General features: G+C 43.3%; 4 protein-coding genes across 5 annotated transcripts in view; 1 reads left to right on the top strand and 3 right to left on the bottom strand.

The window, feature by feature from the left end:
* Window positions 1-355: 355 nt before the first annotated feature.
* On the bottom strand, window positions 356-17,787 carry LOC310774292 (proton-coupled zinc antiporter SLC30A2-like). Its single transcript, XM_083634338.1, has 8 exons — window positions 17,596-17,787; window positions 16,719-16,921; window positions 9,050-9,196; window positions 8,215-8,368; window positions 4,635-4,860; window positions 1,523-1,628; window positions 1,279-1,413; window positions 356-688 (listed from the first exon to the last, which is right to left on the bottom strand). Exons 1-8 carry the CDS (start codon window positions 17,697-17,699, stop codon window positions 543-545), a joined length of 1,221 nt encoding a protein of 406 aa, XP_083490464.1. The 5' UTR covers window positions 17,700-17,787; the 3' UTR covers window positions 356-542.
* A 236-nt stretch (window positions 17,788-18,023) lies between these two features.
* On the bottom strand, window positions 18,024-32,203 carry dnajc5gb (DnaJ (Hsp40) homolog, subfamily C, member 5 gamma b). Of its 2 annotated transcripts, XM_083632676.1 has the most exons (6): window positions 32,068-32,203; window positions 31,086-31,212; window positions 30,747-30,960; window positions 27,900-28,050; window positions 24,492-24,545; window positions 18,024-21,187 (listed from the first exon to the last, which is right to left on the bottom strand). In XM_083632676.1, exons 2-6 carry the CDS (start codon window positions 31,196-31,198, stop codon window positions 21,123-21,125), a joined length of 597 nt encoding a protein of 198 aa, XP_083488802.1. In that variant the 5' UTR covers window positions 31,199-31,212; window positions 32,068-32,203; the 3' UTR covers window positions 18,024-21,122. The 2 variants fall into 2 exon arrangements, with proteins under 2 accessions (XP_083488802.1, XP_083488803.1); XM_083632677.1 differs by lacking the exon at window positions 24,492-24,545.
* A 6,083-nt stretch (window positions 32,204-38,286) lies between these two features.
* Window positions 38,287-48,172, bottom strand: cenpo (centromere protein O). Its single transcript, XM_083633484.1, has 6 exons — window positions 48,045-48,172; window positions 47,691-47,854; window positions 47,374-47,482; window positions 46,948-47,219; window positions 41,719-41,878; window positions 38,287-38,418 (listed from the first exon to the last, which is right to left on the bottom strand). The coding sequence occupies exons 1-6, from the start codon at window positions 48,061-48,063 to the stop codon at window positions 38,309-38,311; spliced, it is 834 nt and encodes a 277-aa protein (XP_083489610.1). The 5' UTR covers window positions 48,064-48,172; the 3' UTR covers window positions 38,287-38,308.
* A 1,174-nt stretch (window positions 48,173-49,346) lies between these two features.
* The window catches only part of LOC310773510 (sodium-dependent multivitamin transporter-like), a 24,353-nt gene continuing 12,751 nt past the window's right edge, over window positions 49,347-60,948 (top strand). Inside the window, exons 1-7 of the mRNA XM_083633404.1 lie at window positions 49,347-49,420; window positions 49,615-50,081; window positions 51,735-51,800; window positions 52,327-52,378; window positions 52,468-52,535; window positions 54,678-54,832; window positions 57,993-58,133. Coding sequence (XP_083489530.1) covers window positions 49,734-50,081; window positions 51,735-51,800; window positions 52,327-52,378; window positions 52,468-52,535; window positions 54,678-54,832; window positions 57,993-58,133 — 830 coding nt within the window. The 5' untranslated portion in view covers window positions 49,347-49,420; window positions 49,615-49,733. The remainder of the gene's footprint in view (window positions 49,421-49,614; window positions 50,082-51,734; window positions 51,801-52,326; window positions 52,379-52,467; window positions 52,536-54,677; window positions 54,833-57,992; window positions 58,134-60,948) is intronic.

Genomic DNA, 60,948 nt, shown 5'->3' with positions numbered 1-60,948 from the left:
GTCCGTGGAGCACTCAGAAGCGTACGTATCCAGAAAATTTGCATACGTTTTGATGGACAGAAAGTTGAAGAGGGATGAACTTTTTCTGGATGGACGTATCGGATGGTCGGATAGTCACTGTCCGTTTAGCCAATCAGAGTCGAGGTCTCGAGAGGAGGCGTTCCGAGATTTGTTTCAACTTTTCAAAGAAGATGGCGGCCGAGGCGGTGAAGGAGGCTATAATTAATGCTGTGTGTACACCATCCTGCTGTTGTACAACGTGACTTCAAAAGATTACAAAAACAAAACGGAGACAGCCTGGCATAATGTCGGGATGATTGTGGGATTACCAGGTCAGTATTATAGGCTGCTACAGTCCTACTGTATTTTAACATGTTAGCTGACGCTAGGGGCACATCTGTCCGTTAAAACAATGCATCGGACAGACATCTGTCCGTTCAATAATTCTGTCCATTTTCTGACGGATCAGTGTGGCCACGGCCTAACGGTCTTGCCACTCACACTCGTTCAGTCGGCCAGGTCTTGGCACTGCGTGCCCTCGTTCAGTCGGCCAGGTCTTGGCACTGTGTGCACTCGAGCATTTCTTCGGAGTAACGCTCCACTTGGATCGTGATGCTGGAGAAGCCGAACTCAGAGCGGAGCAGCGCCGTCGCCCTCGTGAGGACAGTCTGCGCATCGGCGTCTCCCTCTGAGGAAAACAAGTCAAAAGCAAACGCATTTAAAGTTAGGAACCAACCACCTTTAGCTTTACAATTCTGTTAAGCAATGGATGTTGACTTCAACCCCCCCATTGTTTATTGTCTTTTCAGCACTGCCAACAATTTGAATGATTTGATCTATAGAAACCTGTGTACTTTATGTTATGTTAGAAACCTGTGTACTGTATGTTATGGATCTCAATCAGTCAATTAGTTGGATGTTGTATAGGGCTAAATACATAAAGTACCATCCTTACGAAACTCCTTAATTATTAGTTTGACATTTGGAACGATATGTACAGTATAGTCGACTTTGGTCTTGAAAAGGACTTTGTCTTGACCTCCTTTGGATCTGCTGTTGACTCAAACTCGACTGAACTTGGTCTTGGAATGGACTTGGATTCAACTAAGATGGTCTTGACTACAGGCCAGGTTAAATGGGGGGGGGGGGGGGGGACATTAAAGTCCCTGGAAACCAGAAATATTTTTTTTATTATTTAAATATTTTATATTTTGAGTTCATCACATCACAGCATGTGATGTGACACATTTGTGGTGACAGCAGTGAGTGAGAGCTCACCTATGGCCACGTGAGCAGACAGCAGAGGGTGAGTCAGGCTGAGGGCCCACATGTGCAGGTTGTGCGTAGCCTTGACACCCTTCACAGACAGCAGGCTTTCTCTCACAGTGTTGAAGTCGAGGCCCTGTGGCGAGCCTGCCGGGAGAGAAAGTGACCCGGTCAGCGTAACAAGAAGGCACCAATGGTAAACTGTAGTATTGACCCATGATAATGTTACACATAGCAAACAAAAATGTGTATTTACCCTCCATGAGTATTCTCAACACATCCTTTATGACTGGGAGTGTTGTCCCCAGCACCAGGACGGAGAACAGGAAGGTGCAAATAGAATCTGCTATTTTATATTCAGGCTGTGGGTCATAGAGATAAAAAAAAAAAAATAGTTTAGTAAATTAGAAAATCATGTGATGTCCTTTTGAGGACTTGTCAATTAGGGCTATATACGAAAAATGAAAAAAATAAATTATCGATTATTTATTAAAGCAGCTACGAGCAAGATTTTCGATTGTTATTAAACAGTATAATTACAATATTGATGCATCACATCTTACCTATAATAGTAGCTGAGACCAAAGCCGTGTGAATCGGAGATTGCTCTCTTGACGATTATTAAGTCTGTGTCTGTCTAAACTCGCGAGACCAGGGGGCTCTCTCTCTTACCGCCGGACCGGATAAACCCGGAAGTGAAACCCGGAAGTGAAACGCAGCTGCCTGCCTTCACCCGTTCGCGCTGCCTAGCAACATAGCATAAACAATGTGAACGCCACGCATACTCTCGTGAACATCTCTCGTTATATTTTTTGGTTTACAGGTTTTTTGGAAGTTATTTTGTGGTTATGGCCGAAGTGGCTGCTGCAAACCGTTTCATTTCACTTCCTGATCTTCCCTGGCCACAGACAGACTAACACTGGCCGATTCACTCGGGGTTCAAGCGAGACTACTCTGCGTTGGTCTCGTCTACTATTAGAGGTAAGATGTGATGCATTGATATTAAATTTAGACTGTTTAATAACAATCGAAAATCTTGCTCGTAGCTGCTTTAAATTTTATCATACAAGAAAAACATAAACCACAAACATCTACAAACAACACAAAATACATACACAACAACAACAAATTCACTCAGGAGCATAACCCGCCTCCCCGCAGGACCCCACCCACCAACCCACATACATGGTTAGCTCATAGCAATATGTGTGCTCAAGAAAAAACAAACGGAACCTAGCTGTCATGGCGACGCCCATGGCCCCTACGCATGGCCTCCATAAAGGTATTCCAAGACATAATATTTTCTACTTTAGTGCCATGCCTACGGGCCACCGACATGTCCATGACAGCCAGGTCCACAGCCAGTGTTGGGCAAGTTACTTTCAAAATAATAATAAACTACATATTATTAGTTACTTTCATTTGAAAGTAATAAGTTACTTTACAACATTACTTTCTGTGTAGAGTAACTCGTTACTTATTACACTACTTTTGCATTACTTTCACCAATAACAGCAGTAGCAGAATGACATCGCCGCCCCGGAACCATCCCGAAAAATAATTTCAACTGTCTTGAAGTCCGTGTAAACCGCCCAAAATTCTAAATGTTATCCTTTTCCTTTGTTATTGTCAGCTATAGTGGTTATTTGCATAAAAATACACAATTTGATTAGGAAATGATTGTATCTTTATTAAAAATAGTGCTTTGATTTTTTTTTAAATGTAACTCAATTTGTAACTTGACAAAGTAACTGGTATAATATTACTGAAATCCTATTGGTAATAAGTTATTGAGTTACTGAGTTACTGCTAAAAGTAATATATTGCATGTAATATGTTACTTTTGTAATGAGTTACCCCCAACACACACACAGCTGAAGATTTGCCATTGTTCCAATGGCAAAATATGAGGAGCCATCCATCTCTGGGCCACCATTTTGTTTTGCGGCAGTAAGGTCTAGTAACAGCCAACGCCTGTGTAATTATGATTATTTGACAGATTTTTTTTTGTCTTGTCTTGTCATATATTTTTAGAACTTAAAGTCCCTGGAAACCAAAAATATTTTATTATTATTTAGCATTTTGAGTTCATCACATCACAGGACCCTATGTTAATAAGCCACCAGCCAAATTTGAACGATGATGAACGTCGCAAAGTATATAAATTTAGGTTTGACAGGTGTGGCAAAACGCATGAAAATCGATTATTTTTTAGAGTGTATTATCTCCCGCGGAATGTGTGGGCGTGTCCCATCTACAGCAGGGAAATTTCTGTCTCGGAGAGCGCGAGAGAGAGGGGGGAGGGAAACGGAGAGAGAGAGAAAGAGAGATGAGTGCACACACTGTGTGTGTGTGTGTGTGTGTGTGTGTGTGTGTGTGTGTGTGTGTGTGTGTGTGTGTGTGTGTGTGTGTGTGTTCGCACGTTGCTCCCCTGGTTGCTCCGTGGCTCTGAGAGGAAGAGATCTCTGTCCGTTCTCTCTCTCTCTCTCTCTCTCTCTCTCTCTCTCTAGTCCGAGAGAGAGAGAGAGAGAGAGAGAGAGAGAGAGAGAGAGAGAGAGAGAGAGAGAGAGAGAGAGAGAGAGAGAGAGAGAGAGAGAGAGAGAGAGAGAGAGAGAGAGAGAGGAGCACATGGCTTGAAACCCGACACCTTGCTAATCTCACACACAGGCACAGGGAGACGGACAGCGAGGGAGCGCTGTCACTGGGGGCAAAGAACAGACTTGCCATAGGTGGGTGCGGATTGCACGCGTGTACAAAGGTTATATAGAGCTTATGACGTCATAAGCTCCTACATTTTAGCACCTCACGCGCTGCTCTCTTCAATGAGGAAGTATCTTGTAGAATCTTGTAGAAAAGTGTCGATTTTAAGGCTTTGGGTTGAAAGTAATGCATAATAATTTCGGAGGCATATAATTAGTAACATAAGATCCTAAATAACATAGTTAGAACGTTTTTGTGGATTTTGGTTTCCAGGGACTTTAAGAAAAGTGATTTTGTTAATAAATAAAAATAGATTTCAGTGTGCCAGATTTATACTAGGTTTTCACCAATATTACTTTCATGGACCAAAAACTGCAGCACAAAAACAGCGTGTTCAGAAATCCAGTGAGGACACCTTTCTTTCAACCAGCTCCATCTGAAAGAGCTGGTTGTTAAAGCCGCTGTGTTTGCAGCGAGGTTCCTGAGGTTCCTGAGGTTCCTGAGGTTCCTGAGGTTCCTGAGAGTTTTGAAGGTCGGAGGTGAAACACTGGGGGGTGCAAAGTCATTCAGAACACTCCTTCAGCGTTTCAGCTCTTGGGAGTCAATCGTCTTTAACTTTATAACAGAGACTGCTGATGGTTTGTCGTGCAGCTGGCGCTCGGACTGACCCGGAAGTAGATGATGGTGGCAGCCAGCAGGACCCCGATGCTCTGCAGCAGGTCGCCCACCACGTGGATGAAGGCCGCCTTCACGCTGGCGTTGCCGTGGGCGTGGCCGTTGCCGTGGGCGTGACCGTTGCCGTGACCCTGTTGCTCCTCCTCCTTCTGCGGCCGGCTGGAGGGAAAGCCGTGGCTGTGGCTGTGTGAGCCAGACTGGTGGAGGATGCGGGCCATTCTAAATGAAACAAAGTCACGGCTATTTGTAGAAGAGCATCCTGAATAGAGGCAAAGTGGAACGTCACTTCCTGCTTCAGCACTGTGTACCAGAGATTTTCTTCCGCAATTTATTTTCCCCATAGAGATTTCGTAAAATGCTTATAAAAAATAGTTTTACTTGGTCAAACCAAACGGTTCAGCTATATTTAGAATCGGGGAGAGACCGTAGAACATTTCACTCAGACCAAAACTTAAAAAAAAAAAACGTCGAAAAAATATGTTCTTTAAACCCACATTTGTTTTAACGTTTTGGTCCGAGTTAAATGTTATGCGGTCTCTCCTGTTTCTAAATATATCTGTACCGTTTGGTTTGAACAAGTAAAACTATTTTTATAAGCATTTTATGAAATGTCTATGGGAAAATAAATGGCGGATGAAAATCTTTGGTACAGTGCTGAAGCAGGAAGTGACGTTCCACTTTGGCTCTCTATTACTGCTGACCACTGTTACAATACAACAAACACTGTCATAATACACCACCAAAGACTGTCACAATACACCAAACACTGTCACAATACACCAAACACACACCAAACACTGTCACAATACACCAAACACTGTCACAATACACCAAACACACACCAAACACTGTCACAATACACCAAACACTGTCACAATACACCAAACACACACCAAACACTGTCACAATACACCAAACACACACCAAACACTGTCACAATACACCAAACACTGTCACAATACACCAAACACTGTCACAATACACCAAACACACACCAAACACTGTCACAATACACCAAACACACACCAAACACTGTCACAATACACCAAACACACACCAAACACTGTCACAATACACCAAACACTGTCACAATACACCAAACACACACCAAACACTGTCACAATACACCAAACACTGTCACAATACACCAGACACTGTCACAATACACCAAACACTTAAAGGGCCACTTTGCCAATTTTCACCCAGCTTTGTATCATTACAAAATTAGCAGTATATGCAAATGAGCAATGTTTAAAGCCCCTGGAAACCCAAAAAAATGTTTTGAGTTTGTCTCACCAGAGAAAAATGTGTTCTTAACGCCCTACAGTAGAGGTCTTCACAGGTCTACTCGGACCCTAGGACCCGACCCGAGACCCGTACGGGACCGGATCCACATTTTATTATGGTCAATTGGGTCCGGGTCGGGCTCCTATTCTATCACCACGGGCCCCGGGTCTGTTTATCATGTGTAAATACCCGAGTGGATCTGAGAAGACCCGTGATCAGCGCTGATCACGAGAGAAACACATGAAAACAAACAGCGCGGCGTGTCACAAACTGCAAGTAAATCCATGCGCATACATGTGCCTCACGCAAACGATATACGAACAAAATAACTTTGGTTGCAGGGAGGAAACCCTCTTTGCTAGTTATCGCTATAGATTTACTTCGAAAATGAACATTTCCCATAAATTTTGATTATAATTTGTATGTATGTATGTATGTATGTATGTGTGTGTGTGTGTATGTATGTATGTATGTATATATGTATGCATGTATGTATGTATGTATGTATGTGTGTATGTATGTATGTATGTATGTATCTATCTGTGTATGTATGTATATGTATATGTACTGTACTGTACATGTTTCTGGCACTGTTGGAATGTGTATTTTGTGCGACTGAATGGGGGTAGGCAGCATTGTAGTGCTAGCTGACTAGCAGAGGACGGTTGAAATGCACTTTCTAACAGTGAAGATAAAGCCATCTATTATAGTTATACTATCGGGAATATGGCAAATAGGCGAATTTCCAAAAATGTTGGCGTATCCCTTTAACGTTAGCCATGGCTTTTCAATCAGCAAGAAGAATAACAGAAAAGGTGGATTTCTTTTGATTATTGAATTGATGATTGAATGGATTATGCATTACGTCACGGTCAGGCACTGTTTGACAGCAGCAACCAGGGGAGAAGCTACATTAACTTTAGGTAAGAAAGATGCACAAAGTTTCATTAACAACTTGTAATAGCAATTAGCAAGCAACTTTGATGTCTGCACCGCTCAAGTCTCTGCCTCGGTATTTCTTGGTTGGTTCTGTACAGGTCCGGGTCTGACATTTATCGGTTCTGTCCGGGTCCGGCTCACAGCTTTCTAATAATAGACGGGTCCAATCCTAGCCTGGTAAACCAGCCGGTCATGTGAACTCACACTTCATTTGGTTCTGCGGGACCGTCTGGCCTCAAGCCCGGCTGGGAGGGCTTTAAGCAGAAGCTGCAAAGCGGAAGAGCCAATCAGCGACTGCGCTCAGTGCCCTGTGATTGACAGCGCAAGTTGGCCAATCAGGAACGCCACGAGCACTGCACTAACAAAACAATAATGGCGCTCCCTGCCTGTCCGTCTCGAGGAGTAATGTCAGCGTTTGTCTAGTTTAAACAGCCATAAAGTGCAGTCATTGCAGAAATAGACTCAATAACAACAATTAAACAAGTATCGCCAAACTTTTGCACTAGAAGTTATAAATCAGAAAGCCTAATTACACTGTCGCCTAAGTGATGTCACTTTCTCTACCGGCAAAGCTGAAGACCGGCGACATGCCACGAGCTATGTCGTTTTTATACTAAACTAACCCCTACGTTTCAGTTTGACGACAAACTGCGACTTTCTTTACATAAATAGTATTTATTTTATCTTCAATTCTTTTACTTTATCATATGGGAAATTGCAATGAGGGTTGTGCAATAAACCCACGATGACTGTGCAATATGCTTAGAAGTCATTAGGATGAAGTGTTGAACCAAATTGAACTAACCAGTGTTTGCTGTCTTTATTTTTATATTACACCGCTGGCACAATTTCCCAGTGGAAAGCGCATGTTGGCAAGGGACCACACTGTATGCTCGATATGTTTTTTCCCTGTCTGTTGTATGTACAGTGTCAAAACCTCTATACTTGCGATATGTGGCTGTTGTACGGCACTACTTGCCCAAGACAAATTTCCCCTCGGGGACAATAAAGTTCATCTCATCATCTACATGCAAAGTTATGTTTTAAATTGACAAAATTAGCGTTGGCACCCCGTGGCACAATTTAAACGGGATCAAAAAAGTAACCTTATTCTCCGTCCACCGCCATTCATATTTTTTGCAGCGCTGGTACAGGGAGAAAAGCAGGAAGTGACGTTTCACTTTGGCTCTCTATACTGCAGATCGGTCAGGAACCCTTCTTGTCGTCACTTTGTCACGAGTTGGGAGTGAGGATGTGTCGAAAGCCTGTGTTGCATGCTGTGATTGGCTAGTTAGGTTCTAGATCACCCCCTGATTGGTTGCTTTGAATTTTTAAATAAAAACTCACAGGACGTTGGCGCACACGGCACAGCCAGACGTGATGAGCATGATGTGACTCTGGATCTCATAGTCGTCCTCGATGACCCTCTGTACGGCCATGAACACCAGCACCGTGGTCACAGCCCAGATGGACAGAACGGACAGCAACACACCCAGAATCTCTGTTTAACACAATAGCTCAGTAAGTCCACCCACAGACAAGACGTAGTTATTATCCGTTTACGACAAAAAGGAGAAGAAGAAGAGATTAGCAGATGAGTTTACAATCTGCTTTACGGGAGTGCATCTAAACAAGAATAGCAAAATATACAAGGAAATACAAACAGGAAACACATTCAAAAGAAAATGGGGCAAAAGGCAATTACATCAAATGGGTTTTAATGAGATTAACATCAATTCCATAAAAGCAAGTCTATGAAGATGTCACATAATGTAGGTCCTTTAAGATGACACTGAGTTATTAGCCTTGTCATGCACAATCACCTTTACTGTTGAGTCTAGACTCAGCGACTTTATGATCATTCAAATATTAAACGTCTATTCTAAATGATATCTAACAGGTATTGAGTGAGAACATCGTGTCGTCATTTGGCATCAGTTCAAGTCCCATCTGCTGCTAGAAAACTGGCTAAATCAACCAAAATACAAAAACTGAATAATGAAACTTGAAAGGAAGGATACCAAGGCAGACTGATGCAAACACACAAACACGTCGTGACCCACAGAGAACTTCTCCAGTGTTGAAGGCCTGTGCATTTATTTTTACAAGCGGATAATTCAACACTTTTTGGGGGGCAAATCAGTAAAACAACCTGATAGTTAGAAGGTCTTTGTGATCTAACCTGCGCGATGCCACCCAAAGGTCATGGTCTTAGTGTGCGGCCTGGATGAGACCCACAGGGAGAAGATGCTCATCGCGATGCTGCCGAAGTCAGTCAGAAGATGAGCTGCATCTGTCATTATGGCCAGACTGTGTGCAGCGTAGCCACCTGAAAAACATGATGCCAATACAAATTAACTGGGTTAATTATTGACATTGAGTGCGTTTACATGCACACCAATAAACTGATAACTGTGTCTCTGAGTAATCAGTTCATGGCAATAATCTGATTTCTGTGTTTACATGCACTTTAATAATCCGACAATAGGAAAAACCCGGGTTTACATGATTCAGGCAATTAGTCGGATTTCTCTCCAGAAGGCGGCGGTAATTCAACTTTTTACATGCAACTTGTACATGTGCAGTGCATGCGCAGATGTATAAAAACTCTCGTAACGGACAAGCCCGTCTTTTTATTGTCACACGAACACCACAACACATGCATGCGGCCACAACACACTCATGCTGACGGTGGCCGGTGAAAAGTGTCCTCTGCATTTAACCCATCCAGGCATGTCCTTTCCTCCGGGGGGCAGGCCAGGAGCAGTGGTCGCTTTCTCGTACAGCGCCTGGGGACCAACTTGGGATGTTGTCGTCACTGGTCGGATGACGATGACGATCTGATCTTCTGCATGTTTTTAGTGGGGGGGGGGTTATATACGGAGGAACCCCCTGGGGGAGCACGGGGAGAACATGCAAACTCCACACAGAGAGAAAGGCCCTTACGACGAGATACCCCACCTGGGCAGTAGGCACTGAGGATATGGGCGGGACTCATGCATGGAATAAGCGAAATCGTTTCTAGGTAAAAAGTGGTCAACAACAAGGTCCCTGAGGGACGATTAGCTAGGTGGTGTGGTTTCCTTTCATTGTGTGAAATTGGGCTTTGCGTGCAAAGCTGACTATAAATGCTCATCTGTGGTTATAATTAAACAGATTCATATCTTCACAGCGACTGAGAAGGTGTCCTATTTATTTTGACATATTATATATGTACATCATATAGAATTATCCACGACAGGAACACAACCACAGCGCGAGAAACCTGATACGCTGTATACATGCACTCAAAAGACGGGTTATTGGCCAAAAACCTAGGTATGTTTATCGGTTTATTCATAACCCGATAATGGCCATAAATGGATAAAGCTTATCGGTGTATGCTGTTTACATGACCATTTGAATAATCAGGTAACTCCAGAAATCCGCTAATAAACTGTTTATTGTCTGCATGTAAACGCACTCAGTCACGTGGCCGAAACAGTCACTCGTCTATTGGACAGAATAGAGAAGGGAAATCTCTCCTCTCCAGCAGGCTTCTTGCCTGGCTGAGGGCTGACTGAACAACACAAGTGAATCCGCAAAACACAAACCATGGAGCAACACCACCTGCAATATTGGGATTTCTGGTTTTCCTTTGGTATCAAATAAATATTTTACAAGAATGTGCCCAATATGAGCAGCAGATGAGGCAGTGAGCTGTTGGAACATTTCATTCTGCAGATGAGACGAGCGAGGCAGTACGTACCGAAGGAGGTAGGCCAGCCAGCTGTTGAGAAACGATGTGTTGTTGTTATGACGACGTACATCACGCGGCGCGCAGGTACTGTACACGTGTGCACGCCGCAGTGTTTGTTTTGCTCCCTTCTTCCGTCTTCTACTCATGATGCACTGCATGAGTGCATCAGATGCACTGGCGCTCTTGTGTTTAGTCCGTTTTGCTTTCACACAACAAACGAACCGCGCCAGGGTTCACTTGGAAGCGAACCGAGACCCACGTTTTCAAGCGGACGAGAGTTTGTTTGTTTGTTCCTCCCCAGAGTTCGTTTGCGCTTTCACACCACCCCAAACGAAGCGCACTATCCGAGGAAACAAACTCTGGCGCGGTTAAAGCGGACTAAACAGCTTATATGTGAAAGCGACCTAAGGAAGCTTAACGTCTCCCGTCCGGTCGTGACCCAGTTCTATAGAGCCACCACTCTATCAGAGCGTTGTCTCTTCATCCACCTCTGTGTGGTTCGGCTCCGTCTGACACCAGGGTCAGGAAGAGGGCAGGGAGGATCGCCACTGACCCCTCTCATCCTGGAAACCATCTCTTAAAAAAACTCCCCTCACGAAAGGCGGTTCTGTGCCATCAAAACCAAGACCACACGTCACTTGAACAGCTTTTTCCCCAAAGTGCTGTTTCTCTCCTCAATAAGTCAAATTACGACAGAAGGTTGTGATCAAATCTCACAATGTGGGACCAAAATCGCACGCGTATCTTTGATTCAAAAATGATATTTTTGGTCAATTTGACTGGCAGGGGTGTCAAACTCAATTTCACCAGTATGGTTGCCCTCAAAGGGCCGGTTGTAAATGTAACACGATATAAATGTATCCAGCCTACGTGTTATAATATTCATATATAATTTTTTTAGTAATAACTTAATACTTGATAACTAGCTCTGAAAGCAGAATTATAGAGAAAACAATGGCAAACAGACAACTAGTAGCCTACAACTATTATTCCATTTAACAATAGCTATTTTAAGCCATATTGCGAAGAATTGTATTGCGCAAATTGTATTATTTTGCTAGCTCTCGCGGGCCACATAAAATGAGGTGCCGGGCCGGATCTGGCCCCCGGGCCTTGAGTTTGACACAGGTGGTGTAGGGGTTCTATCATGTGGTGTAGGGGTTCTATCATGTGGTGTAGGGGTTCTATCATGTGGTGTAGGGGTTCTATCATGTGGTGTAGGGGTTCTATCGTGTGGTGTAGGGGTTCTATCATGTGGTGTAGGGGTTCTATCATGTGGTGTAGGGGGTGTAGGGGTTCTATCATGTGGTGTAGGGGTTCTATCATGTGGTGTAGGGGTTCTATCATGTGGTGTAGGGGTTCTATCGTGTGGTGTAGGGGTTCTATCGTGTGGTGTAGGGGTTCTATCATGTGGTGTAGGGGTTCTATCATGTGGTGTAGGAGGTGTAGGGGTTCTATCATGTGGTGTAGGGGTTCTATCATGTGGTGTAGGGGTTCTATCATGTGGTGTAGGGGTTCTATCATGTGGTGTAGGGGTTCTATCATGTGCTGTAGCCGGGTTCTATCATGTGGTGTAGGGGTTCTATCATGTGGTGTAGGGGTTCTATCATGTGGTGTAGGGGTTCTATCATGTGGTGTAGGGGTTCTATCATGTGGTGTAGGGGTTCTATCATGTGGTGTAGGGGTTCTATCATGTGGTGTAGGGGTTCTATCATGTGCTGTAGCCGGGTTCTATCATGTGGTGTAGGGGTTCTATCATGTGGTGTAGGGCTTCTATCATGTGCTGTAGCCGGGTTCTATCATGTGGTGTAGGGGTTCTATCATGTGCTGTAGCCGGGTTCTATCATGTGGTGTAGGGGTTCTATCATGTGGTGTAGGGGTTCTATCATGTGGTGTAGGGGTTCTATCATGTGGTGTAGGGGTTCTATCATGTGCTGTAGGGGTTCTATCATGTGCTGTAGCCGGGTTCTATCATGTGGTGTAGGGGTTCTATCATGTGGTGTAGGGCTTCTATCATGTGCTGTAGCCGGGTTCTATCATGTGGTGTAGGGGTTCTATCATGTGCTGTAGCCGGGTTCTATCATGTGGTGTAGGGGTTCTATCATGTGGTGTAGGGGTTCTATCATGTGCTGTAGCCGGGTTCTATCATGTGGTGTAGGGGTTCTATCATGTGGTGTAGGGGTTCTATCATGTGCTGTAGCCGGGTTCTATCATGTGGTGTAGGGGTTCTATCATGTGGTGTAGGGGTTCTATCATGGCCTGAGTGTGTCTTGACTTGTGTCCTGTGTCTGTGTTTGTTATCATGTTGAGCTGAACTACTTCCTGTGTGTCCTCGTGATGATGCATTTGGCAAATAAAGTGTTTTCTGATTGTGATTCTGAATCTACTGAACCAGTCGATCGGGATCCTTTGGAGTGTATGCATAGCGCTTTGGACAGGACGTGCACGACCGACGCTCCAAACGGATGCAGGATACACACGGAAAATGCATAGCCAACACCTCTCCGGCCAAACTGAGCAAGATGTGTTTAGATAGGTGAGCGCCATGTCCGCTGATATTTAGATAGGTGACCGGCCATGACGGCTGATGATCAGTTCAACAAACACAACGTGTCTTGAAACATTCCGAACCTCGCTGCGCTGCAAAACCCCCGAGACTGTGTGTGCGTTCAAGAATACCAGCGGGCGCTTCCCGACAATTTCCTTTAAGAAAAACATATATCGACAGTTATTATAATGTGGTGCTACCATCCATGTAGGGTGCGTAATATACTTGTAAGAGATGTCGCACATGGGGTTCCCACGAAAGGCGTCCAACAGAAACCAGCTGGGCAAGTCACCCACCGCCCCTAACCTCGTGGAGGTAGGATAGATTAGTTAGGAACTTTTTAAGTGACATGGTTCTCAGGGATCTGAGCCTCTCCATCCTTATAATAACAGAGCTCAACCACAGTTGGAAAGAAGGTGAAGAGGGGGACTTCCATTCTTTCGGAATGAGGAGATGTTGACTGTTTGAACTCATGAAGGCAAACAGACAATTTAAATATACATCAACAAATACTGTTTATTGCTTATCATTGAAATTATAAACAGCATTTCAATCTGCCGTACAAAGTGTGTGGACATTTCCGGTTCCTGAAATTCCCAGGTATCTAAACTGAGCTGGGGCACGGCAGTCAACTGACATGTACAGTAAATATCCCTATACCCACAATATGGAAAAATCAGGAGTATCTGGGACCTGAACTTCTGACGAGGAGAAATACATCTTACATTTTAGCACGTCTTTCATTTTCCCTGCATGCAGTGTTTTGTTCTCCGTCTGTCCCACTGATGACATCATCAGTGATGTCATAAATCCACTCTGACTCACACACACACACACACAAACAAAGTCCCAGTGATGTCATCAGTGATGTCATAAATTGTGACATCATCAGTGATGTCAGAGGCATTGTGACATCTTCAGTGATGCACACACACACACACACACACACACACACACACACAGAGACACACACGTGCACGCACTCACACACACAAGAGACAGACAGGCACACACATGCACACACAAACACAGACACAAGAGACAGACACACACTGATTTTGTAGACTCCGCCCCCCCCCCCCCCCCCCCCCCCCCGGGGATTTTTCTTGCGTTTTCTCCTAATTGTACTTGGTCAATTCCCCCTGCTGTCGCGTTCGTTGCTCCACCCCCTCTGCTGATCTGGGGAGAGCTCCACCCCCTCTGCTGATCTGGGGAGAGCCGTAGACTAGCAGCACAGTGGTTCCCAAAGTGGGGATCGGGACCCCCCAGGGACACCAGGTTGAGCATTTTGGGAACCCTTGGACTAACTAGCAACCTCCGATACACGTGGAGTCGCCAGCCGCTTCTTTTTACCAGGACAGCGATGAGTTTCACCGGCGGGACGTAGGCTAGCGCTCGGGAGGATCATGCCAGTTCCCCCTCCCCCCCCAAACAGACGCCCATACCAACCAGAGGAGGCGCTAGTGCAGCGACCAGAACTCATACCCCCACCGGCTTCCCAATCCCCCACCCGCAGACACGGCCAATTTTGTCTGTGGGTAGGAAACAATCTGACCAAGCTGGAAGTACCGCTGCCGGGAATTGAACCCGGGTCTCCGCGGCGCTAGGCGAGTGCTTTTACCTCGACACTACTAGTTTCCTGTTTCTGAAACTGTTTTTCACTTGAAACGCCCACCCCAGATGATGGTTTCCTGTCACTATGAAAAGCTGTAGAAGGGGCTAGCCACTTCCTGACAAAGTGTTAAATGTCATCATTATTTATTTTACAAGAAGCTGCTCTCTCTACAATGCAGAGTGACAGAATGCTGGGAAGGGGACAAAAAACGAACTCTAACAATAACAATTCTTCTCAGATTTGGGTCGAGATACAAAATCTCATGAAAAAGGGGTCCATGGCCCTAATGTGTACTAAATTAAATACATAAAGGGGTCCTCGATATAGAGAGCCAAAGTGAACGTCACTTCCTGCTTCAGCACTGTACCAGAGATTATTTTCCCATAGACATTTCGTAAAATGCTTCTAAAAAATAGTTGTACTTGTTCAAACCAAACGTTGAGCTATATTTAGAATCGGGAGAGACCATAGAACATTTTACTCGGACCAAAACTTTAATTTTTTTTTTTAATTTTTTGTATCTTTAACACGTTAATTGCCAAGAACGAGTTGAGTCGTCAAACACAATCCAGCTGTTCACTGCCAACGACGAGTTGAGTCGTCAAAAAAATGATTTTTTTTTTTTGACCGTGGGATGTGCATCTAACCCTTTTACATCTCTTATATAATTATTGGAGCCACCGAACGTTTACAACCCATTCCACCGACCCACTAAGTGGCAACAGTGCTCTCCTGACTAGAGGAAGGCAAGCATTTTTTTAACTTGTCACGCCATTCTCACCCCAGCCATTCTCATGAAAATGGATGGGGGAAAACGCTTTCGTTTTCGCGCTGATTGCTGGCGATGCGGGATTGCAAATTTACATAATAGATTACAGGTGGAATACACTTTGAAACACGCAGCATAAATATGACCAGAATCGCAAAAGCTTCTCTCAACCAAAACTCCAAGAAGCGAGCGAGTCCATCCCGACTTCCTCAAACAGCGGCCGTGCAGACAGGCACAGGACAGCAGCAAAGCACTGACTGGTGACAAGCTTGTGACGGCCGCTGCAGCCAAGAAGAACGCCCACGGAGGGAGGAGTTGAAGCAACTCTCCCTCTCGCTCTCTCCCTCTCTCTCTCTCTCTCTCTCGCTCTCTCTCTCTCTCTCTCTCCCTCTCCCCCTCTCACTAGGATTAAACCTAGTGCGTCTCCCTCCCGAGAGGGAGGGAGAGAGAGAGAGAGGGAGGGAGAGCGAGAGGGAGGGAGAGAGAGAGAGAGAGAGAGAGAGGGAGGGAGAGCGAGAGGGAGGGAGAGAGAGAGAGAGAGAGAGCGAGAGGGGGAGGGAGAGAGAGAGAGAGCCAAAAATGAATGGTTAAAGTGACTGTTCTATCGAATTTCACAAAAAGCCGTTTATCTCTGAATATTTTTTCTGACGCTGAAACCATGCTGTATTCAACTGCTAATGCTTACATAACTACTAACTCTACAAACTAACTCTTTTAGACAGAGAAAGCACACATTCTATTAGTTCTTTTGAGATATTGTGTGTTCACAAAATCTTAGCAGAAAAGAATCCTCGGGTCTTGAAAGATGAGCCAGAATCCTCAAAAAACCCCTCTGGCAGAAGCTAACTACAGTAAAAAAAAAAACGTCTGGCAGTGAATGTGTTAAATCTGATTTTTTTTTTTTACGTTTTGGTCTGAGTGAAAGTTTATGCGATCTCTCCTGTTTCTAAATATAGCTGAACCGTTTGGTTTGAACAAGTAAAACTATTTTATAAGCATTTAACAAAAAATGTCTATGGGAAAATAACTGGCGGCTGAAAATCTCTGGTACAGTGCTGAAGCAGGAAGTGACGTTCACTTTGGCTCTCTATGCAACTGGCCTACAGTTATGGATGCAGCTGTGGAGGGCAAGCATAATAGTGAGTGAAACCAAAAACCAAAAAAATAACGTTGATCTTACCAATGACCTCTCCTATCATGAAGAGCAGGCTGACAGTGCAGGCGATGAGCAGTTTCCTTCTGGCCAGGCGCCTCCCTTCACGGTGGGACCACGACACTGCGTCCCCCTCATCATGGCAGTGTCCGTCAACAGCGCACCCCACTTCACCAAACTCTGCTGCCGAGGCGCAAGATGTACCCTCCGGCACAGCGTCATATGTCCTCCTGACACAATTAAGAGAACGAAGGATTTTTCAGTCGCGCAGAAACGATTGCATATCTCCAAAATGTACACATGTGTGATACACAGCAAATCATTTAAAATAAAAAATGAAAATAGGGCAATATATCTATATTATATGGACATGATACGAGACTAATATTGTGATGGCTGTGTTGTCTTTTCCTGGTTTCAAAGGCTGCGTTACAGTAAAGCGATGTACTTTTCTGAACTTACCAGACGTGTTTCTAGATGTTCTATTCTTTTTAGCCACTTAGTCATTATTATATATCCACATTACTGGTGATTATTTAAAAATCGCATTGTTTAAATAAATTATTTCATGAAAGGACTTGGAATAGTCATCCCTACTAGTAGTAGTACGATTTTGCGACAATATTGTAGTAATATTGTCGCAAAATCCTATTTGGTCAAGTAGCCTACAGTCTTGTTTTAGTAAAGATGCGTGTGACATCTCACACGTGACGTGGCTTTGACTTACACCTGCACATTGTGCCCACTTCGTAAGAAAATACAGATGTTGTGATCGCCATTCAGCCAAAATAATACTGCGATGATTTTGTCCACATTTGGTGTCCATATCGCCCAGCCCGAATGAAATTAACTCGTGCAGAATGAGCACAAGACCGCAAAAACACAGACCATGAAGAAGACATACCACACTAGAGGCTCTGAACAAGGTGAGGAAATGTGGTCCTCCTCAGTATGGTCCTCAATCAGATGTTGTTTCTCAGAGTCTGTAGATAGTTCGAGGGCCTTCATAGCATCATGGGGATATCCCTTTCCTTTCCATGGAGTCCACTACTTCAGTAAAGTCACTTTATGCTCAGCAGCAGCAGCAAACCGAGGCTCAACAACCTGCCACCTCGTGTGACAGACAGGTGCACAGAGGCAACGCTGATACTATCTGTAAGGGGCGGAGTCTGTAAGGGGCGTCACAAATTCACAACTCTAAAATATCATTTGTAAATTATTTCCCAGATGGCATATAGGCTAGAGAACGATATATAATCAAATTTAAACTTAATTTAGTAAGAAGGCAACTTATGAGACCACCGCATTTACAACATTATCTAAAGTTTATTTGATCATACATTTTACAGTAGTACCAAATTGGAAGAACTGACAGGTTAGAAAGGATGAAAGATAGCTGGGAATGTTCGGAATAACTCAAGAGAAAAGGGATTGTTGTTATTCATTTAAACATTTGATCCAAAGACTAAAAACGTTACTTATACCAATTAAATGTATTCACTGGCACTTAATACAGTTATTATACAATCCAGTCAATTAAAACATGTTGAGTATTGTATGAGAGTTTCAGTCCAGTGCAAACCTAATAGTATAATAGGTGTGCGGGTAGTGTAACGATAAGATTCCCTGCCTACCAACACAAGGGTCGCAGGTTCGCGCCCCCGTGTTACCCCCGGCTTGTTTGGGCGTCCATACAGGCACGGTTGGCTGCGTCTGCGGGTGGGAAGCCGAGTTGAGGGTACAGTACGTGTCCTGGTCGCTGCACTAGTGCCTCATCTGGTCAGTCGGGGGGCCTGGTCAGGGTGGAAGGGAACTGGTGGAAATGGTGTGATCCTCCCATGCGCTACGTCCTAGCGGTGAAGCTCCCCGCTTTCAGGTGAAAAGCAGCGGCTGGAAACTGTGCATGTGTCCGAGGAAGCGTGGTGCTAGTCTATGGCTCTCCCCAGATCGGCAGAGGGTGGAGCAGCGACCGGGGCAGCAGGGGGGGGAATTGGCCAAGTACAATTGGGGGGGGGAAATAGGAGGAAATCAGAAAAAATAAAATAAAACTAATAATAGTATTTACAAATTATTCTTTAATCTGTTTGAAGTTCCAGATGGGTGAGGTTTGCTCCATCAGAACAATTCTGATCTCAAGTGCAATATCAGTCACAGAAAATGACAAGAAACTAACTCTCCAATCCAGTATTGCAAGAACCAAACAAACTGTAATAATTATTATGAGCAAATACAATTTGATGGAAGTCTGTGCAGAGATCACATGCATTTGGAAAGCAAACAATCAACATTTCTAAACACAGCAGAGAAAAACTGAAAACAGCCACAACTTAAGGCTGCATCTTCCTATATGCCAAACAGACTATTTGTAGTAAAATTTCCAATCAAAAATATATCTCTGAATGCATATAAAAATACAATTCCCACATTTACCGTGATTTGACAAGACTGCAGTTACACAGCCAATGCAATAATATATCATCTTGACACATTTCAGCCCCACTACCACGTCAAATAGCTAATCGGCATGCATTATGACAATAAAGTTCATACAGAACAAAGTTTCCATTATTGTTATGTGTTATTCTACAGTAGGGCCTGTTCACAAACATGGCTGCCCTACTTCTGCAGTAGCTCTCACCATAGAGCTGAACAGTCACGTGACATCTCTTGCCCCGGAAGTGAGTTTCCCATTCACTTTCTCCATAGACATTTCGAAAAATCCGTATAGAACGAGTTTTAAGACTAGAACCAAGCCACACCGTGAGTCTATCTTTTATTTTTGCTCATTAAAACTCATTATATAAAAGGTTTTTTGAAATGTCTTATGGAGAAAATGAAATGGGAAACTCCCTTCCGGGGCAAGAAATGTGACGCGTGACTGCTGAGCTCTATTGGCAAAAATGTTAAAAAGCTAATTTTCATGTGATCACTTATTTAGTCTTTCAACGTACACCGTGTGGGCCACCTGCCACAAACAACCCCAGTGAGGTGGAGGACATTTTGTCAAAGGCCTACGCTCCCTCCGAGCTAAAGGCTTAATAAATAAGTTAGCCAGTTAGCACGTTGTTATACGCGCCAAGTCGTCTACCAACAAACACAGAAAGTGAACACCTTGAAACACAAAATAAGTGATCGCAGTGATCAGAGATAACAAAAAAAAACCTTTTTAACATTGCTGTCAACGGTCCCAAACCCAACAGTCTTTAGTGTCAAGTGTCAGAAGAAGTTAGCTTTTAATAACCTGTTAAGACTATGAGATACAAACGATGGGCCATGTAGCGATGGCACCAGTCTCTCCTAATGCCCGTTAGTATTACGTTATTATGAATTCTCATCACGCTGTTGAAAGTGGATGCAGAAAAATATGCAAAGGAGGTAAACATCATAAAACACTAGCTAATTTCAGCATATACGCATTTCTATATCGATGATCGAACAATGTGGTTTAGATTGGAAACTATGAGGCTGTTTACACCTGGCACTAACATGCGTGTTTGCTAGACCACTTGAAAGTACAGGTGCAAACGGCCCCAAGATGGCACTGAGGACGGATTGCGATCTGATCGGGCCGAATCTGACCGGAGGTGGTCAGGGACGCATTGTGGCCACATTGAACACAAGTGGAAATGCAACGCATCCTCTCACTCCGCATAATACAACAACTGTTTTTCTGTCGCCCGCTCGACTCTATTGAGCTTGCCTGAACCGATCGCAATCGGATCTCAATGTGGACACTGGAGACGCATATTAATACCAGGTGTAAATGAGATCAGGTTAATGTGGTCAAGCACTATCCGACTGCAATCGGATCGCAGAAAACACACACGTTGGTGCCAGGTGTAAATGGCCTCTATGGATGTGCACATCATTTTCATCAAACCTGCACCATCAATCCATATGTTGCCTTCGAGATACGTTAAAGTGCACGTGAAGATGGAGCATTCAAGAACTCATCACAGGCGTTCATCTGTATTTATTCAACCAGGCTATTTGTCACGATTCGTCACGGCAGGGCGGATTTTGCCCATAAGTGAAAAGAAATAAAACGTTTAAAAAATAAATATGTGTGATTGGATGAAAGCAACCACAAGCCCTAACCATTAGGAAAGAAAAATTGGCACTATCAAGCAATGATGATGACACAATCAAATAGGTGTTAGATTCCTGTAAACAAATCCCCCCCTCTATGACAAGTTTGTCAACCGCAGTACGTTTTTTTGTTTGTCTGTTGTTGTTGTTGTTGTTGTTTTTTGGGGGGGGTCCGACCACATTCAACAGGAAGCGCATTTACAGTCGAGACCAGCAACTTTCGGACTGCGATACCCCAGCTCACCGGCCGGGCCCCGGGCTGCGATACCTCCGCTCACCGGCCGGGCCCCGGGCTGCGATACCTCCGCTCACCGGCCGGGCCCCGGGCTGCGATACCTCCGCTCACCGGCCGGGCCCCGGGCTGCCGTTGGTCGCATGGGGCTGGAGCATGATTGGCTCGTTGTCACCTGCATGGTGGCGAAACACAGAACAGTTTAAGTTTCCAACACACTTCCTAAAACTTCTTCAAGCAATATTCCACTTTGTTTCAAACATGGGGGGGTGGGGTGGATGCGGCCGGGGAAGAGTTTGTTGCGTTTGGATCGTTACGTGCCGTCCAATTCTAGGAGCCACAAAAACAACCTGGAAACTTGCATGTTACACGTTTGTGAACAGATTCAACAACAGATCCTGCTGCTACTGAGATTTTGGGGCGGCTTTAGCTCAGGAGGTAGAGCGGGTCGGCCAATGACGCAAGGGTTGGCGGTTCGATCCCCGCTCCCTCCCAGCTGCTGTCGTTGTGTCCTTGGGCAAGACACTTAACCCTCCTTGCCTCGTATGATTGGTATGAATGTAGACATGAATGATGGTGGTCGGAGGGGCCGTTGAGCGCCGATGTGTGGCTGCCACGCTTTCGAACCACCGGTACGAATGGTGTGAACGAATAATGATTCTGTGAAGCGCTTTGAGCACTTGGAAAGGCGCTATATAAATCCAATCATTATTATTATTATTATTATTATTATTATTTTCACCTGCGATCCGGCTCCCTCGATCGGTCGACAAAAAGTTGACCACCCTCAGTTTTCGCCCCAGGAGGCTGAGATTTGGCATTAGCATTTCATTGATTGAAAGAACACAGCGGAGAGATGCAATTTAGGAGAGATCGTTCCCTTTTGTTAGGCTTTTATTTCTGAATACAAATTTTTTATGTAAACCAAGAATAGAAAATGCAAAATGACGACTGCTTCGTCGTCTTAAAAGTGGGATCTGCTGTTGAATCGGTTCACAAATGTGTTAAATGTAAGTCTTCGGGCTCTTTTCCATGGCCTCGTGAAAAAACACTCAAACACTCAAAACGCTACAAAGCTGTGCTGCTGCATCTGATCTTGGTGAGTAGGTTATATTCAGGGGCCGGTTGCACAAAACCCCTTGAGATAAGATTTTCCTTAAACTCCGAGTTAAGGTTCCCATAAAATAAAATCGGTTGCACAAAACACCCTTAAATCTTTTCCTGTTTCCTTACAATGTTTCACCTTAAGGAGAAGACTTAGGGCGTTTTGTGCAAGCGATTTTATTTGATGGAAACCTTAACTCAGACTTTAAGGAGAACTTAAATGTGATAATATGGAAGATTTTCATCTAAATAAATGTCTGTTAAGTCACTCTCTATCTGATAGTGACTTAACACAATGGTGATTGAGCCTATGGCCCATTGATGGAAGCTTTTGCATTTTCAGTATTGCAGCATTTATGAACTGGGTGTCTGTGGTGACACAGGGTGGGCGGAGCTAACACAACAGACTCACTCTGTAGGTTACTGTAGGTTCACAGGGTGGGCGGAGCTAACACAATAGACTCACTCTGTAGTTTACTGTAGGTTCACAGGATGGGAGGAGCTAACACAATAGACTCACTCTGTAGGTTACTGTAGGTTCACAGGGTGGGTGGAGCTAACACAATAGACTCACTCTGTAGGTTACTGTAGGTTCACAGGGTGGGTGGAGCTAACACAATAGACTCACTCTGTAGGTTACTGTAGGTTCACAGGGTGGGCGGAGCTAACACAATAGACTCACTCTGTAGGTTACTGTAGGTTCACAGGGTGGGCGGAGCTAACACAATAGACTCACTCTGCAGGTTACTGTAGGTTCACAGGGTGGGCGGAGCTAACACAATAAGACTCACTCTGTAGGTTACTGTAGGTTCCTGACAACTCTTGTGTGAAGTAGGATAACAAGCTACTTTTTTCCTGGTCTCTACTAGCATTATGGCTGGTTCAAAACTGAGTAATGTCACATAATAATAACACAGTTTGGATCTGACCTGCAATTACCATGCATTGCCAATAGGTGTCACCCAAGAGAACAAACTAACAAAACTGAAATCTTATGGATCCTGACTTTAAGGTATCTTGTGCAACCGGCCCGTTTTTCATGGTGGTCAAGTGCCAAATAACCCCCGTGTTAAAACTACGTGGAATGTTGATTTCAATTAAATCCTCAGGAAAATCAGCAAAAGGTTCGTGTTAGTTTTTGTCCAATTGTAACCAAGCTCAATTTCAAAGGGAGATATACTGCATGATATTCAAACCCATGTTAGTTTTCATATCTATAGCAACGATTAATCTCAGTTAAGACAACAGGATTACTTGATGCTGAATCTAATATTAGCGTGGTTATAACACATTGACGCCACAAGCTTGTAACGTTGTTAATACAGCAGATGATATGGGACATTAGAAGTCACGAGGAAGCATGAACAAATCAAGAACAGAGCAAATGTTAACACAGACCCACAGACAGACAGACAGTATTGTTGTTGTTGTATTGTTTACAAAGTAGCACAATAAAAGCCTTGAATCAATATTTCACTTTGGTAGCAAGATTTCACTTCATAGCACCTGCAGGCTCCACAAAACGCAGGGATCTTTCACACCTGGCTGAACAATGATGAACTGTAAGCCAGTACATTTACTTGTGTAATTGGTACAGAGAGCTAAAGTAAACGTCACTTCCTGCCTTTCTCGGTGTACCAGCATCTGAAAATATATGAATGGTGGTGAACGAAATCCCGTTTGAATTGTGCCACGGATGTTGTCAATTTAAAAAGAGAACTATGCATGTCAAGAAAGTCGCAGGTTGTCCTGAAACTGAAACGTAAGATTTAGTTTTGTCAATCTCTCATGACGTCATCTCTCGTGTCGCACATTATACGTCACACCATCAACAACATGAACCGGCGGGAGAGACGTCACACTGGTTGTGTGTAGACGTTCTGATTCATAACTTATAGCGCCACAGGTTTGTTTACGACAAACTGCGACTTTCTTGACTTGCGGTTATATTTTACATTGACAAACATGACGTGTGTTACTCCCGTGGCACAATTCAAACGGGATCAAAAAGGTAGCGTATCGATTTTTCCTTTTTTTTCTTTTTGTATTCACCCCACCAAGGCCTTGGGGTGGGAGGGGGGGATTCTATACCTGTAAACTGAAAAATGATAAAGTGTTGAAAGAAAAAAAAAAAAAAAAAAAAGTAGCGTATCGCTCTGTTCACCACCATTCTAATTTTTTCCACACCGGTACAGGGAGAAAAGCAGGAAGTGACGTTCACTTTGGCTCTCTATTGGAGGTTGGCCAATCATGAACTCCTACAAAAAAGCTGTGGCAGCTAAAAAAAGTGAGGATGTTGTGCCAAAGTGAAACAAGCCGGTTATGTCAAGTCGCAGCGTAGAGTCAGGACAACGAGCTGCAATCACGAACTTCACCTGCAGGGGCGGTGGCGGCGCTAGGGCTCGGCTCAATAACTATTACATCCTCACCTGTGGTGAAACAAGATGACACACTGAGCAAACCCCATGGTACTTACTTACCAACAAAGCAAACAACTCACAAACACAGAACTCAATATCCCAGGTCAAGTAGTCACTTCTTGACTCAAATGTAGCCTAGATTAGGCTGCCGTATAATAGAGGCCATTTACACCTGGCACTAACATGCATTTTCTGTGACCAGATTGCAATCGGATAATGCTTGACCACATTAGCCTGACTTCATTTACACCTGGGGTTAGCAGGTGTTTTGGGTGATCAGATAGCAATCTGATCAGATTGCAATCTGATCACCCAAAACGAGTATCCTCTCAATCCGCATACAGTTGCTGTATGCAGATTGAGAGGACACACTGCTTTTACACTTGTGTTCAATGTGGTCAGAATGCGTCCCTGACCACCTCCGGAGGTGGTTTGGACAATCAGATCGCAATCCGTCTACAGTGTGTCTTGGGGGCGTTTACACCTGTACTTTCAAGTGGTCACACACTATCCGATTCAGATTGCAATCTGATCACAGAAAACACATGTTAGTGCCAGGTGTAAACGGCCTCATAGGGAGAGAGGTGTGACCAAGTCTCAGGCCATGTCCGAAGACAAGTGCAATCAAGAGCCAATTATCAATTTAATATCTTAAAGAAAAATAAATGTCTAGGACTTTTCAATGGGATTCTCATGAAGTCACTTTTTTGACTCAGCACCTGGAAAAGAGATGTGTACATTTGAACTTCTTAGGACTTTTCAACGCAATATGATTTTATTAAGATACAAAGTTGGTAAGAGAATCAGGAGTTTGATTTCTATAATCCAGTGATACTCAACCCGAGGCTCTAGGGGCCACATGCGGCTCATTTATGGGTAGTTGTGGCTCTTTTAAGCTCTACTTGAAAAAATAAAAAATGAAATAAAAAATCTTTAAAGGAAAGAAGAATAAACATTGCTGGCAGGCAGCCACGGCTTTATTTGACTAAAATCAGGTGAAACCCGAAAACAGCCAACATCAATATTTTCTCATAAAACCGCCTCTCTAGACAAAGGGCGGGTTGCGACATCCGACTCGTTTTGATAGAGCGGGTCACTTATTGCTATTTTATAGACACTTTATATTCTAAATCTAAATTATTATTATTATTATTTTTTTTTTATAAAAACACTACTCTTTTATCTGGTTAACAGTAATTTGATTAATTTGCTGGGTTTATTGTCAAAAAATAAAAATAACATAAAAAGCCAAAAACTGCATGAGATTAGCATAAAGTCGGCATGTCCGTAAAAGAGAGACTTGTGGGTACCCATAGAACCCATTCTCATTCAGACTAGAAATATTGCCTGCACATTTCTAGCGTGCCGCGTCGCGTGTTCAGCGTGCCGCGTGCTCGCCTGCAGTACCGCGTGCTCGCCTGCAGTACCTTGCTTTGCCCGGGGGCCGCTTTTGCAAAATGACAGGAGTGCCAGGGGCCAGTTAATAAACAAAACAATAATATATTTCTTTCTGTACCAGATTGTAGGTTTTTGGGGTGTCAGTCGGAGTTTAGTCTGACAATTTTGTGCACACAGGATAGTTAGGTTAAGTAAAGTTAGTTAAGTACATATAAGTGCCTGGTTGGTGAGTAGGCGGCAGGCAATATTTCGCAATATTTGACAATTTAGCTGGAGCTCAGTCAAACTTTATTTAACGTTAGTTTTCATTGTGAATTAGAAAATGGTTGGGGGGCCACTTGGCAACCTATCGCGGGCCGCATCTGGCCCCCCGGGCCGCAAGTTGAGTATCACTGATCTACAGCCTCTGACAGACAGACGGACAGACGAGGAAATGTTCATTTTTTTTATAAGCTTGTCAAATCCATGGCGGGACAAAATGCCAAATTGCTGTAGATTCAGCCGGTTTTTCAAAATGGCGTTCTGGTGTCGGGTGTGGTGGACTTCTCCACTCAAAACATGTGGAAAGACAAAGTGTCTCTTACTTGCTCAGAGGAGTGGCGTCCCTCAGTCCTCATAGCATTTGTAAAGACGAACTATGGAGAAAAATGCAGTTGGGCCCGTCTGCGGACGACCTAATCCTACTGTCAACAGCAGTGAGCAGCAGTGCTCCGTCCAGAGGAAGCTGGACTCATCACCCATAGATATATATAAAGGCTAGATAGCTTACCCGCGCTGCCGGCCAATGGAGAGCGACGTCGTCGCATGGCGGCCATCTTGCTACAGGGAGCTACTAGGAGTTATGAGCATCTGTTGTTGGGTTAGTATGGCAACATCAGATGATCATAACTCCTAGGGAAATGGATGAAACTGCATGAAACTTTGTGCCTGAATCCCTCTCATGGCATAGATGCTTCGGTTTAATTTTGGTGTAATTTGGAGCCCATCAAAAAAATAGTGTTTTTAGTGTTTGTTTGTTTTTTTTGGTCGTATCTCGGGAACGGAATATGCTTGTAATAAACCAAACCGTTTGTAAATCCGTCAAGATTTCAGCGAGTTATGAGTATTTTTGTCTGTGCAGGTCACCAGCTACCATAGAACGTACCAGAAAGGCACTGTAGCAAGATGGCGGCCGTTCAACGACGCTGGTGAGTCCGCCTTAAGCCATCTAGCCTTTATATATATCTATGTCATCACCTGCGTTACATCTTTTCTTCGGTCGTCTTTTTGCTTTCCTTTAAGCATCACAGAGCAGCCATCTTGGTATCTATTACAGAATACTTTTCTTTCTTTTAATAGGTTTCCCTGATTTTTTATCCCATTTTTATCCCCCATTAGTGCTAATTTTAATTTATTTATCTATCCTGGTTGCTGCTCCACCCTCTGCCGATCTGGGGAGAGCCGAAACTGGCTCCATGCTTCCTCCGAGACATGGGCAGTTAGCCAGCCGCTTCTTTTCACCTGACAGGGGAAGCTTCACCGGTAGGACATAGCACGTGGGAGGATCACGCTATATTCCAACACGAGTTCCCCTCCCTCCGAACAGGCGCCCCTAACGACCAGAGGAGGAACCACTTCAGCGACCAGGATATTGCATGTTTAGGTGAAGGGGTTCCTATATGAAGGAAACCCCCAGGGGGTGATTGACAGATCGCCTGTCCAGTGATCGCGCAGCTTGCCGATCACGGACCAATAGCAGGCGGAGCTGCGGCTCTGGGGAAACTCCCATCTCACGTGAGGTGCGGAAGGACTCGACCCATTCCCTCCCCACTCTGCTGACGAAAAATCAAGATGGTGACACCCACCGTTTGAACTGCGCCGGGAAAACTAAATTTAATGGGATACTGTAGCTACGTCCATATTATTCACGTCTATGGTTCTGATCTGTGCCTCCAGGTCGTGGTCAGAGTGACGACCCTCACTCACCGTTGTCAGATCTGACCTGTGCCTCCAGGTCGTTGGGGTCCATGTAGAAGCCGTCCACGTCGTCGTCTGGAGTCTTGCACTTCCCGCAGCAGAAGCAGCAGCAGCAGAAACAGCAGCAGCAGGTGAAAATGCTACAGCACACCACAAGGGTCTGGCACAAGGCAGAGGAGGTCAACGTCAGTCACAATGCACCTTTGTACCTCAAGTTTACAGACAAAATATTAAATCGCACAAGGTTACACTAAATGTCAGTACTTTTTTTTTTTGCATGTATTTTCTTTGGGGGGGGGGGGGGGGGGGGGGTCTTATTTGGAGGAGACCCCAGGGCGGAGCACGAGGAGAACATGCAAACTCCACACAGAAAGGCCCCTTTTGACGACCCCCACCTGGCCCGTGGGCACTGGGTACATGGGGATGGGGACACACCCTCAGCCGCCCACGGCGTCCCAGGCGGGAATCGAACCCATGACCTTCTTGCTGTGAGGCGACGGCGCTGCCACTGCCCCACCGTGCCGCCCCCACCTGTCAGTACTGGTTAAGGAATAGAGTGTAACTTCCAGATGTAACTTCACTCCTTGGTTGACAAAGTGACATCACTTTTAGAGAGAGGATACTTTACATTTTCATACTGAATGAGGAATTCCAGGTCTATTTTTCAAATAAAAATAAGACTCTGGGTTCCCAGATCGTCGCCGCTGCTGCAATGTGACGTTCACATTTACAACAGGACGGCTGAGCTCTACACGTCGTCAGAGACCACTACCAGCGGGCTCAACAACAGCACAGTGGGCTATATTGAAAGGCGCAAAACTAATAGCGTTAACGTTACAGATCCTGACCGACAACGTGTGTGTGGTGAATTTACTGTAACTAGATGGCAGAAAACGGACAGAATTACTGGCGGCTAACGTTAGATTCGTGTGGGCTCAAGTGTCGAGATAGAAACACAGCAGCCTATGTAATGGAGCGAGTTGAATTCACAGTTGAAGACTTGTACTCACTTTGGGTGGAGAACAGGAAAGAACGTGACGTTTCTTCTTTGTCTTAACATTTTCACAACACAACCGCCTTCTGCTTATTCTCCCCTCCCCCTCCTCTCCACTCTACTGCTTCTCTGAACTGGGGATAGGGTGCGCTTGTTTAACACCCGCCCGCACGTCCCCCCGTCCATCGTGCCAACCCTAATTATTGCAAGTATTGATATTGCTAATTATAATTTAAAATATTTACATCATACAATTTGAATATATTAGCCTACATCTGCAAATTCCAATCATGGTCTAAAAAGGCAAAATCTCCATTCACAAAATGCTAAACATGTCTCAACATCATCATCACCATCAGGATTTTGATTTTAATGCCCGGCGAAGTCAATGAAGTCCTCTATGGACAGTATAGCTACAGTTAGACAGAGTCAATGAAGTCCTCTATGGACAGTATAGCTACAGTAAGACAGAGTCAATGAAGTCCTCTATGGACAGTATAGCTACAGTAAGACAGAGTCAATGAAGTCCTCTATGGACAGTATAGCTACAGTAAGACAGAGTCAATGAAGTCCTCTATGGACAGTATAGCTACAGTAAGACAGAGTCAATGAAGTCCTCTATGGACAGTATAGCTACAGTAAGACAGAGTCAATGAAGTCCTCTATGGACAGTATAGCTACAGTAAGAGAGAGTCAATGAAGTCCTCTATGGACAGTATAGCTACAGTATTACAAATTACAAAATAATTTCTGCTCTCCCCGAAATTTCAATACACCATTATGGCATATTATTACAATACAACAATACTAGTGTTGACAGTAATAGAAGATGTCAAATCATTGAAAACAATAAGCATTTTGATTTTAGGAGCATTGTGCCAGCATGCAGCGCTGTTCCAAAACGTGTCAACGTGTGTCGTTGCCTGAGAAACGCACATCCCATAATACAACTGTTCGCATCGCATCCCATAATAGTATGATGATACTTGGGATGTCATTGCGAACATAGATGCGAACAGGTTAGCTAAAAGTTTAGCGTCGCCAGCGACGGCCCCCACCGTTTCGGTCGGGGTACGTTTAAAAATCCCTCCAGGCGTGAAAGTTTTTCTAGGGGAAACACTGCGTCTCTATCTCGAGTGTGGTCCATTGCAAACTAAGCACATGCCAAGTATGATGACCTCTGCCTTCTTTTATTGTATCAATAAAGTTTATTTTGAACCTTCATACTAGTCTCTCTTGATTGACACAGCCAGTTTATATCATCAAGGGATAGTCCAACTCTTGTTTTAGCTGGGTTAAACAGCTCTATGGACGCTTTTCACTGCAACCATTTTGACTGAGGCGGTAAAGCAGGAGAGCCAAAGTGAACGTCAATTCCTGCTTCAGCACTGTACCAGAAATTTTCATCCTCCATTTATTTTCCCATAGACATTTCATAAAATGCTTATGAAAATAGTTTTACTTGTTCAAACCAAACAGTTTGCTATATTTAGAAACAGAAGAGATCACATAAGATTTAACTCGGACCAAAACGTTTAAAAAAAACTGCGGATTTAAAGAAAATATTTTTTAGATGTTTTGTTTAGATGTTGTTTTTTTTACATTTTGGGCTCTCCCGATTCTAAATATAGCTGAATCTCTTAGTTTGACCAAGTAAACCTATTTTTATAAGCATTTTACGAAATGTCTATGGGAAAATAAATGGATGAAAATCTCTGGTACCATGCTGAAGCAGGAAGCGAAGTTCACTTAGGCTCTCTATTGATCTAGCTGCAACACACCATCTGTACACAGACATACAAACATCCGCTCACTCTCTCCCTCTTGGTCTTAAAAACACACTCCTGGCCAGCATACCTCACCTTGAACCAGCACTTGGTCATGAGATAGTAGTACTTGACACTGTCATTTCCAAACTGCTCGGCTATGTAGAGACCCATGGACCCGTACTCGTCGTAGATCTTCCTCTTGTCCTCATCGCTGAGGATGGAGTTGGCGTTGTTGATCTCCTTAAACTTCTCAGCAGCTTCTGGATTGTCTGGATTCTTATCGGGGTGATGCTTCAGTGCCAGCTTCCTGCAAGCAGATTAGTGAGTGTTTCTGGGAATTGTAGGCAAACATTTTTTATTACTTATTCTATTACAGGTGCTGTAGAGGTTTTAACACGATTCTTCATGTTGTTGTTTAGTATATAAACATACCTGTATGCCTTTTTTATTTCCTCTGGAGATGCTCCCTTCTCCAAGCTGAGGATCTTGTACAAACTCTCCCCCGCCGTGGACATTTTGCGCTGAGGTCTGTTCGGGTCTTCCATGATTTAGGCTTTTGCTGGGATATTAAACAAGTGTGAAAGTAGCCAACGTTTACTCACGATCACGTTACAGTCATTGAGTAGCTTTTGTGTGTACTACTAACTTGTACTTTTGTTTTTTGTAAAGTCTGTAGTCCCCCCCCCCCCCCACCTGTGGAAAAGTATGTTATTGCTGAAGTGTACTTAACTACACTTTAAATCACATCCATTAGAGGCTCTCGCAATCATAAAGTGGACCATCTTAAATATTGACAAATTGTGGTGACAGTCACTCACACGGTGAACAACCAGTCAGCAGAACTTATCTGGCTTTACTTTGGGTACTTTAACGTCCACATTCTCAAGAAAAATAATCCAGTTTGAACTATGTCCTCCTCTCTTCCTTTTAGAGTTGCCTGGGGGCGGAATCACATGATTCACATCTAACGACTTTTTTTAAAAAGTGACTCAGTCACTTTTACTACTCATTCTTACTTCAGTAACATATCAGCATCAAAGTAACAGTACTTCTTCTACTAGGGTATATTGTATTGCTCTTTCTTTCCACCGCTGACGTTACTGGCTAACGTCACATCAAAGGCAAACAAGAACTTTAAGAAGAGTACAACGGTACAGATTCTGAACTTCTCGTTCAGTCTTCTGTTCTGAAACAGAACACAGTCTTCTATTCTGAAACAGAACACAGTCTTCTATTCTGAAACAGAAGACTCAAACGATGTAGCTAGCTGTTGATAAGAGTTCATTTGTTATTGTTCTGGTCAAGTTAACTAGCGTTACTTCTAGCGAACATATTTTAACTTAGCCGGGAATGGATGCATGTGGAGGAAGTCTGACATTGACGGTAGAAGTTAAAAGTTAGATCTTATACATACCGGATAGATACACGTGGTTGGTTTTGGTAGAATCATAGACCTCGAAACTTGTCTGCTGGTTGTCTTAAAGTTTGTCGCATGATCTGAAGCAGCTAGATTACTCTCTCACACGATGGAAGAAACTTTTCACTTGCTCAAACCAGGGCAGAGAGAATGCAGGAAGTTTCAGAGAAGAGAAGAAGAAGAAATCCTGTTTCGTCACTGATAAATCCGGGGTGTGTTCAATCTGCAAAACGGTGTGCACCGTCTACTACGGTATATCCGGGATGGACGTCATGTTTCCTCGAAAGGTGGTGCGCTGTGCAATGGGCTTTGATTTTCATGTAGGTTGTCTCTCGTTTGGTGGGTGTGTCAGAGGTGTTACCGAATCAGCAGAGACGTGTATATAAACCCCGTCGTTTAATAAAAGCACACATCACACAGCAGGGCGGTGTCTATCTAAATTAAGCGGTTTGATCCCGTGTTGTCGGGGCTGAACTCAACCCGGGTGGACGCATTGCTGCGTTCAAAGGCCGCAGGAATTAATATAAATGTTTAATGATCAGTGTAATTCATATTCAACAGTTTTCCTGTTTGCAGTCACAACTACAGAATGTTGAAGGTTGAATTATTTTGTAAAAGGGAAGTTAGTTTGAGATGAGCAGGTCCTGCCCAACGGCCTGTGTACCGGTACTTGTGATGCGCTCCAGGCTGAATGTGTTGTCAAGCAGCGGCCTCAGGGAGGCAGGCTGGCAGGCTGTCTGAGAAATTCCTCACTGGTCCCGTGAGGGGAGGATGCAAAGTGAAGATGCGTTTCAGATGTAGTCAATGGTTTCAGGGCAGGACAGTAAATTGTGTCAAGCTGAAACATGCACATTTCAAGAATGAGGTATATTCAGCAGGGAAAGACGGAATTATTGATGCAAAGAATAATTACAGACTACACACAATTTGTGTGGAATTGACAATGTAAACCCTCTATCTATGCTGCCTATAATTATTGTATGTTTTTAAATAAATACTACTTTCATCACTGGATTTAGTTTGAATTAATTTGTTTCCTTCTCCTTAGGCCAATGTTTTACTACTGTATTGTTATTTTCAGCATTCTCTTATCACTTGATATTGATTTGTATTGTTATTGCTTTTTGGTGAGGTCCGCATGAGGACTAGCTATTATTAATTTGGCAGATAAATGAAATACTACTAAAACAATAAATATGAAGAAACAGTTGCTGTATGCTTCTTTCTCTTGACTTCTCACCTGAAGGCTGCTCGGGTAGCAGCCTTTAGCCTGGGTAAAGCCAGCCTCCACCACCTGACCTCTATTAGTCTAGGGAAAATAAGGTTTGACCTTAAACTAATTGCAACAGAATTTATTTTCACATTTTTATGTTTATATTGATGCCCGAAACACTATATTAAAAATCCCAGAAAATCCCATTAGTGGAAATATGTTAAAATTACATTTTTTCAAAATGGCTGCCATTATTAAAATGTTGGCCATATCTTGACTCCAACTAGACCTAGAATTACAAATTTGGTGTCTATTTCCACATTTTTGGGGGCAAGGAATCCACAGAAATGGTTGTTGAGTCTCTAAGTAGAACAGATTTTTATTTTCTCATGTAAGTATGTAGTTGTAATACATGTCATTTCTCACAATGTTAGCTACAACTTCGTATTTGTTAATCATACACATTTTGGGTGATACCCATTACCCTTGAGCATATTAAAGTGCTTACCATTGAAAAGAAAAGTTTGTTGTTTCATATTTCCAATTAAAAATGTGTTACGGTAATGAATTTATTCCCTCACAGTGTCTCTATAAGTGTCTGGAAATACATAAAATAATTTTTTATGTATTTCCAGACACATCTATCTATCTAAGGGAGCTAGGGCTCTGTTTGTTTGTCTGTTTGTCTGTCCGATACAAACTCCCCAGGTGGCTATTAATCGCTCAGCCTCCCTCTCCATCTAACATCAACTCCACCAGTACCTCATCCACGCTACAACAGTGAGTTATACAGTGACTATACTGATTCCTACTTGTATTGTTGTGAGATGCCTCGCAACAAAAAACGGAATCAGATGATGAAAAAGCTACATGCTGCAAAGAAACCTGAACCTGCTTTGAATCCCTTAGTTTTAGCTATGCAATGTTCTAAGCAGAGTGGATGGCATGCAGCAGAAGCAGATGATAGAACGCTCATCCATAAGAGACTTGAGACTTGACTTGGACTTGTGACCAAAGACGTGAGACTTGACTTGAAGTATAGCTAAAAGACTTCAGCCTTGACTTGGGGACTCTAGCTCAAAGCCTTGAGACTTGCCCGGCCACGACCCATTGCTGCACAGCAGCTATAATTGTTTATTTATGTTTGTTTATTGTTTATTTGCACAAAGAAAATGAATAACAACAGATAGTACCTTAGAAAGTATCTTAATTAGCTATTATTAAGCTATACCTATTAGTAAGCTATTAGCTAACTAGTAAGTGCTTATTAAGCTAGCCTACTTTGAATGGTAACACACAAAGACTGTCATTGGTAACAGACGATAAATGGCGGTCAACTTATCCATAACCTTCGGATATGGAGAATACTTAGCCTACCTGTCCACTCGTCTGCATGTTTGAGCTACAAATTGTGCTGTGCCTTGCCAAAATCAAATTGCCTCCAATGCGAAGCAGCTGCTTATGCGAGCTGCAGGGCTAGCTCAGCGAGCTGCAAGGCAGGCGAACTCGTGTAGGGTGCAAGATGCCCAGTGGATTATAATTTCAATTTGAATGGTGAAATTAGATCCTACTTGATATCTTTGAGTTTTGCTATGAGTTGTACCATGTTCATGAGAATCACACACCTGTGGCATTCTCAATCCTCCCATAGGACATGGATGAAAGGCCAGGGGGTCTCTGATTTCGGATATTGATGTGTCCAACTGCTGCTATGTCACAGCTATCAGAGGTACTGGTTTGGCTCTCTGGTGTAACTCCAGCTATAATGCCCATAACATGGAATGTGTTGTGGCCATCAATGGTTCTGATGTTATGGTCCAATAAGTGGGCGGGCGGTGTGTGTGCCACGATTGTGATGTCACGATTGTCATGTATCAGTGATGTCATCAGTGATGTCACTTGAGCAATTGTGATGTCATCAGTGATTTCACTTGAGCAATTGTGATGTCATCAGTGATGTCACTTGAGCAATTGTGATGTCATCAGTGATGTCACTCGAGCAATTGTGATGTCATCAGTGATGTCACTTGAGCAATTGTGATGTCATCAGTGATGTCACTCGAGCAATTGTGATGTCATCAGTGATGTAATAAATCCTTCTGTGGTGTTTTATGGCAGTTGGCATCCTTTATGTTGCATTACCGCCTGGCTGAGGCTTTATAAGTGGTTGGAGTATAAGTAGGGAGAAGAGCACAAGTGGTAGGCTACATCATCTCCAGAGTAAGTGTTTATTGTTTATTTATGTTTGTTTATTGTTTATTTGCACAAAGAAAATGAATAACAGATAGTACAAGTATCTTAATAAGCTATTATTAAGCTATACCTATTATAGCTAACTAGTAATTGTGTTTAATAAGCTAGCCTACTTTGAATGGTAACAGACAATGACTGTCATTGGTAACAGACAATAAATGGCGGTCAACTTACCCATAACCTTCGGATATGGAGACTTAGCCTACCTGTCCACTCGTCTGCATGTTTGAGCTACAACTTGCGCTGTGCCTTGCCGAAATCAAATTGCCTCCAATGCGAGACTCGTGAATGACATGACTATGAAGTTATGGTTTGCGATGGCTGTCTGAGGGAACAAGATGTGCATGAAAACTCACCCTTTTCCACTAACTATTAGAACATATTAGCCACACTTACATTTTTTATGTTTTGTTTTGTTATGTTACAGTATGTTTGGTAGAGCTTTTCCCTAGCCCCACCCCTTTCCTGACCACACCCCCTCCCACCTCCCACATACACTCCCCCCCGATACACCTGTCCATGCCCCCTACCCACCTCTCGAATCCAGACTCTCTACACCTTCCTATCCCTAGCAACGGACTCTTTTCCCTAGCCCCGCCCCCTCCATTGAGCCGACCTGGATCAGATCCGCTCCAAAATGTAATGGCTTCTTCCTTGGCCCACGCTACACCCTTCCACCAAGTTTCATGAAAATCGGCCCAGTAGTTTTGCCGTAATCCGCCTGCTAACAGACAAACGGTCAGACAAACGGCACGGAAAACATCACCTCCTTTGTGGAGACAATGCCAATTTTGAGAATGTTCCACTACTGGGATTTTCAGTATGTTAAATTGGAAGGTTTCAAGAGCTGAATACAACACAAATAATTTCTGTTGCAATTTGTTTAAGGTTGGGTCATTTTTTCTCACAGATTCCCTAGACTATATGTACTATCAGACAGGCTGGGCAGGCTATAGCAGTCTGCCCAGCAAACCTTCCCCCCCAGGAATTTGTCTTGGTGTTCAAGTTTTAAGTTATCCTTTATTTATCCCCATGGGGAAATTCAACATGCAAACTCCACACAGAAAGGACCTGGGACGGACCGGGGTTCGAACCGGGGACTTTCTTGCTGTGAGGCAACAGTGCTAACCACTGAGCCACCGTGCTGCCCTGGTTGTGTGGTTGGTGCTCATGTAAAACATGATAACAACAAATAGACCAGACACAAACAAATACAATAAAAATAATCTAATCTAAGGAGATAATAAAATATAATAAAAGGATTCAGATATTAACAGAACAGAATTCACAGATATAAACATCCTTGACAGTTGACACCTGATATTTTACCTGGAATTTAATCTCTCCTAAAGTTGTAAAAGAATGTGAAGGCACAAAGGCCAACAGCACACTTGTCACCAAATACAATAGGCTATTACGTTACATGTAGACGGCCATAGCAGCAAACCTGTCTCTACAGCTCTGGTGCCTCAGCGGGGGGGGAAGGTGCATATCAGGTAAGAGCATCTAATGATTTAATTTGAAAGGCTAATTTAATTAGAATAGCAAAGAAGTTAAAAACACGACCTGGACGATGGGATTTGACTGAACAGCCTTTCTTTCAACAGCCTCTGAACATAATGGATCAGAGCCATAGAAGATCTCGGTGTGGGCTTCAAAAACAGTTGAGCCTGAAGAACCACAAAGAGGAGGTGGATCTCCAGCGCAGGCTGCATCTTTTGGAAATGCAGTACAAGTACACTCGCAAAATGCTGCAGCAGACGAGAGACTCGCTGGTGTCGGAGCACAGAAGAGTGCGGATGTTAAAAAAGTGCGAACCGAAAGCCACGGTCAACAACAATATGAAAGAGATAGCCGAGTACGAAAAGGCGGAGATTGACTTGAGGCGGATCCGCACGTCCGACGGCAGGAGATTTCATTCCAGTAAATCCCCGAATCATAACAGAGGATCTGAGCGACGGGGAGAAAGGCGGTCTATATCGGCGCCACTAGCCTCAGTCAAACCTCCGGGCAGCGTCCAGCGGAGCCTCAAACCCCCGGGCGGCGTCCAGTGGAGCCTCTCTCTCCTGCAGCTGAAAAACATTGCAACTATTGACTCGATATCAAAAAGGGAAGTGGCCCTCCAACAGCAGCGTGCCAGAGAGCAAATGGAGAGGCTCAAAACTTTTCAGAGGGAAGCTTTACACCAGAGGGTGAAAGCTTTTATTGAAAAGCTCAAGGACACAAACAAAGTCAAATGACTCATTCAATCTCCATAGAGAAACCCCAGTGCTGTAATGTAACTAAGTATTAATACTTAAGTACAGTACTTAAGTATTGTTTTGGAGTATCTGTACACTCAAGCCCAGGCATGTCTTTTGCTCGCTTTTTTTTTTACAGCATTTACTTGTACTTTTACTTTTGATACTTAAGTACAGAAAATATCAGCTACTTTAAGACTTTTACTCAAGTAATATTCTAATGAGTGACTTTGAGTTTTACCAAAGTCTTTTTCTGGAAAGATATCTGAACTTTTACTCGAGTATGGCTTTCGAGTACTTTATACACCACTGGAGAAACCTGATAGGTTGGAGTTGGTGACACAACGGTTTCCTAGGGACAGTTTTGCAAACACGACTTAGAAAGAGGTTGCAAAGTAAATTGTTTGACTGATAGCTTTTTATTATTAATAATGAGAATAAAGTATGTAAATTTCTATATATAGATACAAAAAATAACAACAATGCTCAGTTTTGTACACCTACTGTACAATGCATCATGTCCAAAATGAAATTAAACAATCTTCCCCATGTTCCTCATGGTTATCAAGGCATTGTGCACAGGAGTCTCCTTCAGTAGCACGGCAATCTTCTTCCATTGTGGAGAACCAGCAAGCTCCTCGTCTGCAAAACACGGCACACAAGTTACATCCCTTTTGGTGGTGTTGTATTTTTCTAGTTATCCACGATAAACTTCTATAGCAGCTAATATTAACAGACGGATAAGGTAATAACTTGTCAGTGTGTAATAAAACAATATCAAAATGGTGCAAAACTCGTCCTGGATAATGTAAGAACATTGTATTACTAAATTAAATGGGCAGGGCATTAGACATTTTAATGATCCACCTCAGGCCTCAACTGGGCTGCTAATGCTATAGCCACGGCTCGTGACTGGGCTGCTATAGCTATAGCTATAGCTAGCTATAGCTATAGCTATGGCTGCTATAGCCACGGCTCGTGACTGGCAGCTGAAGGTTGACTTGGGGAAGCAGCTGAAGTTTCCTGAACATAATTGCAAGGACAAGACTGATAACGCAATCTAGACAACTCGGACCGCCGTAAAAGTTTCAACACGGAACCTCCGGCCCGGACAGATTTGCGTTCACTCTGCACCTCCCGCTCGGGGGGGAAACCCAAACTGTTGCTATAGAACCCGCGTTAGCATGGTAGCTACCTACTAGCGAACAATGCTAACCGAACATGCTGAATGCTGAATTTCACACAGAGCGAAACACAGATGACACAAACGCATATGAAACGTTAACATTACATCATTAAGACCTCAAATTGTGTGTTAAAACGTCAACAAACGTCTTTATAATAATTTTGTGATTATCATTAACGATGCAAGTTGCCATTTTGATGGTGCTTTGACGTCAACTCGGAGAAACCGGAGCTCTGGATGATACCCGAATTTCCGAGCTGTCATTCTGGCCTGAACGACCGTTCAATTCACTTTTTACAGGTTGGAACCCATTTTTTCCGGCGGTCCGAGTTGTCTTGAACGGGGTATCAGGCCAGATTTGGTCTTAACATCAGACTGTTCTCAGCAAGACGTCATGACGGAACTCACTGTTCCCTGGGAGGACAGAATGGAGGAGGCCTACGACCGGAAGGAGGTAGGGCCGTCAAAGAATATTCTATATTCGAACATATATTCGAATATAAAAATTAAAAGAATATTCAAGTATGAAAATGAATATTCAAATGTATTAATATATATATTTTTTTTAATAAATTTAACCAGGTAAGAAAACTGGTTATTTAAAAACATTACAAAAGTGTAGGCTACTGCTGTATTAGTACTACTGACTGAATAAATATGGGGGGGAAAACAATGTTTATGCTGAAAAAAAATAAAAAATCTTTATGTTCAAATAAATATACCAAGTAGTTATATAAGCTCTGTGGTTGGATTGGTTTGCCTTGCCACACATGAAAAAAAAGAAAAAAGAAAAAAGTATTTGAATATATTCTAACGAATATGTTTGGTTTAGAGGGAATATTTGAATATGATTTTGGGCCAATTTTGACAGCCCTAGAAGAAGGCAAAAAACAGGTGGAGGAGTGCAGAAGGCACGGGTGGAAGGCCAATTGAGGTGAGCTGCAGGGGCTTTGCAGGGCAGTCTCTGCATAGGGCACTCGGTCCCCTTGGGAGTAGAGGGTTGCAGGAGAGAAGAGCCACCACACCAGGAACATCATCGAAGCTACAGAAAAAGCATCGAGGTGGCTGTGGATCAAGAGCGGTGATCCATGGCGTAGCGCTATTTGGACACAAGCGGGGGACAGATCACCTCCGGTTGAGTCGCCCAGGTGAGTTGATGAGTGAGTTGAGTTAATGATTTGAGACTCGAAACACCCAGTGACCCTGGATTCATTACTGAAGATGTGTCCAAGTCGCACCAGCTGCTGTTTTAATAAACTATACTAATAATAATGACACTAATAATAATAAATAAATAAAAACTAATGACACAAATAATAATGACTAATATAATAGGAATGATAACAATGCAACAACTACACTTACCACATTAAGAAACATTACTATACTTTTATATCAATATCCAGGAATTTATGATGGTTTTATGACATTTATTACATATTCAAGAGGGACATTTTATTTCATTTTTCAGTATTACTGTACTACATTATCAGCTGCTATAACTTACTTACCAGTATCCATAATTGATAATAGCTAGCTACCATAAAAATAAAGGTGGTGGTTGGCTTTACATGTGTGAGTCTGAGTCTATGGGAGTTGTGTTTTTAGTTTATAATTTACGGTATGTAAATACTTAAGTAAAAAAGACATAACGGCCGGAACACACATCTTGCGTGTGCTGTGCGTCTGCGTGGCGTCTGCGTGGCGTTTTCATTTCGGCTCCCATGTTAACAGGTTACAGCAGCCACACCACCGGCATCAGACGTGTGGTGTGGCGCTCAAGCGCGTGTCTTGCGAGCATGAGACGCGCGTCATCTAGAGAATAGAAGCGAAGCCTATTTTTTCCTTTTACCGCGCGTGTGTCTCTAGCGTGTCTCTACACAAATAGACACAAAAATACATTAAAATTATAGTTTACAGGGGCAGCCACATCCAATCAAGGCTCGTTTTGATTTGAGACGAGAGGATGAGCTGAGCTCACAGCTGCAGTTCTCCTACCCTCTGAAAACCAGATAGGCTACAATGTGGCTTCGTTCCTCCCCTCCCCATCACACACACACACGCAGACACACACACACACACACACACACACACACAAATCATACTGCCTCGATTCTGAAGTGAGCCCAAGCGATCTTCAGTTAAAATCATCATTGTATTGTTTATAGCAAATTTAATAAAAGGTAAACTCTATAGGAAGATAGTTGGCAGACAGGCAGCAGCGCAGCAGCTGCAACGCAGCAGCCACGCTGCCTGTGTGGATGCCGCGGGCGTGCCAGCCGCAGCAAGCACGCCACGCACACGCCACGCACATGCAAGATGTGTGTCCCGGCCGTAAGAGTTCAAATGGATTAGAGCTCAAATTAGAGTGAATTACTGAATTGTGAGTGACCATAAAACATTTCACTTGGAGCAAAAACAAAGAATAAAGACATGGCAGGGGGGGGGGGGGTTTCTCCAACTGAAATGTTTTATGGTCACCACAATTCAGTAGGTCACGGGTAGCCTAGGTAAACCCAGCCCCCACGTGACCTGCTCTCTCAGTTCCCAGTCACTAGCTGAGACTGAGAACAGGTCTGAGAGCAGGTCACGTGGGGGATGGGTTTACCCAGGCTAGGTCACGGGTTGGCTTGGTTCCAGCCTTAAAACTCGTTATATAACGATTTTTTTTAAACGTCTATGGAGGAAATGAATGGGAATCTCACTTCCCGGGGCAAACAATGTTACATGACTGTTCAGCTCTATATCAGTCCTACCTTCACATTCAATGCTGACTCGTGTGGGAAGGCATATGGTGTGGTCGCTGTAGTGCAGCTTGCAGAGAACAGCATTCTTCTCCTTCGGCACAGTGAACATCAGCACCAGGATGGAGCACAACGCATTGCTCTCCATCACTTCAACAGACTTATGGAGCTCCTGGGAACAAAAGGAAGAGGGCCAGTTTGGTATTCTTCCTGAACAAACAGCACATATACTAACCTGCTATTACTATCATAATAGTAATAATAAATAAATTATATATAATTATATATATATATATATATATATATATATATATATATATATATATATATATATATATATACAGTATATATTAGTGTTGTGAATCTTCACTGGCCTCACGATTCGATTACGATTCATCTGTCAAGCATTCGATTCGATGATGCATCACGATACAGCTCACAAAGTATTGCAGCTCCAAGTATCAAATCCTCAATTTTCTGTATTATTACGGCACATGGCTACTTTTTCATCAATTAATACAAGCAGTCAGATAAATATCAAGTCCCTTGTTTACTTAGAAAGTGCTTTAAAATCTGAATGTCAATAGAAATTTCGATTATTTAAAAAAATAAAAATAAAAATAATCGATTTTTGACATTTGTGAATTGATGCAGAATCGTGCACATCCGCATCGCGATGCATCTTATAATCGATTACTTTTGACACCCCTAATATATATGTGTATTATATATACATATATATATATACCGTATATATATATATATATATATATATATATATATATATATATACATATACTATTATATATATATATATAGATTATAGAATTATATACATAATTAATTATCACAGATTTTAAATGGTACACCCAGACCAAATCAGTGACCAGTAGTGTAGTCAACAAGTATGCATGGGCACACAGAGGATACCCACATCATCCACTGGTCATAATCTATATTTACAGTCTATGGTCATAATACAGCCAGAGATCCTACACACCAATGGTATTACCATTTTAAAAAAGTGTGTACTTTTTCATTTTAATTGCTGTCCCTTTAAAGTTGAACTGAACCTGTTCGTCACGTGCATAATGAGTCCGTTTCAGACTGAAAACATAGTTTGTCTAAGATGACAGGTTGAGAGGCGGGTCATAGTATCATGTCGATGATTTTATTTGACAATTCTGGGGACTGGATTGGGCTTTGGCCAATCCTGGCGTGTTCCGCCTCCAAATCGAGTGGGATTCAGTGTGATGTGGCGCTCCCCTCGGGAAGAGCCTTTTGACGGGAGGAGTGGAGCTCAGCGAGCCACAGGCAGCCAGCTGCCTTCGTGTTGCCGAGCGGAGAGTGCAGCACGTCGGCCTGGAATCTCCGAAGTGCAACCCCTGACAACCAAGCTCTCGGATGCGCGCGCCATTATCGCTGCTGTAAATACGATATCCCTGGAATGCGCGTTTTAACGAGTCAGTTACATTTCTTTGCATTCTTAGAGATTATAGTTTTTGTTTTTTGTTCATGTTTCTAGCAATTGGCCAAGTTAGTAGTTAGTTTATGGGATAGGAATTCTGCCAGATGACAGGCACTAGGCGCCATTTTCGACTTCATTTGGAAGAGAAAATTATCCAGAAATGAAGATTTGATTGACAGCTGCATGTCGTGATATGATTGGTTGAAATGGGGTAGAAATGTGATAGTACTAGGTGACGTCAGCAAACTGTACATTACTGTTATCAATGAAATCTTGAAAAATGAACTTTTGATGTGAAAAAGTGTGAAAAACTAAATAAATTAGATTGTTGTGATTTTGTTTGCATACATTATTAAATAGGTGCACTGCATACCCAGGTATTTGAACTAAAAGAAAAGAAAAGTAATTTTTGGGTTCAGCTCGACTTTAAAGTACATTTTTACTGAATATGCATAGAACAAAAATACCTTTTGTTGGGGGTTAATATTGTTATTTAACCTTACGTACTATTTACAGAGACAATTACGACAATGTGCGGGTGTCCGAGTAGTGTAGCAGTAGATTCCCCGCCTACCAACACAAGGGTCGCAGGTTCGCGCCCCCCGTGTTACCTCCGGCTTGGTCAGGCGTCCATACAGGCACGATTGGCTGTGTCTGCGGGTGGGAAGCCAAATTAAGGGCATGTGTCCTGGTCGCTGCACTAGCGCCTCCTCTGCTCGGTCGGGGTGGAAGGGAACTGGTGGGGAATAGCGTGATCCTCCAATGTGCTACATCCTGCCGGCGAAGCTCCCCTCTGTCAGGTGAAAAGAAGCGGCTGGCAACTGTGCATGTGTTGGAGGAAGCATGGTGCTAGTCTACGGCTCTCCCCAGATCGGCAGAGGGTGGAGCAGCGACCGGGGCAGCAGGGGGGAAATGTGGCCAAGTACAATTGAGGAGAAATCAGAAAAGATTATAATAAAAAAAGAGAAAGAAAAAAAGACAATATGTGAAATGACAGCTAGCCTACAACTGTATAACCAAATGTGTGTACTAAACGTTTTTTTTTCTCTACCTTTTTTGTACAACTAGACCTGCCAATCATACATTTTCCTTTACATACTTTTCAAGGATTCCTAGGCCTGTGTAGGAGGAAGCCACCTATAAGCGTAGTTGCGATTAGCCCCGTTCAGACATGCCCTGGAAGGAATTGAGGAGTTCTAGATGTTACCCAGGTGGGGGTGTATGGATGAACACAATTGGCCGCAGTATGCGCTGTGTGCGCTCCCACGTCACACGTTTGACCCGGATCTGTGACTAGGCTAGGGGGTAGTCACAGATCCAGGTTGGAGCCCCACAGCTGAGCGAGGTGACGTAGCTACCAGCTCGTAGTTACGTGGCAGGATGATTTGGAAGAGAGCCAAATTGGCTCTCTTCCAATGTTGAATTGTTTCTTTTCCTCCATCAACCATCATGAAAATGCAACAAGAAGATGATAGTGCTGCATTAGGCTATACAGTATATTCGAGACATCACTTTTGTGGGGAGAAATTAATTGAAAACGGTTTGGATATGATTGAATGAATGCCACTTGTAAAATCTAATTTTCCAGCTTTTAACATTACCGCGATCACTATTTGACAGCTGACTTTTGTGCGATCTGTAAACAGCATAGAACAGGCGCTCACTTTTTGGCACATCGCCACCCCACGTTATCGCCTAAATGACGGCACGGTGGCTCAGTGGTTAGCACTGTTGCCTCACAGCAAGAAGGTCCCAGGTGCGAACCCCGGTCCGTCGCAGGTCCTTTCTGTGTGGAGTTTGCATGTTCTCCCCGTGATCGTGTGGGTTTCCTCCCACCACCAAAACAGATGTAAGTTAGGGTTAATAATACTCCCGTCAGTGGACCTGACCAAGGCACTGGCAATCAAACTGGAGTTGGTCCCCGGGCGCCGCACTGCTCCTAGCTCTTAGAAGGTTCCTAGTAGAGGATGGGTCAAATGCAGCGGATTAATTTCCCCATTGGGATAAATAAAGCATAACTTAACTTATAACTTAACTTATGAAGGTTTTTTCATGGAGTGGAGAATTGCTTTGTGAAATATATCTCTGATGTGGTCTACATTGAAAAATGTAATTTAAAGTCTGTCTCGCATAAAGTTTACTTTAACTAACTTAACACCCCCCCCCACACACACACACACACACACACCTGAGGATTTTCCACATGTGTGAAAGCAACAATGCCTCTTGTCTGAAAGGGAAACTCCAGCTCCACTTTTAAACATGGAGTCTGGATCATGTCAGGCTAGAGAGAGCAGGATATTTTCAGGTTTTGCCTTTCTAAACATGAGGGGTCTTTGTTAAGAAACAACTGGATATGAGCCGTTTTTTCTGCCAGTGGGCGGGGGGGGCGGCACGGTAGCATGTATCGAAAACAAGTAATGTGATAGGAAACAGCTTTAGCGAATTTGTAACCAAACTCCATTCAAAAACATGCCGTTTTAACAGTCCATTCCGACAACGAGGGGCTGGCATTGTGCCAAAAATGAGGCAGTCAAAATAGTGGTCGCACCGTCGTCAATCACTGTGGGTGATTTATTTTACAAGTGGCATTCAAGTCATATCTGACTAGTTTTAAATGTATTTCTCCCCACAAAAGTTTGATAGCCTATCAGTCAGTCAGCTCCTATCCTCTCCGCTGTGGGGACGCACAGTCACACAACACTGCCTGCCTCAAATGGCTGCCTCACACAATAGAATTGGCTGCATCACGTTAGCGACAAATCTGGAGACTTCAAAAAACATGCCGTTTTAACGGAGTCCATTCCGACAACGAGGGGTGGCAATGTGCCAAAAATGAGTGCTTCGCCTTTGTTAGGCTACATAAAGCCGCCCAGTCAAAATAGTGGTCGGACTGTCGTCAATCACTGTGGGTGATTTATTTTACAAGTAGCATTCAAGTCATATCTGACTAGTTTTCAATGTATTTCTCCCCACAAAAGTTAGGCTTTTTCTGACATGGGAGCAAGCAAGCAGCGCAGCAGTAAGCGTCCCTCCTGATGCACTGGACCTGGCTGCCTGCAGCTGAAGCGCGTTGGGATCACACGGCCAAACAATTCAAGGCGTTTTTGCAGCACTTGAGGAAACCGTGAGTTTGCTCGTTGATATAAGCGATTGCCCGAACGATTCATTAATTAATAAACTAGTGAATGTGAAGTGAGTCACGAAGATCCACACCCGCCCACTCAGACGGATCTGCGGATAATGACCTGCCAGCTGTTTAACATGAGCTGCGATTGCGTGGAAGCAGATCTTATACCGGCGGTCGGTAGATAAGATACGGACTCGCGGGAGTGCGCGTAGGCCGGCTAATTGTTGTTTAACATGCAGGCCACCCGGCAAGGAGCAGGTTATAATACGGATTCCACTGCATGTTAAGAAGTGGCTCAGGTAATGCCCAGTGGATGACTTTCCTGAGCTAATCCTGAGTCCACATCTGACAGTGGCTATTGTCTTATATTGGAGGGTGGGGTCACAGTACACCTACTACACCCACCTCACCTACTACTGTCAGGGACCAGTACACCTACTACACCCACCTCAACTACTACTGTCAGGGACCAGTACACCTACTACACCCACCTCACCTACTACTGTCAGGGACCAGTACACCTACTAAATACACCCACCTCACCTACTACTGTCAGGGACCAGTACACCTACTACACCCACCTCAACTACTACTGTCAGGGACGACACTTTAACTATTCAATTGAGAGGGGGGCGCTTGGCACCTTAACAAGCTTCAGCTGTTGCTTGCGCCCGGCGAAGGCGTTGAGATGCTGGCTCAGGGTGTCCAGAAAACCCCTCATGTCCGTCTGCATGTTGCTCTGTTCAGCCAGGCTGTCCAGGCTGATGAACGGGGGAACGTCATGTCGGCTGATCTTCAGCGTGGCCTTCAGGTCCAGCTCCAGGTTGTAGGTGTCCAAGTAGACGCCCTGGTAGGCAGTGGCCAGTGAGACGCACACTCCTTTGCCTTGATGAGTCTTTATAACGTCGTACCCACCTAAGTAGGGATAGCAGCGAATATGAAAGAGGTAGGCAGGGAAAAGAGACGGTATTTGACATACTTTCTGGGAGTAATGCCTCATTGTCAAATACATGAATCGCCAGTGAATTAAATGAATAAACAAATCAATAAAATGGTTGGCAGCCAGTACCAATGAGATGATGAGCACGCAGAAGGTCTTTCAGTTGTTTATGTCTAGCCATCAGCAGCTCTGCCTCGGAGTTCTCTGAGCCATCATCCGTTTCCTCAGTCGTCAGGTTCTGGAGGTGGACGGCGTGGTGAGTGAATTAACAAGCACAGACAATAAACAAGCACCATCACTGCAACAAACCCAGCAGGAAACTAAACATTTGTACATTTTTGACCCATGTGGCTGACTTTGTTTGCTACCTGGCTTCAGCAGCTGGCTCAGTCAAAGTCCTCAAAATGATTCTATCATCACGAAATAAATGACGTAAGTGTTCTTACTTTGTTAGCTTCTATGTTTGCCTTGAGTTTGTCTCTTTGAACGACGAGTGCCTTCATGGTTGCCTTCAACTCATTTAGACGATCCTGTGGCTGAGGCGGAGGTTTGGCGTTGTTGTTTCGGCCCCTAGCCTGCCTTTCCAGTCGGCTCAGGTGACTCAAAACACCTGCGGATATAAATAATATACGGTACTTATATTATCAAACCACAGATCACAGCAATAACTGAACTAACGGCTGCAGACCGACTGGCTAACGTTAGCTAACTAGCTAGCCTTAGCTATTAACGTTAGCTTCCAACCAACTTTACAAGCTAACACTCTGTGTACGCTGGCTACTAGCCACGGGCAAAATCACCTTTCGTATTCCCCTCCATGGTTTTGAGAGTTACTTTGTTTATTTCGTGTCTAAAAGGTCTGGCCGTGAGGTGGAACAGTTCCGCTATACTGATTTTATTTTCATCTTTGGCGGCGGCGACAACGTCATTCGTGACGCTTGCTTCTCCAACCCCGGAAGCAAAATCAAAACAACCCCTGATCACATGGAGGAGCTAGCGAGCGACCAAGATTAGCCAACACTCAGGTATGGGTGTGGACCATTGTGTAGAAGACACAACATGCGATACGTAATTAGATTAAAGTTGATCGGATAGAAAAAGCCATTCATATTATTGTCTGACGTTGCTGTTTTCTTGTCGTCGGGATCATATCTATGGTCGAGACCACCACTAAACTCGTTTTTAACGTGGCGTTCTTGAACACCACCCAGTCATCATGGTGCCAAAATTGACAGCTCCACTCACCTCCTTGGGCCTGGTGACGCGAGGTTAGAGGAAAGGTGAGGCTTCCTTATGAGTTTCCCCGCTCAGATCTCATGCTAGTCAGGCCTGTTTCGGGCATGTTACATTATATTCTCCACGTTTGTTTTTTGTTAAATCCCCCCACCCCCTTAATGGAGTAAGCAAACTGTTGTCTAACATTTTGAGGTCACACAGAGTGACATTACCTAAACGCAGCTCACATTTGACATCAGCAGAGAGGACTGCAGCGTTACTGTGTTAGTTATTCTGCTGTGCACTAAAAAACCACTGCAATATTCCTATACTATTCTCATAGAGACTTAATGTGCCTATGGTGGTAGTCAACAGTTAGTTTATATTGACCTTGCTGTACTTCATAGTATTGTGTTTCCTGTGGTGTCGCCAGGGGCGTGCCGTGTGTTATTTGCATAGTATCCTTCTAAAACCTATTATAGGATAACAGACATTTTCCATACAAAGCAATAGCAGCGTAATAGGCGAATTTGAGAAAAGTGACTTAAAACACTTTCTGCCACTCAGAAACTATTCCTGACAGCATTTATGGGGTCTCATGGTTTTGAAATCTAAATCCAGTCGTCGCGGCCTTTGACCTTAAAAACACACAGAAAAGCAGTTGATGTTTGTCTTTGCAGGGCAGCATGCACAATGGCAGCAGGTCTCCAGATTATATTGCAGAGCCTCCCTCTGTGCTTTTCCAAAGCAGTTATTATTTTTTGGATCGCCACAAGCAGGGTAAAGTTGACAGTGTGACCTCGGTGTCTTCATTCCAAAGATTAGAGCTTAATGTCTCATGCAATGATGTTGTTTTTTCTTCCCCTCCAGCAAACCTTCAGGTTCAGATGATGGCAACGCAGTGATCTGATCCTTCTGGGAAGGAATGGACTGTTGAGAGCTGCTCAACTGGATGACGAGGGTATGTAGCGTGTGTGCAGGCTTGTTTTTAATGCTGGTCGGTTGCGGCGATTTAGTTGTGATTGTGTTGTATAGAAAAAGCTAGATGTAGACTTAGCAAGCTGCAACTTTGGTTTGTGTGTGTGTGTGACATTTAGGTCTGCAAAACAGACACTCTCACACACAAATATTTAATCGGCGTTTCCCTCGTTCAAGGCTGCTTGGATCTCCTGACTGATGGGTGTGGACAAAGACACTTCTGATTCCTCTGAGCTGTGTGACTGGAGGACAACTCGACTTTCGCCGACCGCAGCCGGCGCGCGGAGACTATCGAGATGGACCCGTCTGTCCAGAAGCACTTCGCCGTTGTCGACTATGTCATATTCGCCCTCCTGTTGGCCGCCTCCATGAGCATAGGGGTGTACCACGCGGTTTCGGGCGGCCGCCAGCGCACCACGCAGGAGTTCCTGATGGCCGACAGGAGCATGCGCTGCCTTCCCGTCTCCCTGTCGCTCATCGCCTCCTTCCAGTCGGCCGTGGCCATCATAGGAGTTCCAGCGGAAATCTACACTCACGGCACTCAGTACTGGTTCATCGGCTGTGCCTATATTCTGGGCCTCCTCATCCCAGCCCGCGTTTTCATTCCAGTGTTGTACAGACTGCATCTCTCCAGTGCTTACCAGGTAATAGCCTGTGCCTTTTCTTTTTAGCTGTCACTGATTCAAATGAAGGAGAAAGTATTAGACTTCTAGCCTGGTAGAACATCCTGATCGTGTGATGATCTCACGTTCTGTTTCGCTCGACGTTATCAGTCTGGACCTCCAGACGCTCACATCGATTTCTGTGGGCGGGAGTATTATTTGCCTTGACAGACGCCTCCTTCAGCCAATCAGCGTCGCCAAATCCAATCCAGAGCCACGCGGAAGAATGGTGTGAACGTCTTTTCCGCCAAGAAACTCGGCTGGTGCATACACTCCCCACAGTTTCTCGCCAATTGTACTTGGCCAATTTCCTCCTGCTGCCCCGGTCGCTGCTCCACCCTCTGCCGATCTGGGGAGAGCCGTGGACTAGCACCATGCTTCCTCCGACACATGCGCAGTTGCCAGCCGCTTCTTTTCACCCGACAGCGGGGAGCTTCACCGGCAGGACGTAGCACGTGGGAGGATCGCGCTATTCCCACCAGTTCCCTTCTGCCCCGACCAGGTGCCCCGACCGACCAGAGGAGGCGCTAGTGCAGCGACCAGGACACATACCCTACGTTGTTTTACAGTATCTTGATTTCACATTGTTTTACAGTATCTTGATTTCACGTTGTTTTACTGTATCTTGATTTCACCTTGTTTTACAGTATCTTGATTTCACATTGTTTTACAGTATCTTGATTTCACCTTGTTTTACGGTATCTTGATTTCACATTGTTTTACAGTATCTTGATTTCACATTGTTTTACAGTATCTTGATTTCACGTTGTTTTACGGTATCTTGATTTCACCTTGTTTTACAGTATCTTGATTTCACCTTGTTTTACGGTATCTTGATTTCACATTGTTTTACAGTATCTTGATTTCACATTGTTTTACAGTATCTTGATTTCACGTTGTTTTACGGTATCTTGATTTCACCTTGTTTTACAGTATCTTGATTTCACCTTGTTTTACAGTATCTTGATTTCACGTTGTTTTACGGTATCTTGATTTCACCTTGTTTTACAGTATCTTGATTTCACCTTGTTTTACAGTATCTTGATTTCACATTGTTTTACAGTATCTTGATTTCACATTGTTTTACAGTATCTTGATTTCACCTTGTTTTACGGTATCTTGATTTCACATTGTTTTACAGTATCTTGATTTCACCTTGTTTTACAGTATCTTGATTTCACGTTGTTTTACGGTATCTTGATTTCACCTTGTTTTACAGTATCTTGATTTCACCTTGTTTTACAGTATCTTGATTTCACGTTGTTTTACGGTATCTTGATTTCACATTGTTTTACAGTATCTTGATTTCACATTGTTTTACAGTATCTTGATTTCACGTTGTTTTACGGTATCTTTATTTCACCTTGTTTTACAGTATCTTGATTTCACCTTGTTTTACAGTATCTTGATTTCACTTTGTTTTACGGTATCTTGATTTCACCTTGTTTTACAGTATGTTGATTTCACCTTGTTTTACAGTATCTTGATTTCACCTTGTTTTACAGTATCTTGATTTCACTTTGTTTTACGGTATCTTGATTTCACCTTGTTTTACAGTATGTTGATTTCACCTTGTTTTACAGTATCTTGATTTCACCTTGTTTTACTGTACCTTGATTTCACCTTGTTTTACAGTATCTTGAGCTGCGCTTCAGCAAAGCAGTGCGCATCTGTGGAACTCTGACCTTCATCTTTCAGATGGTGCGTGCTACATTAGACATGCTGAAGCATTAAAATATACTAAATACTTCACTAGAGAGACAAAGTGACCGCCTACTTCCTGCTTCAGCACTGTACCAGAGATTTTCATCCGCCATTCATTTTCCCATGGACATTTCGTAAAATGCTTATAAAAATAGTTTTACTTGGTCAAACCAAACGGTTCAGCGATATTTAGAATCGGGAGAGACCATAGAACATTTCACTCCGACCAAAACTTAAAAAAACAACATCGAAAAAATATTTTCTTTAAATCCGCGATTTTTTTTACGTTTTGGTCAGAGTGAAATGTTATGTGGTCTCTCCTGTTTCAAAATATATCTGAACCATTTGCTTTGATGAAGTAAAACTATTTTTATAAGCATTTTACGAAATGTCTATGGGAAAATAAATGCCGGATGAAAATCTCTGGTACAGTGCTGAAGCAGGAAGTGACGTTCACTTTGCCTCTCTATTATTTATTGCATTCATGCTTCTAGAGAGACTGATTTGTTTGACTGTGCCGCAGGTTATCTATATGGGAGTTTGCGTGTACGCTCCTGCCTTTGCACTCAATGCAGGTATTACAATTTCATATTTTGCATTTTGTTGGTCAATCTGACTGGACAAGGTTTTGTTCAATGTGTGTGTTTATCTATTTTCTCTTTAGTTACAGGATTTAAATTATGGGCAGCAGTCTTGGCCACAGGGCTAGTGTGCACATTGTATACGACTATGGTAAGTTCTTTGGAATTATTTTCATAGTTCACACATGACATTTTAATTTAGTCACTTACTTGAAAAATGAAAGCTGTCCAGGTTGAAACTCATCCAGACTGCAGTCACATCCATTCTCTCATTGCTTTTAATTTAGCATCTGTCTCCTGCTATCAGATGCTTTTTTTTTTAGCATCCTATCACTCCCAACTCGCCTTTCTAGGTTTATGATTTGGGCCTGGTGGGGTGTCATCATCAGGCACAACGTCAGTCTCCAGGCCTTAGGGTGACTTCACCCTACTGCAGAGTCAGACAAGTCCCACCTTCCTCCAATAATTCAGCATTCAGGATCCCAGGGAATTGCATTTCCAGATGGAAAGATCTAACAACTTATTAAAAAAAAAAATCTTTTATTATTATTTTTTTTCTTTTCTGAAATTGATCCCTCATTTTCTCCCCAATTGTACTTGGCCAATTCCCCCTGCTGCCCCCGTCGCTACCCCCTCTGCCGATCTGGGGAGAGCCCTAGACACATGCTTCCTCCTCCTGACGGCGGGGAGCTTCACTGGCAGGACGTATAACGCGCGGGAGCATCACGCTATTCCCACCAGTTCCCTTCCGCCCCGAACAGGCGCTCCGACCGACCAGTTCTCACCTTTATTTTACCAGGAAAATTACTTGAGATCCCAATATCTCTTTTTCCAGTAAGACCTGGCCAAAATGGCAACATCCATAAAAACAAAAAACAACAAGACGCAAACACAACAAGAACATAAAAGGGAATACAGTCATGAGGAGAATTGAATGTGGGTTGGAGCAGTTAAGAAAAAGGGGAGATGAGATGGGGATGGGGGGGGGGGGGGGGTAGAGGGGGTTAGGGTAAAAGGTAGGAATGAGGAAAAGGGGGTTGGGTGGGGAGGGGTTGCATACAAGATATTAAAAACACTTTATACAGAAAAGCAGTGACATTGACCCATCACATTCTTTAAAAAGTCCACGACTTGAGTTTTAAAATCAGGAAAGGTGATGAGGTTAGCTAGTTTTAGGGTTTTTTGCAGTTCATTCCAGGCAGAGGGAGCAGAAAACATGAAGGCCCTTTTCCCAGTTTTGGGTACTGAGGCATGGAGGAAGTCCTGAGAGCGTAAACTGTAAGATGGGTTTGATGTGATGGAGATGTAGGAGCAGAGATAAAGGGGGAGCTTACCGGTGATTGCTTTGCTGAGACTGAGGTAATAGCTTGATTTAGCCTTTTTTTACTACGCAGGTAAATTTATTTCTTAGGCATCTAAAAATGCTCCAGGGAGCCTCAGAGTTAGTCTTCCTTGCCTTGGCCCAGGCTAAATTTCTTTCACGTAGCAGTTTAGATCGGTCCTGAGAAAACCACGGGTTATCCCTACCTTTAACTCTGTGCTTTCTAAAAGGGGCGTGTTTGTCAACAACAGGTAAAAACATATCGACAAAATAGTTCCAAGCTAATTCAATATCGGGTATTAACAAGATCCTGTTCCAGTCAATCTGGTACAGATCGTGCCAAAATCCCTGGTCAGAAAAGTGTTTTGTGTCACGTTTACTAATATAGCGAGCTTTTGCCTTTGGGAGCTTTGTGTCTCTGACACCTGCAATGATGCAATGGTCACTGACGTCATTTGAAAAAATACCAGTTGCGGTATATTTGTGAGGACTATTTGTTAAGAACAGATCAATAAGTGTAGATTTTTCCGGACATTTCACATTTGGGCGAGTCGGGGCGTTTATTATTTGCGTAAAATTCATTGCATTACAATATGATTTAATATGACCAGAGGAGGCACTAGTGCAGCGACCAGGACGCATACCCCCATTCTGGCTTCCCACCCGCAGACACAGCCAAAGTTTGGACGCCCGCCCCGACCGAGCCAGAGGTAACACGGCGGGGCAAACCTGCGACCCTCGTGTTGGTAGGCACTAGGCAGGGAATCTGCCGCTACACTACCCGGACGCCGATTGTGAAAAATAGATTTGATAGATGTTAAATCTTCACACAGTGATTGAGAGCACAAAATCTAAATGAGCGGTGGTATTTTTTTTATTGCCGATATAGATCTTAGTATCTTTTTCTTTTTCTTTTCTTTTCTGGAAGCCCTTGTGTATTCTCCCTGTGTCTGTTTTGTGTGGTGTGGACAGGGTGGGCTGAAGGCTGTTATCTGGACGGACGTCTTCCAGACTGTGGTGATGTTCACGGGCCAGCTGGCTGTCATAGTGGTGGGCATACAGCAGACCGGAGGAGTGTCTGAGGTCTGGAGCAAAGTCTGGGAAGGGAACCGCATCTCCGGCCTTGAGTGAGTCCAGAGTCCGTTTGTGGACGACTGACAAAGATTAGGCCTGGGTGGAGAGAAAAAACATCTGTACAGCAATGTGTACAGATTCTACGATTTTTACAATTCTGAAGCAATTCTGCAAATCCCGATATATATATCTATATATTATATATTATATTTAATATATATATATATATATATATATATATATATATATATATATATATATATATATATATATATATATTATATTTAATATATATATATTATATTTTTATATATATACATATATATATATATATATTATATATGGTATATACATATGTGTATGTATGTATGTGTATATATATATATATATTATATACATATGTGTGTGTGTGTATATATACCGTATATATATATATATATATATATATATATATATATATACACACAGAAACAAAGCAATGGTTTCTCCTGAGTTTTATATATATATATATATATATATATATATATATATATATATAGTACAATATTATTATATATAATATATATACATACATAGATATATGTATAGTTTTATGTATATATGTATATATACAGAATGTGTGTGTGTGTGTGTGTGTGTGTGTGTGTGTGTGTGTATGTATATATATATATATATATATATACACATATACAGAAACAAAGCAATGGTTTCTCCTGAGTTATATATATATATAGTACAATATTAGATTTTGGCACCACACTGTGGTGATACCATGGGTAGTACAACTCATCTTTGCTGCAGTGTGGAACGCTCCATTTCTGTTTAGTAAGGATCTCGTGTGCTACGCGTGCTCGATTCCTGTATATATATATATATAATATATATATATATATATATATATATATATATATATATATATATATATATATATATATATATATATACACACAGAAACAAAGCAATGGTCTCTCCTGACTTTTTTGTTTGTTTTTCTGCATAAATAAAGCCAGAAAAAAGTCACTCAGCGTTACTTGGATTAGCAACTGTAATCTGTTTACTGTTTTGGAAATTGTAACGCCTTACATTACTTAATTACTGAAAAAGTAATCTGATTACAGTAATGCATTACTAAGTAACGCGTTACTGCCCAACACCGACGCTTTCTCATGTATTATTAAAATACTGTGATCACAATTAATTTACACACACACCTGACCAGGCGGCAGTTGGATGTTTTCCAATAACCTTTTTGACAGAACTGAGCCTGTTTACTGCTGTGTGTGTGAGTGTGTGTGTGTGTGTGTGTGTGTGTGTGTGTGTGTGTGTGTGTGTGTGTGTGTGTGTGTGTGTGTGTGTGTGTGTGTGTGTGTGTGTGTGCGTGCGTGCGTGCGTGCGTGTGTGCAGTATTTAAATTCAACTCACTAGATAGAGCCCAGTTATTTCCATGTCATTACTAGTTGTTTCAGAGCACAACAGCAGAGAGCAAAGTGCACCTCATCTGAATTTCCCTGAGGGGACCAATAAAGTTTGATGTTATCTAATAAGGAACGAGGAATGGAAAATAGAATACAATCCTTATCGCTAATGCACATAATAGTACAAATCATGAGTTCCTCACCAACATCCAGACACTATTTTCTTCTGCCATTTTGAGAGAACACACCTTCAACCAGAGAGAGGGAACTTATGTGGAACCATTGGGCAAGCCCGCCCCCTTTCCCCTGAACATGCAGAAGTCTTTGTTTAAGCTGTTATTCCTTGATTGGCCACTTGAGGCAGGACTCAGAAGTCCCGTTGTTCCTGTTAAAATGTCCCACTTTATAACAGCAATTAAACATCTTTATGGCCTGGCCCTTAAAGGAACAGCTCACCCTAAAATCCAAAATATATATTTTCCCTCTCACCTGTAGTGCTATTTATCCATCTATATCGTTTTGGGAGATATCGGGCCGCAGAGTTTCTGCCTTCTGGTCTCTCCAAAAAAGAACTTAGGCAACTTCAACTCATTCAGAATGCTGCTGCTAGAGTTCTAACAAAGAGTAAGAAAGCTGATCATATCACTCCAGTTCTTAAGTCCTTACACTGGTTGCCAGTGTGTCATAGAATAGATTTTAAAATACTGTTATTAGTCTACAAATCACTTAATGGCCTAGGCCCAAAATACATAGCTGAATTGCTCCCACGCTACGAACCGTCTAGAACTCTTAGGTCAGCAGGGTCCAGCTTATTAACTGTCCCTAGGATCAAATCAAATCATGGGAAGGCTGCATTTACCCACTATGCTTCTGCTAGCTGGAACAAATTGCCTGAAGACCTCAGATCTGCCCCAACCTTACTTACTTTTAAAAATAGACGAAGGACTTTTATGTTTACCGTCGCTTTTAACTGCTGACAGCTATTATGCAAACCCAATGAGTCCTCTATAAGTTTGTAGCTATTTTTGCAACTGCTGCGCCTGTTGCTTAATGCACCTTTTATACTCTTTTTTTTTTAAGTGTTGTTGTGATGCTTTTAAATGTCCATTTTATTCTCTTTTATTCTTTTATTTTCCTGTCAACCATTTTATGTGAAGCACTTTGAATTGCCTCTGTGTATGAAATGTGCTATACAAATAAACTTGACTTGACTTGACTTCTCTCCAATACAATGGAACTGGATGGCACTCGGCTTGTGGTGCTCAAGGTGCCAAAGAAATACAATTGAAAAACTCAACAGCCATGTCTCTTTCCAGAAATCATGACCCGGTTACTCAAGATAATCCACAGACCTTGTGATGAGCAGTTTCATGGAGGAACTATTTTCCTTTGACCGGACTACACCCGCTAGCTGCTAGCTAGTTCCTACACGAGACTGCAAAAATAGTTCCTACAGTTCCCCCCCCCCTTTCCTAGTCAGACAGACCTTTTTATGTATTTGGTGTAGTCTGAAGTATGTCTGAAGTACAGCAAATATCAGTCTATCTTGGCTCAAATGTTGACCTTGAGTGTCTGGGGGCGGGGGGGGGTTGCATTTTTCCAAGCCTTGTCTGAGGGGAGGCCCACAGTCTCAGACTTTGAAAACCCCTGCTTTAACACCAACAGTTTAACAGATTCCTGTACATCTATTGAACTTCATAATTACATGTATTCTTATTCTGTTAGTTAGATTGTATGTATGGCTGTTGTAGATCTGTTGTTCTAATCTAAAGTCTTAAAGCTGATCTTTGTCTCTCAGCCTAAACCCAGATCCTACGGAGAGACACACCTTCTGGACCCTGGGGGTGGGCGGAGTCTTCCTCATGTTGTCTCTGTATGGAGTGAACCAGGCCCAGGTGCAGCGGTACCTCAGCGCCCGCTCAGAGAGAGAGGCCGTCAGGTAAACGCACCGCGCCCCATAAACTACAGCAGCTTCTCCCATGGTGTGTTTCCACATGTCGTAGCACAAGTTACAGTTGGATGTACAGTCGTGCAGTGATGCAGTAGGTGTGGTTTGCAATCCATAGATTCAGAGAAGTTGCGGTAGATTCCCTGCCTACCAACACGAGGGTCGCAGGTTCGCGCCCCCGTGTTGCCTCCGGCTTGATCTGGCGTCCATACAGGCGCGATTGGCTGGTGTGTGCGGGTGGGAAGCCGGATTAGGGTTATGTGTCCTGGTCGCTGCACTAGCGCCTCCTCTGGTCGGTCGGGGCGCCCATTCCCTTATCAATGGTTGGATCAACTTTCCTTCCATCACTTCCTGTACTGCTCCTTTTTAGGACTTCCTGTACTGCTCCTTTTTAGGACTTCCTGTACTGCTCCTTTTTAGGACTTCCTGTACTGCTCCTTTTTAGGACTTCCTTTACTGCTCCTTTTTAGGACTTCCTGTACTGCTCCTTTTTAGCACTTCCTGTACTGCTCCTTTTTAGGACTTCCTGTACTGCTCCTTTTTAGCACTTCCTGTACTGCTCCTTTTTAGCACTTCCTGTACTGCTCCTTTTTAGGACTAACTGTACTGCTCCTTTTTAGGACTTCCTGTACTGCTCCTTTTTAGGACTTCCTGTACTGCTCCTTTTTAGCACTTCCTGTACTGCTCCTTTTTAGCACTTCCTTTACTGCTCCTTTTTAGGACTTCCTGTACTGCTCCTTTTTAGCACTTCCTTTACTGCTCCTTTTTAGGACTTCCTGTACTGCTCCTTTTTAGCACTTCCTGTACTGCTCCTTTTTAGCACTTCCTTTACTGCTCCTTTTTAGCACTTCCTGTACTGCTCCTTTTTAGCACTTCCTTTACTGCTCCTTTTTAGGACTTCCTGTACTGCTCCTTTTTAGCACTTCCTTTACTGCTCCTTTTTAGGACTTCCTGTACACTTCCTGTACTGCTCCTTTTTAGCACTTCCTTTACTGCTCCTTTTTAGGACTTCCTGTACTGCTCCTTTTTAGGACTTCCTGTACTGCTCCTTTTTAGCACTTCCTTTACTGCTCCTTTTAGGCCATCCAAGAGGCTGAACCTGTTGTTTTGCATCTGTAGTCTAGTGGCATAATGATATCTGCTCTGTGATATTAGAAACGACCACTTGGAGCACATCATTTATACGAGTTTAAACCTACCGGTACATTTGAAAATAAATTAAATGACATTGGGGGTAAAGATGAACCAAAGCCTGAGCTTGAACTAGATCCAGTGGCACATTCTATCCCACAGCCAAATTGAGTATGTGGGCCACAGCTACGCCGTTTCAAGTGCGATCGGGCTGAAACTTTCAGGGGGGGTGTAAAGGGCACCAGTGGGGGTGACCTGACAGAGCCAGATTTTCTAATTAGCTAATGATGTGATGTCATCGGTGATGTCATCAGTGATGATGTCATAAGGGGGTGCGCGCGCACACACACACGCGCACACACACACACACACACACACACACACACACAAGGAGGCATTGTGACAAGACCGGTCAGTGATGTCACACACACACGATTCATTGTGACAAGACTGGTCAGTAGAGCTGCCCCCTCCAGGTCGATTGGTCGATTGTTTGGTCGACGTGCTCTTGGTCGACGAGATTCACGTTGGTCGAGCAATCGCTCTTGTTAATAATTTTGTAAAAAAATAAATATATATATATATATATATATATATTAGAGCTGTCAGCGTTAACGCGTTAATCGCGCGTTAACTATCGTTCCTATTAACGCCACTAATTTTTTTAACGCGCGATTAACGCATGCACGTTCTGTGATGTTTGAGCCTTGGTCCGCGCCGTAGTTTTGGAAATCAGGAAGCAGTAACGTTGATAGCAAGCAGAAAGAAAGCTCTGTGAGCAGAGAAGGAGGAATAAAATGGGTATATTGGCAAGTTCAGCTTCAAATTGAGAAAGCATTTTGGGTGAGAGAGAGGGAGCGCGTCTGTCTCGTCTCACCGTGGCAGAGAGAGTGAGAGACAGACAGACGGAGAACGGGAGGGGGGGTGGGGGACGAGGGAGAGAGAGAGGCAGAGAAAGCGAGCGAGATGGACAGACAGGCAGTGAGAGAGGGACCGACGGAGAACGGGAACGCGCGAGAGAGAGATACCCAGAGAGAAAGAGAGAGGGGGGAGAGAGCATGCACGCAGCCTCTCCTGTCTGTGGCTGGAGAGATGTAGAGGATCGCACCAATTAACTTCACAGTGCAGCCTGAGAGATGTGTATTCCCAGTAACTAGTAGCAATAATAACAATATTACCAATGGCCAAATACTTACCCATACGAATGATAGCTACCCATATTAATACAACAGTGCATATTTGCACAAAGCTCTCAGGTTTAAAGTAGCCTACCTCGGTTTAAGGTAGATTTAGAACAGATTAAAAAAATGCGATTAATTTGCGATTAATCGTGAGTTAACTATGGAAATCATGCGATTAATCGCGATTAAATATTTTAATCGATTGACAGCCCTAATATATATATATATATATATATTTTTTTTTTTTTTTTTTTTTTTTTTTTTGCAGGCCATGCCAGGCCACCGGGCTACTATAAACTTTAGTTCCAAGGCCAGCAGTAAACAAACAGTAGCATATTTTCATTTTGTTTTAACAGTAACAGTTTTGTCATAACAGTAATTTACAAATTCCCCAGTTACTGAATGGGCTGCACAAGATGTTTTGTGCAAGTGAAGTGAAGTTGCATTTTTCAAAAACTACCTAAGTACAGTAGTCCACACACACATCCAGTTAA

This window comes from Poromitra crassiceps (genome assembly GCF_964638095.1).
Source record: "Poromitra crassiceps genome assembly, chromosome: 3".
Classification (NCBI taxonomy): Eukaryota; Metazoa; Chordata; class Actinopteri; order Beryciformes; family Melamphaidae; genus Poromitra; species Poromitra crassiceps.
The sequence above is the reverse complement of the archived record's forward strand: the minus strand, read 5'-3'. Positions and strand labels throughout refer to the sequence as shown.

Bases quoted from the DNA above. Each gene is read 5' to 3' on its own strand.
- LOC310774292 (XM_083634338.1), bottom strand. From the start codon at position 17,699: ATGAAGGCCCTCGAACTATCTACAGACTCTGAGAAACAACATCTGATT. The intron at 9,197-16,718 runs GTAAGATCAACG...CATGTTTTTCAG, and splicing joins CATGATAGGAGAGGTCATTG to GTGGCTACGCTGCACACAGT. The intron at 1,414-1,522 runs GTAAATACACAT...CTCTCCCGGCAG, and splicing joins GTTGAGAATACTCATGGAGG to GCTCGCCACAGGGCCTCGAC.
- dnajc5gb (XM_083632676.1), bottom strand. From the start codon at position 31,198: ATGGAAGACCCGAACAGACCTCAGCGCAAAATGTCCACGGCGGGGGAG. The intron at 28,051-30,746 runs GTGAGGTATGCT...GCCTTGTGCCAG, and splicing joins TGACCAAGTGCTGGTTCAAG to ACCCTTGTGGTGTGCTGTAG. The intron at 21,188-24,491 runs GTGAAGTTCGTG...GCCACCATGCAG, and splicing joins CGCCGCCACCGCCCCTGCAG to GTGACAACGAGCCAATCATG.
- cenpo (XM_083633484.1), bottom strand. The intron at 47,483-47,690 runs GTAAGAACACTT...GTCCACCTCCAG, and splicing joins CAAACATAGAAGCTAACAAA to AACCTGACGACTGAGGAAAC. The intron at 47,220-47,373 runs GTACTGGCTGCC...ATCCCTACTTAG, and splicing joins GCGTGCTCATCATCTCATTG to GTGGGTACGACGTTATAAAG.